Source organism: Hibiscus syriacus, unplaced genomic scaffold, assembly GCF_006381635.1.
Source record: "Hibiscus syriacus cultivar Baekdansim isolate YM2019G1 unplaced genomic scaffold, ASM638163v2 tig00111942_pilon, whole genome shotgun sequence".
In the NCBI taxonomy this organism is placed as follows: Eukaryota; Viridiplantae; Streptophyta; class Magnoliopsida; order Malvales; family Malvaceae; genus Hibiscus; species Hibiscus syriacus.
The window spans coordinates 660,978-733,066 of record NW_024063218.1 but is presented as its reverse complement, the minus strand read 5'-3'; the positions used below and the strand labels follow the sequence as shown (position 1 = coordinate 733,066).

The window sequence follows — 72,089 nt, the reverse complement described above, 5'->3', positions numbered from 1 at the left end:
TGATACAACTTCTTATACTATGAAGATGTCATTATTATGATCGAGTCAAACAACCTAGAAGTTCTGATACCAATTTATTATAAGGTAACGACATACATAATAATCCCCCAATAAAATAAGCACCAATAGCGACATGCATAATGATCACCCAATAAAATAAACACCAAGATTTTACATGAAAAATCCTTTCGGGAAAAACCACAGGCATAAGAGAAGAAAATTCACCAATGTCAAGAGAAGAAGAATACAATAGGAATCCTCATGAACAGTCTAATCACTGACCCTAACTCTTAGTATCTATTCATAAAGATAAATACTTGACTACAAAAGAAAATAAATAAAGTAAAATATTACTTCATAAAAAGACACTCTACTTTAATAAAGTACTTCACTTTAATAAAATTCTCTACTTTATTACTTTCTCAATTAATTTGTGTCATTGTGAATTCGAGTCAACCTTTAATAAATTAATTCAAATAGTAAAATATTTATCATTTATAATTATTGTTGTCATAACCATTTTTTTAAACAATTAAACATTATTTTTAAAAACACAATTATGACTTTAATTTAAAAAATTTGGTGATTTTGAACGGATTTGAATAAAATTGAAAAGAGTCGCCATCGACCTTTGGGTTAGGTAGGTCGAATACCTAAAAACGTCTTTTAAAAACAATTTTAAGAAAAATAATTTTATAAGACAAAAATTTGGTCTACGTTACCAAAGATTCATTTAAAACAGGTTCGGGAGTCGGTTACGTGTGGGGAAGGGTAAACACCCCACAACGCCCAAAATTGGTACTGTGTAGCTTACACATCGTCGTAAATGGTGGAAATTACAATTTGAATATGAAGTAAAAAAAATATGATCTATTTATTGAATATTTGTTAAAATTAAAATAATAGAAATACTTCACTTGGTAAGAAATCTCAAGATTTGCAATCCTCCAACGGGAAAGCTATCTCATCTATTTCTTATCTATAAAGTATATCCTATCTTTGAATTACCACTAAATAATATCGTCATGAGTAGAAAATACAATATGCTTAATTTATGTATCGTTAATATTAACATAACAACCATTAATACAATAAAAATTATGAAAATAGAATAATAATAAATTATGATTTATTTATTGAATATTAGTTAAAATAAAAAATCCTTTTCTCGATAAGAAATCTCGAGATTTGCAATCCTCCGCCGGGAAAGCTACCTCGTCTATTTCTTACTTGTAAAGAATATTTTCTCTTTAAATTAAAAGATAATGACGAAAATTGACATAAAATACATCATATTATACTTTTCCAAAACATACATCACTCATATTAAGATTCAATGAAGAAATAATAATAAAGATTAAAATTTAAATATTAAACAATATGACCATCAAATAAATTAATCAAAAAATAAAAACAATAAAAATAATTTCTATAAGCTTGTAAAAGGAAGAATTTGCATTTTTATTTATTCAGTTTGAACGTCGTATCGGATTGTACCACTTCGATCCAGTGATACTTTCCACGCCCGTTCTATAAATATGTGTTCTTGAAATTATTCGAATAATATACAATAGAGAAATACAATGGAAATAAATATAAATAAAATATGCGAAGTAGAATCTTTACATTAAATGAAACAAACAACATTATTTACATAATACAAATAACCAAATAATAAATTCATATATAAATGACTACAATGAAAATAAGTAAATATTATAAACCAAGATAAAATGATCAAAAAGCAAGTAAAAAGGACTAGAATAACAAACACATAAACTCAAAGAGCAAAAATGGTAAAATCAGAAACTTAAAGGACTACAATGAAAGAAACAGAAAATAAAAACTAAAATAGCAATTTCAGATAAATCAGAGTTCATACTAAAAAAACTAAATAGCATATGTACTAAGCTAAAAATAGCCCATAAATCATGTATAGGACTAAAATGAAATGAAAAAAACATAAAGAACTAAACCACAATTAAGTCAAATATTAAACAAGGACTAAAACGAAACATGCATAAAATAATATGGCCAAATTCGAACTTTAATAAAAATGTAATAATAAACAGATAAGGACTAAAATATAATGAAAGTAAAATAAACAGACATTAATCGAAATTTAACCCAAAATATGATAGTAGTGATCAAAATAAAAGTTTCATAAATAAAGGGTATAATGTCTAAACTTTCAGAAGTATTAACAATAACCAGTCCAGTGACCAAAATGAAGAAAAACATAAATTACATGTCCAAATTCGAAGATCATAAAACCTACATAATATATAAACTAGTGATGTAAACAAAACAAAATAAAACTATAGGCTCGAAATAAGATTGCATGGATTTCCTTTAGTGACCAGATTACACCCTTACAGAAGCTTGGGGGACCTAAACTGTTGTTTACCCATAAATGCTAAGGACACGCGTGCAAGATTACAGAGGTAAGAGGACCAAATAGGCTATTAGCCCTTAATCCCATCACTCGGCCTCACTCATGCTTCAAAACGACGCCGTTCGACGTCTGAAATATAACCCTTTTAAGGGTTATTCTGAAACCCTAAAATCATATACTCTCCCCCTCATTTCCTCAGCCGTTTGGCTATTCCTCTCCCTTCTCACATCTCCTTCTTCCCTCGCCTAAACAGAGGCCTTAACTCCCCGGCCACCGTAGAACGGTGGCCACGGGGAGTATCCCAAACCCAGAGAAGGTTCTCTACGACCTTAGATCCACTCACTACACTGACCTAATACCCAAATAAATCCTTTGATTTCGAACCTAACCCCCAAAAAAAGACAAGTTTCTTTACCTTCGGCGAGGGACGCTTGGCTCCGATGAAGCAACGGTGGTGGCCAAAAACCAGGGTAAGATTCTTACTCTATCTCTCTCTTTTTTTTATTTTTTTCGAATGGATGTTTTTCCTTTTTTTTCGTCCTCCTTGCTTTTCTTTTTTTCTGTTCTTTTATCTTTGCTTGCCCCGGATTTCTGGTGAGATGATGATGATATCTAGGTAGAGCCTGGCTTTTTCTGATTTGGTAGGATAGAAATCCCGAATATTTAGGGATTTATTGGTATTTTAATTTAGAGTTTAGATTTTGTGAGATTTGAACTGTATGTGATATATTTTCTTGACTGGTTTTGCTGTAGATGACAATAGTGCAACAGTTGGGGTCAGATCGGAACAGTGATGGTGGCGGCGCTGAGGCAGAGAAGGGTCATACGGCGGCTGGAAGGGGATTAGGGTTTGAAACCCTAATATGTTTTAGGGTTTAAAACCCTAATCTGAATTGGGCTTCGGGTCTCTGGGCCAATTGGGCTTCGGGTTATTGGGCCTCTGTAATCTGAATTGGGCTTCTAAGCCTGCAAAAAATTGTAATAAATAATAATAAAATAATAAGATAACGATAATAATAATAATAATAATAAAATAACGGGAAAAAAAAACCGGACAAAAACGGGTGTCTACAGCTGCCCCTCTTTGCATATTCTTGTGTTAACAAGAATAGGGCAAAGACGACAAGAAAACACGTTTTTGTCTGGTCCTCCTCCTTTTGGTTTGAAAAAAATGGATAATTTTGTTGGTGGGGACGACACTGCTCGTACGCAATGAAGAGGTCTGGTCGTCTAAGGGTGACACGGCTCCTACGTGATGAGGAAATCTGGTCATCTTTAGGGATGATAACTCGGTTCATACGTAATGAGGACGACTGGTTATCAGGTTGACACGGCTCTTACGTGATGAAGAGATCTGGCCATCTAAAGGTGATAACACGGTTCCTACGTGATGAGGACGGCTGGTTATCTATGGTTGACACGGCTCATACGTGATGAAGAGGTCTGGTCTGGGGATGACACGGTTCATACATGATGAAAAACTCTGGCCACCTTTAGGAAGGGTGATAACTCGGTTCCTACGTGATGAGGACGGCTGGTTATCCTAATGTTGACACGGCTCCTACGTGATGAGGAAGTCTGGTCAGTTGATGTTGACTGATTCATTGCTTCAATAAGTCTTGATGATCCTGTAAAAATGGTCATATGCTATGATTTCATGTTATCAATATGCTCTAAGAATGATCTAAATGCATGTTTAAAGGGTTATGCTCAGTTCGTTCCTGGCATTGAGACTCCCTCATACTCTTTGATCGAAACATGCGATATTTATGCGTTTATCCATGCCTGGTTACTTTCTTGACCTCTCATTAAATATTCTTTGACTTTGTCCCTCTGATCTACCCCGAGAGAGTTTATCTTGTCTCTTTGATTCTTTGGTCATTGATTGATTTTTCAGAGAAAATTCATTCAGAATGGCCTCTCCTTGTTGCATGCCTTTAAATTGGGACTTCTTTGCTTGGGGAAAGTATGATTATGTTGAAACTGATTTCTTTGATTTAAACCCTTCTTTTTCAATGATTTGTTTAACGATTGATGGGAGCGTGCCTTTGTATGTGTTCTCTGGTGATCACCTGTTTCAAAATCCCCATACTCTGACACTTTTCCGAGTAAGGCATAATAACCAATGTTATTGATTAGTAATTTGGTGAATATATACGAGGATATTGAATCAAATTCAAAAATTTCACTGAAGATAGGTAATGAGAAAGTACAATCTTTTGGGACAAGAAAACAAGTATATACAAAGGAAAAACAATGGACAAATATAGTGAATATCAAATGATGAGTCCTTCTATTTCTTCCCCAAATCTTTCTCGAAAGTTGACATGTGTTTCGAAGATTCAGATCGTACAAAAGATGTATGAGTATGAGAGTCTTTCCCTAAACTGTTAGGCTTCCGGGGGGAATCCACCATTTCAATTTCTGATTATTCGAGACGTCCATTACGGATTTTCAACTCGAATCCTCCTTTGGTTTCAAGATGCCCATTTTGGGTTTTCATCTTGAACCCTCCTTTATTTATTTTTTTTCTTTTTTTTTCATTTTTTTTCATTTACTTTTTTTTTTTTTTTTAAGTATAATATCGCTTGACCGAATCTGAATTCACGGGATTAGGCAAATCTTCTCCATCCATTTCTGTTAACACCAAAGCTCCTCCTGAGAATGCCTTTTTTACAACATAGGGACCTTCCCAGTTCGGCATCCACTTCCCTCGAAAGTCTTTTTGCATAGGTAGGATCTTTTTTAGTACCAAATCGCCTTCACGAAATTCTCGAGGTCTGACTTTCTTGTCATATGCTCGTATCATCCTTTTCTGGTACATTTGGCCATGGCAGATAGCTTTCAGCCTTTTCTCCTCAATCAAATTTAATTGATCAAACCTACTTTGTACCCAATCAGCCTCGTCCAGTTTCAACTCCATCAATACTCTCAAAGAAGGTATTTCCACCTCAACAGGTAGAACTGCTTCCATCCCATATACCAAAGAGAATGGTGTTGCCCCAGTAGATGTACGAACGGACGTGCGATAAGCAAGCAACGCAAAAGGTAATTTCTCATGCCAGTCCCTATATGTTTCAGTTGCTTTTGTGATGATCTTCTTGATGTTTTTATTCGCTGCCTCTACTGCCCCATTCATTTTTGGGCGATAAGGAGCCGAATTGTGATGTTTGATCTTTAACTTTGTGCAAACTTCCTTCATTAAATCGTTGTTCAAATTCAATGCATTATCTGTGATGATCCTTTCAGGTGTTCCATATCTACAAATGATTTCTCTTTTTAGAAATCTGCACACTGCTCCTTTTGTGACATTAGCATAAGAGGCAGCTTCAACCCATTTGGTGAAGTAATCTATAGCCACTAAGATAAAACGATGTCCATTTGAGGCCTTCGGTGAAATTGCCCCAATGACATCGATGCCCCACATTGAAAATGGCCAAGGTGCATTCATTACATGGAGTGGTGAAGGAGGAACATGTATTTGGTTATCATGAATCTGGCATTTATGACATCTTCGAGCAAATCTGATACAATCTCCTTCCATAGTGGACCAATAGTACCCAAACCTCATGATTTTTCTAACCATTGTGAATCCATTAGCATGTGTTCCACAAACTCCTTCATGGACTTCCTCAAGTATTTTCTTGGCCTCGATTCTATCCACACATCTCAAAAGCACCTGATCCTTGCCCTTTTTATACAATATATCTCCATCAAGGACATACCCCATTGCTAATCTTCTTAAGGTCCGTTTATCATTCTCCGCTGCCTCCGCCGGGTAAGCCCGATACTTCACGTACTGGAGAATATCATAATACCATGGGAGATTATCATCCTCTTCTTCCTCTATGTTGCAACAATGAGCTGGCATTTCTCTTATACTCATCCGAATAGGCATCATTCGAGATTGATCATCGGCCTTAAACATAGCTGCCAACGTAGCCAAGGCATCTGCCATTTGATTTTCTTCACGAGGAAGATAAGCAAAAGAAATTTCTTCAAACTCTTTGATCAACTCCATTACTAAGTTCTTGTATTCTATCAACTTGGAGTCCCGAGTCATCCATTCCCCGCGAAGCTGATAAATAACCAAAGCAGAATCGCCGAATACTTCCAGGCTTTTAACTTTGCGCTCAATTGCAGCTTGAATACCTAAGATACATGCTTCATATTCCGCCATATTGTTAGTGCATTCAAAGGCGAGCCTACTAGTACAAGGATAATGATCTCCCTCAGGTGAAACTAGTATTGCCCCAATTCCATGTCCCACAGCATTAGAAGCGCCATCGAAGTTCATTTTCCACGCTTCATTTTTCGGAGTATCTTCTTCAGTAACGAATATACTCATCAAGTCCTCGTTCGGAAAATCAAATTTTACTGGTTCATAATCTTCTAATGCTCTGCTTGCCAAGAAATCTGCAATAGCACTCCCTTTAACTGATTTCTGGTTCATATAGACTATATCAAATTCGGACAACAACATTTGCCATCTCGCCATCCTTCCCGTTAGAGCCGTTGATTCCATCAGGTACTTTAACGGATCCAGTCTTGATATCAACCAGGTAGTATGATACAACAAATACTGTCTCAGCCTCTTAGTAGTCCATACTAAAGCACAACACAGCTTTTCGATGGAGGAATATCGAGTCTCACAGTCAGTGAATTTCTTACTGAGATAGTAAATAGCTCGTTCTCTTCTTCCAGTTTCGTCATGTTGGGCCAACACGCATCCCATTGACTTCTCAAAGACAGTCAAATATAAAATCAATGGTTTGTTTGGGATTGGTGGCATCAAGACAGGAGCAGTAATTAAGTAACTCTTAATTCTATCGAAGCATTCTTGGCAACTATCATCCCATTCTCCTGGGTTTTGCTTTCTCAGTAATCGGAATATTGGATCACATTTCTCGGTCAACTGAGAGATGAATCTGGCAATATAATTTAACCTTCCCAGAAAACCTCGTACTTCCTTTTGCGTTCTAGGGGGAGGTAATTCCAAAATTGCTTTGACTTTATCAGGATCTATTTCTATCCCATTCTCACTGACTACAAATCCCAATAACTTCCCTGAAGTAGCTCCAAATGTGCACTTGGCCGGGTTAAGCTTGAGCTGGTATTTCTTTAATCTTAGAAATAGTTTCCTTAAGACTTTTACATGTTCTTCTCCAGTTTGTGATTTGGCAATCATATCATCCACGTACACTTCTATATCCCTGTGCATCATATCGTGGAACAACGTAACCATGGCTCTTTGATATGTTGCCCCGGCGTTCTTAAGTCCAAAGGGCATCACCTTGTAGCAAAACGTACCCCATATTGTCACAAAAGTTGTCTTTTCCCTGTCTTCTGGGTCCATCTTAATTTGATTGTAACCTGAGAAACCATCCATGAAAGAGAAAAGAGCATGACCAGCCGTATTGTCAACCAAAGTATCGATATGTGGGAGTGGAAAATTATCTTTGGGGCTCGCTCGATTGAGATCCCGGTAGTCAACACACATCCGAACTTTGCCATCTTTCTTTGGAACTGGCACTATGTTTGCTACCCATTCAGGGTACTTGGCCACTTGTAAAAATCCAGCATCGAATTGTTTCTTCACTTCTTCCTTGATTTTTAATAGCATATCTGGTCTCATTCTTCGAAGTTTTTGTTGAACAGGCTTGCATTCTGGCTTTATTGGTAGCTTGTGCATCACGATGTCAGTCTCCAACCCCGGCATATCTTGATAAGACCAAGCGAACACATCCCTATATTCCCGAAGAAGGCTTATAAGACCATCTCTTATTTTTGGTGAGAGTGAAGTACCAATTTTAACTTCCTTTATATCCTCTTCTGTTCCCAAGTTTATTGTTTCAGTTGTCTCTTTGTGGGGTAATATTTGTCTATCTTTTTGCTCCATCATTCTAACAAGCTCAGAGTTTAACTCACATTCCTCTTCATCTTTATAACCCTCAGATTCTTCGAGACACATGTCATTTTCAAAATCAATTTGTGGTTCAAACGTATCATTACTCGAACAGTTGATATCTGAAGACCTGCGAATCAAAAGGAGTATATTTGGCTGTGGACAAAAATTTTATCTAATATTTATCAAGAGAATAATTATCAATAAAGAATAAAGAATACTCAAGAGATGAATAAAATACTTGCTAAGATTAGAATGAAAAAAGAACATTGTTTCATTAAAGCAATGACAAATAACAATTTGTCCTTTTACAAAAGCCCTATTATATTTGGGTCAAAAGGAGACAGATTTGTTATTATGCATTACTTTGAAAAGTGCTTATAGAACACAGGGAGTTCTTCAACAGTGTAATTGTTCAAAACATAGCCAGGAGGACACGGACGGACTGATGCCAATGAACACTCTCCAGTAGGCTCCTCTGTGATAACGTTGATGCTCAGGCTTCCCAATAAATCTTCAACAAATTCTGTATCTTCGATATCCCTTGACTGTTCCAGCATGTCAATCACAAATCCTCTAGACACAAAAGATTTGGAGAGTGGTGGAATGACCATGGGTCCCCAAACAAGGTCTTCTCCCTTTACTCTTGCCTTCCTCCTTTCCTTAAGCTTTTGTGCATCCTTGACTTTATCATGGTACGTTGGTTTGTATCCGAGACCAAAATAATTTCTTTTAGGAACTGGAGCCGACCCTTCAGTGATTCCTTGCAGTTTCTTTCCCAAGCCTTTCCCTACCTTTGCTCCTCTAGCTAAGGTCTCCTTTAATTGCATCTTTGTATTTTTTGAAAGATGAGGAATGGGAATTCTTTTGCCTTCAGAAATAAAAGTAGCATTAACAAATTCCAAGGACTGGAAGGAGGACTCTAGTGCATTTTCATCTACCCCTACATATGGTGCATCTGTAGTGATAGAGGCAATGATGTCTTCTTCCGCTTTGATGGTCACCATAGTCCCATCAACAATGAATCGGAGCTTTTGGTGAAGGGATGAAGGGACTGCCCCAGCCATGTGAATCCAGGGTCTCCCTAGCAAGCAACTATAACTCGGATGAATATCCATGACAACAAAATCTACTTCAAATGTCGTAGGGCCAATTCTGAGAGGGATAATCATCTTCCCCATTATCTTGCGTTCTGTCCCATCAAGTGCCCTTACAGCATTGCCACAAACCCTCATTTGTGATACATCCACAGGAAGTCTATTTAGAGTGGCGAATGGCATAACATTCAAGGCCGATCCGTTATCAATTAACACACCTGAGACGATAACTCCTTTGCAATGAGCCGTAATGTGTAAAGCCTTGCCCCTGCCTTTTCCTTCCTCAGGTATTTCGTCATCATAAAAATAAATAAAATTATCTGCATTAATATGATTTACCATCCTGTCCACTCGTTCCACTGGTATATCCTTCCCTACAAAAGTTTCATTCAGCACTTTGATCAGAGTATTTCGATGTACTTCCGAATGCAACAGTAGAGATAACATTGAAATCCGCGCTGGGGTCTTATGAAGCTGTTCCACAATGTTATACTCACTGTGTTTCAGAAACTTTAAAAATTCCTGAGCCTCCTCAATCTTAACAGGCTCATTCAATTTATCATCAGGATCTTTAATAACCACATCTCTTGCTTTATCAGCCTTTCCAGGAGCATAACATCTTCCACTCCTGGTGAAAAATCCAACTTCAGCAACCTCTTCCTTCTTACTCTCAGGAGTATTAATTTGGCATGTATAGTCCCAGGGAACACTCTTGTTACTCTTGTAGGCAAAAGGCGCAGGGGTTTTGATCACCACCCTAGATGTTATACTTCCACTGCTGGCCTCGTAATTTGGTTTCGATATGATCAGGACAGGCTTTTTTAAATTCTTTTCAGCTTCCCTTGAATTTTCTTCAGAAGCGCAAATATATCTTTCATTCTCACTCATTATTTCTTCATAGAACTGCAACTCCTGCTTGTTCATTAATTCTTGGACTATTTGCCTGAATTCTTGACAGTCCTGAATTTGATGACCATTTTCACCATGGTATTCACAAAAGTTCTCTGTCTTTTCCGTTGAGCATTCATTTCTAGGGCTCAACAACCCTCTCTCCTTTATTTGAGCATATACCCATTTCAGTGGTGTTCTTATTTCTTCAATTCTCCTTTTAATTTGCTGATTTTTCTCAATAGCGTTCACTCCCTGATTCTGATGATTTGGAAGCGGGTTTGCTGCAACACAGGGTGCTTCAGAATCATTAAAGGACACCACCTTCCTCTTGATCAGATCTTCAACCACTCTTTTAAAAGCGAGACACTTTTCAATGTTATGTCCTCTGAGATTTGCATGATATTCGCATGTCTCATTTTCGTTGAACCACTTTGGATAAGGTGGTTTAATTGGATCAATGAATTTTGGTGACACTACGTGAGCTTGGACTAATCCATGGAAGAGCTCACTGTAAGTCATTGGTATGGGAGTGAACGTCATCCTTTCATTGTTATGCTCGCGCTTAGTCTCTCCTTGGGATGAAGAAGATTTCCCATCTTCGGCTTACTCACAGAGAAATTTACATTATTCACCTCTCCTTCTTTCCTTTTCACATAGGGTTTCTTTGCAGGAGTTTGGCTACCGACAATCTGCCCCTTCTTTAATGCTCTCTCGATCATCTCTCCGCACATCACGATATCAGAGAAGCTCTTAGTTGCCACTCCTAACATATGATCAATATAAGGAGATTTTAACGTATCTATAAACATGGTTATAAACTCCCTCTCAATAAGTGGTGGGTGTACTTGAGCAGCAATATCCCTCCAGTGCTGAGCGTACTGTCGGAAGGTCTCATTATGCTTCATCTCCATATTTTGGAGAGTAACACGATCCGGCATCATATCGGTAACGTGTTGGTATTGTTCTTTAAACGCATTGGCCAAATCCTTCCAAGACCCTATTTTAGCTCGGGTTAATTGGTTATACCATCTGACAGCTGACCCCGTCAAGCTGGCCTGGAAACAGTGAATTAATAGCCCATCATCCTTCACAAATCCTGTCATTCTTCGACAAAACATGGTCAAGTGAGCAACAGGACAAGTTTTCCCATCATACTTTTCAAATTCCGGCATTTTGAACTTTGGTGGTAATACTAGGTCTGGCACAAGACTCAATTCCTCTGCATTCATTCCGTCTTGAGAACCCTGCTTTCCCATTTCTTTAAAAACCCTTTGCACCAGTCCTTTAAATGCTCCGGTACTTCCGTTTTAGGTTTCTCCATTTCTCAGGATCTACATCAATATACTCATAAGGACTGTTTTGAGGGTTAGTCGTGGCCATTTGAACCTTTACAGCTGAAGACCCTGCAGGATGTTCCCCTAGCTTTTCAGGTGAGATAACTAGTCTCGGGGTAGACTCCTGCCTAGAAACTTCAACAGGGGCAGCGCTTGGTTCTTTAACTGTTTCAGTACGTAACCCAGACATCTTGGTCATCATCTCATTCATCATATTAGCCTGGCTTTGCAGTATTTGATCTATAATTGACTTTTGTGACTGATCCATCTTTGCCTGCCATTCTTGTTGTATTCTTAGTAAATCTTCTTGCATTTCTTTCTTTAATTGATCAAGCTTGGCCTCCATGGCTCTACTTCGCGTGTGATAAGGATTGGAGTTCTTACTTGCCAGAATCGTCTGTCACATAACCCTTCGGAAATTAATTTTATTGTTCTTTTAAATTCGAATGCATATTATTGGTAATGTGCTATAAATGATACATTTTATTGGTGATGCATGATGAATATTCTTATGCATAATGAATGATGCAAGTATGAAATGCAAATAAAAGGCGTTGACCCAAGCAGTAACCATTCGGAAATACTTTCATTGGATAAAAAGTTTCACTCATTACAAAGGAGTTCTATTACATATAAGGCCTAGCCCTCAGACTCAGCTCTACAATTTCATTCATAATGGCGATGATCTCCCTTGTATATTCAGAAACCGGATTTGTACGCAGTTGGATGATCTCCGCTCTATTGGCTAATTCGTTCATGTACCGAGCCACTTCACCCATTTGAGCAATAGCTTCCCCCATCATGCGCTCGCGTTCTTCTACCAAGGATCGATAGTGCTCATATGTACTTTCCCATCCCTTATTGATGCGTTTGATTCTTTTTCTAGACTGGTAATATGAATTCGGCATTTCTGGAGTTCCCCTTTCAATTCTCTGATTTCCTTCTGGAAGGATTTGTTTTCTTCGAGAGCAACTCTTAGGTCCACTGAAGCGGGAGGAACTTGCACTTGCAGAAGGGATTGCTCAAGGTTCGATACATGACTTTTGAGCTCATCATTCATAGTTCGAGATTGGTTCATCTCATGTTCGAATCTCATCTGTAATTCTCCCATTTCTCCCGTGAGCTCATCTACTTGCTGACTTTTTGTCGAGAATCTCTGCATCCACGATCCAATCTCTGCCTGCTTTCTATCGAGGAATCGATTCCATCCCTGTCTCTCAGACCACATCTCTTCTTTCTTTTGCTTTCTTTCTTCTTCGAGCTCTAAATTCTTCGATCTTTGTCCTCAAAGTCCTCAATTATACTGTTCATCTCAGTTTTTAACCCCTGGACTTGATTCTTTTCTCTTCTAATTCTTTCAGGCTGACTTCTTTTTCTTCATGAGTTTTTGAGCTCTACGAGCCTCAGCTTTATACTGCTTGATCAATTCCTTTTTATCGGCCTCTAGCTCGCATACTTTTGCTTTTCCAGCTTCTATTTTCTTGATCTGACACTTGTTCTCAATTTCCAGACTTTTGATTCGCCGTCTTGCAGCCGCTAATTCTCTGGATCCAAGTCTCTTTCTCACTTGCTGCACCATTTGATAATCCTTTTTTAAATCTTCTAAATCGGCTTCCACCTCCTCTTTCCGTTCTCTCATCATTATAAACTGTCTGGCATGAAATTCAGCCTCGATAGTCAACATGAAGTTTTCTCTCTCCATCTCTTCTATTTTCTTGGAATCTTTAGCCTTTTCCATTTCAAACTCGATTCTTTGGATTTCCAAATTCGAAGGGATATTTCTGATTTGTTCTTCCATCGACCTGATCCCTCTCCCGATGTTAAAGGTATCTTATCATTTATCCTCTGATTCTCCAGGCTTCATAATCAGGCGTCAAGATAACATCCGCTCCAATTACTTTAGTCCTAAAAGTCATCCTCCAGGAATCAGCCGCATCTTTGATTTTCTTTCTATAATTGCCTTCTTTATAATCAAATTCAGCACCAGTCAACCCATGAGTCACGGGAACAAACTGTCGGGCACCGTACTGCCTCAATATCAACAAAGGAGCGTATCCCACTCCTCCCCACAGTCCCAATAATATGATCCAGTCCAAATCTCCGCACTTGAACAAGATTTGTGTATGCATCAGCCACGGTGTTCGCCATGCTATGTTTTGACTTTGTAGATTCCGGAAGAAATCAATCCATTGATCTTTCTGAGATACTTCAGGCCACTCCTTCGTAAGGTACTCAGCAATAGGAGAATAATCTTTCAAAAACGGTTATAGTTGACTTTTTCTTCCTTCCAGAAATGGCTTTGATCCACACAGTAAGCAATTGAGCACAGCCCATAAAACGACCTCCCCCCAACCTTCTACATATATTCAAAGATCGGAAAGTTTCAGCAAGAATTGCATGGACTGGATTCATCTCTCTTCCTAACTTCTCAACCAAATCGACTACTGCTAGCTCGATCAATCCCAAACATTTTGGAAAGATTACCAAACCATATATACCCAAAGCAAATACATCTCTACGCACGTTTTCATCTACATGTGCTTCAGCTATCTTTTGTAAGTGAGACCACGGCACTCCCTCACTTTCTCCCTTGCGTTGCAAGCGATCATTCACCCATTTGTCGCTTGTGCCCGAGATCTTTGGCAAGCTTTGACTTAAAGGAAGGCCCTTTTATCGACCGGGAGTAAACTTTGTCCACTTTAACGCTTGTCAAATTCAACAGAAATTGGTATTCCTCGAGGGTTGGAGTCATGTCCTCTCGGTTGAATGTGAAACAACTATAGGCCGGATTCCAAAACTGTATTATGCTTCGTATGAGAACCGGGTCTACCTTCACGTATATCAGATGAAATATATCCCCATAAGTCTGCTGAAAAGCTTGCCTCTCAATAAGATTCCAACTTTCCCAAATGGTTTTCAATCCCTGAAGCTCATTCTGTTTTAAAGAAGCTGGTGTATAATCAGACAGATCTGACACGTAGTCCCCTGATAGACTATCTCCCTGCTCTTTCTGCTTGGCTTCGGACCAGTTCCTTACATCTGCTGGACTCACTTCTTTGTTTAGAAAACTCCTTTCCATCGTGAAAGTCTTTCCACTTTATCGATACTCACAGATCAATCGCCTTTTCTAATGATATGTCTATGCAGTATGAAACAAATAAACAAAACAAACAAAACAGTTAGTCAAAACAATTGTATAAATTTAACATAAAAAGATAAGTAAAACGAGAAATAAATCTATTCTATTTATGTATTATCTACCCGAATAATATTCCTCACAAAAAGGGTCCTACCCAAACATGCTCTCTACCCTCCTAAATTAATTAAATTCTAACTGCACCTAAATTCTATTTCACATGCTTTAACAGAATAAATCTATTCTACATACTCAAAAATAAATAAATAAAATAAAAAGGTTAGAGGGTTTCTCCATTGTGTACGCCTATTTTGGGTACCTATTGACGGACAGAGGTTCAGTATGACTCTACCTAGTGTGACCGTTCTATGGTTCACTATATGCATGGTTTCAGCTCTAACAGGAAAAAAAGGAACTCGAATTGTCCTTGATGTCAGTGCCCCCTTGGGCTACCAAACCCTCAATCCTCACCCATTACAGGTTTCAAACGGACCGAGTTCAATTCGAGGGGATTCACTGCCTTATACCCATACGAGGAATAAATTCCTACGAAGGTATAAGGTATGTATCCCATGGGTTATTTGCTAAAACTCATACGAAGAATAAATTCTTACGAGAGTAAAGCAATCACCCTAGCTAATTTGGATCGAAACTCATGTCCAGAGCTCATGTTATGCTAATGAGAGTGATGTGTGTGAGGAGAAACAAACAAACCTTTGACTCAAAAACAGAAAAAAAACACTCAACGAGAACTAAAAAATCTGAAAAAATGAAAACAATTAAAATGTTAGTATATAAAAATCAATAAAAATTCAATACGTAGATCATAGTTTTACTAAAGATTCGAACTTATAATTTCCACCATAACGACCATATATAAGCGACCGACAGCCTGACTCTCTAATCCCCAGCAGAGTCGCCAAGCTGTCATAACCATTTTTTATAAAACAATTAAATATTATTTTAAAAACGATTACGACTTTATTTTGGAAAAATTGATGATTTTGAACGGATTTGAATAAAATTTAAAGAGTCGCCATCGACCTTTGGGTTAGGTAGGCCGAATACCTAAAAACGTCTTTTAAAACAATTTTAAGAAAGATCATTTTTAAGACAAAAATAGTCTGCGTTTACCAAAGATTCAATTAAAATGGATTCGGGAGTCGGTTACGTGTGGGGAAGGATAAACACCCCCACAACGCCCAAAATTGGTACTGTGTCGCTTACACATCGTCGTAAATGGTGGAAATTACAATTTGAATATGAAGTAAAAAATATGATCTATTTATTGAATATTTGTTAAAATAAAATAATAGAAATACTTCACTTGGTAAGAAATCTCAAGATTTGCAATCCTCCAACGGGAAAGCTATCTCATCTATTTCTTATCTATAAAGTATATCCTATCTTTTAATTACCACTAAATAATATCGTCATGAGTAGAAAATACAATATGCTTAATTTATGTATCGTTAATATTAACATAACAACCATTAATACAATAAAAATTATAAAAATAGAATAATAAATAAATTATGATTTATTCATTGAAAATAAAAAATCCTTTTCTCGATAAGAAATCTCGAGATTTGCAATCCTCCGCCGGGAAAGCTACCTCGTCTATTTCTTACTTGTAAAGAATATTTTCTCTTTAAATTAAAAGACAATGACGAAAATTGACATAAAATATATCATATTATACTTTTCCAAAACATACATCACTCATATTAAGATTTGATGAAGAAACAATAATAAAGATTAAAATTTAAATATTAAACAATATGACCATCAAATAAATTAATCAAAAAAATAAAAACAATGAAAATAATTTCTATAAGCTTGTAAAAGGAAGAATTTGCATTTTTATTATTCTGTTTGAACGTCGTATCGGATTGTACCACTTCGATCAAGTGATACTTTCCACGCCCGTTCTATAAATATGTTTTCTTGAAAATAAAATCAAATATAATGAAATAAAATGCAATTGGAAATATAACATTTACATTAAATTGAATTAAATGCATTACTTACATAATACAAATAACCATAGAATATGTAAAAATACATTCATACATAAATAACTAAAATAAAACTAAGTTAACATTACAAACCAAAATACAAACCAAATAAGCACATATGATAATTTCAGGGACCAAAATACAAATACAGAAATTTAAAGGGCTACAATCGAAGAAACATAAGTTAAATAACTAAACTGAAAATACACAAAAACATGAAGGATAAAAGAAATATTTAAACCAAATGCCAAAACAGTGACTAAAACAGAAGATGCATGAATCTGAGGGCCAAATTCGAACTTTAACAAAATGTAATAATAAACAGATAAGGACTAAAATATAATGAACGTAAAATAAATAGACATTAATCGAAATTTAACCCAAAATATGATAATAGTGATCAAAATAAAAGTTTCATAATAAAGGGTATAATGTCTAAACTTTCTGAAATATTAACAATAACCAGTCCAGTGACCAAAATGAAGAAAAACATAAATTACATGTCCAAATTCGAAGATCATAAAACCTACATAATATATAGACTAGTGATGTAAACAAAACAAAATAAAACTATAGGCTCAAAATAAGATTGCATGGACTTCCTTTAGTGACCAGATTACACCCTTACAGAAGCTTGGGGGGACCTAAACTGTTGTTTAGCCATGAATGCTAAGGACACGCGTGCAAGAACACAGAGATAAGAGGACCAAATGGGCTATTAGCCCTTAATCCCATCACTCAGCCTCACTCATGCTTCAAATCGACGCCGTTCGGCGTCTGAAATATAACCCTTTTAAGGGTTATTATGAAACCCTAAAATCAAATACTCTCCCCCTCATTTCCTCAGCCGATCTCCCTCTCTCCTTCTCATAACAGAGAGCCGAAAAGGCTCTCAACACTTCTTCTTCTCAACCTCGCCTAAACAGAGGCCTCAACTCCCCGGCCACCGTAGAACGGTGGCCACGAGGAGTAACCCAAACCCAGAGAAAGTTCTCTACGGCCTTAGATCTAACCCCTACACTGACCTAATACCCAGATAAACCCTCTGATTTCGAACCCAACAAGCCCAAAGGAAAAAAATTTTCTTTTACCTTCGGTGAGGGACGCTTGGCTCCGATGAAGCAACGATGGTGGTCAAAAACCAGGGTAATATTCTTACTCTATCTCTCTTTTTTTTTTTCGAATGGGTCTCCTTTTTTCTGTCCTCCCCTTTTTCTTCCGTTTCTGTTCTTTTTATCTTTGCTTTTCTTCGGATTTCTGGTGAGATGATGATGAGATCTAGGTAGAGCCTGGCTTTTTTCTGATTTGGTAGGATAGAAATCCCGAATATTTAGGGATTTATTGATATTTAAATTTGGAATTTAGATTTTGTGAGATTTGAACTGTGTATGATGTATTTTCTTGATTGGTTTTGCTGTAGATGACAATAGTGCCACAGTTGGGGTCAGACCGGAACAGTGATGGTGGCAGCGCTGAGGCAGAGAAGGGTCACACGGCGGCTGGAAGGGGATTAGGGTTTGAAACCCTAATATGTTTTAGGGTTTCAAACCCTAATCTACTAGGTTGGGTCCGGGTTAATTTGGGCTTCTGGTCTCTGGGCCAATTGTAATCAGGCCTTAATTTGGCCTGCAAAAATACATGTAATTAATTAATAAAAAAATAACGATAATAATAATAATAAAATAACGGAAAAGAAAAACGGAAAAACGGGTGTCTACAGTTGGAATGCAAAAGAGAAGACATTCATTTCTTCTTCTTCTGTCTCCTCTTTAAGTTCAAATGGACTTGCCAAAGTATATATTTTTCTTCTCATAGTTGTAGAGAATGCAAAAAACGGCATAATCACATGTTAAAGAGGAATATATATATAATAAGTCCCTAGTTGATGCCATCAAGGAAAGTTTAATATGATATAAATTATAAGTAATTAATGTTTGGATAAGTGATCGTTTTCATCACTGATGTTTGAAAAGTCACAAATCGTTCACTAACGTTATTGTTTGTTGTAAAATGATCATTCGACATTAACAACCGTTACTATATGTGACGAAAAACTGATGTGAGACGTTAATATAATTTTTTGACACTGTTTGACCATTATTTTGACCTACCCTTCTCTTTCATCTCCACTCTCTCGTCTACATACTACTTTTTGTAACTCAAAATCCACTATTTTTTGGATGAATGGGGTGCTTTCTTGCACAAACATTGAGTGGATCTAAACAAAGCCAAAGGGTTCCTGGAGCTAAACAATGAAGAAGCAGAGAGCGAGAAATGGAGGATTATTTGAGATTCATTTCCATGCATAAATTAGATGCCAATAATTTAAAAAAAATGGAGAGTAGGGGGACAACATAGATGCAAATTAATACAAATCATTATTTTCTCAATATTTTTCCATCTAATTGTGTTTCCATGGTGTGGTAGCTGAATTCGTTTCGACATTTGGTGGAGGTTTATGTCGATTTAATGTTTCGGTAATATCTCTATAGATCAACGACGACTAGGGATGACAACGGGGCAGTTTTAGGCCGGAGATTGGTCTCCCTGTCTCCGTTTAAAAAAACTCGTACCCATCCCCGCTTAAAAAATCACGAGGATTTAAATGGGGATCCCAATCGGGTAATCGGGAAAAATTGCGGGGAAACGGGTATCTCCGTTTAGCATAAACAATTATTTAAACGGGTAATTTTCACCGCGGGGATAACCGCGGTGAAAATTAACCGTTTACCTTAGATGATTATTTTTCACCGCGGGGATCTCTGTTACCGTTTAAATTTCACACGATGACACGAGTTATTTAAAAAATAATGTCATTATCGGATCTAAACTTACTTGAAACGTCAAACACTACCAAATGCATCCAAAATATAAAAAAAAAATAATTCAAATAGACAAATATAATGACAATGACTAATAATATAATGTTTCAACTTTCATAAATGAAATCGTTCTTCCAAAGTTCCAACTTTCAAGTCACGTCAACGACACCACCACTGTCATCAAATAGTTGTGACCTCCGATTGCTACAATTACACACAAAAAATTATAAGCCACCAGCAGCGGAGCTGGGAAGGTGAAGATCAGCGAAGCAAAACTTAAGAGCAGTCACAGGGAACGTGACGAGTAGGTCTAGATGTGTTCTCCTAAATCCTAATCTCCTTTGTATATATATTTTTTAATTTAATTTAAATTTATTAATATTATATATATATATATATATATAATAATTATTTTTAATATTTATCGGGGCGGGGATTACCAAACCCTTCCCCGTCTCCGTTTAAAAAATTTAATTTTTTTCGTCTCCGTTTATTATCCCCGAACTCAATCTATTCAATTCGATTTTTAATTTTTCTCGACGAGATCAATTTTTTTTTTGCCATCCGTAACGACGACGAGAACTTGACCCTTGAGGGAGTAAGGTGCTCCTTAATTCGACAAGAGGACAGCATAATATTTAGCCTTCTAGAGGGAGCTCAATATTGTCATAATGAGAATACATATGACCCTGATGTCTTTTCAATGGAGGGGTTCCATGGCTCTTTGGTCGAGTACATGCTTCGAGAAGACCTTGGTGCAAGAAACGAAGCTAGGCTCCACTATATCTACACGGATGCCACGTACGGCGAAATCTTCGTAGAAGCCGACTCTGTGAGGGTGAATAGTGAGCCGTGAAACGCTCTCTGCTTCTTCTTTGTTTAGCTCCAGGAACCCCTTGGCTTTTATTAGTTCCATTCCTTGTTGTGCAAGAAAGCCCCCTGTTCATCAAAAAATGGTGGATTTTGAGTTACAAAAAAAGTATAAAGATGAGAGAGCGGAGATGGAAGAAAATGGTAGGTCAAAATAATGGTAAAATAATGTCCAAAAATCATATTAATGTGCCACATCAGGTTTCGTTACCTAGGTTACTATTAACGTCGAGTGACCATTTTGTAACAAATGATAACGTTAGTAATTGATTTGTGAAAATAAACACTTATTCAAACATTAATAACCATTGACGTAGTTTACCCAATTTTAGATTATCATATTGTAGATTTTTTGTTAATAACATATTTTTACCTCTTAACATTTTATAATTTTTCTTCCGCAAATTATTTTAAAAGTTCACCATCTTAAAATAAAATTTTGCATCCGTCCGTATTTATGCACACCCACATTAACCACCATAATTCCTTGTTCCTTTGATTCCATGATCCTGCAACAATTTTTCCTACAATATTGTATATCGAGATAAGCTTATAGATTAAAAATTTTAAAATTTAAAAAAAATGGATCTAATTTTAATATTAATGTACAACGTGTATCCAATTTTTCTCTTGATCCAATAAGATATTTATTTAATTATTTGGTGTAATTGGGTAATTATTATTTTTAATTATTCATGTTCAATTTTAATTGGCTAATACCTAATAAAATTTAATATTATTTAATAAAATAGATAATAGGTGTTACAAAATTAAAATTTAATGATTAAAATTATAAGTATGAATATAATTTTAGATATATTATATACTTAATTATAATATAAATAAAACTAAATAATTAATTAAAAGAAATGTTAGATACTTAAAATGCACAGAATCGGATACCACGTTACACATAAATACAAAATTTTGGACCAAAAGTTACATTTACCCAAGCAGAAAACATAGTTTTTGTTAGCTTCTCATAAAACCCCGAAACCTTACGTAAGGAGAGCGACGAAAGTCCACCACTCCACCATTGATATACCCCATTATGCATGAAGAAGCTAACGGTGACTCTCACCCGCCAAGGACCCTCCGTCAAAGCCCTCATATCACAAAACCTCTATCCCCGAGCTCTCAAAGCTTCTATCTCTCCACGCTATCCGTTCCTTACGGTCCAAATCTACTCTCATTTCATCAAATCAGGCCATTCTCTACAACCCTTTCTCTCCACCACTCTCATCTCCCACTTCGCCAAACATGCTGACTTCTTACGCGCCTTTTCCTTCTTTCTCGACGCCCCTAAACCCGATATAACCTCTTTCAACTCCCTCATCTCTGGTTTCGCTCGGCCTCGGTTTGGCCTAGCCAGGCCGGTTCTCGAGCTGTTTAATGAGTTGAGGCATCTGGGTTTGATGCCTGACGTGTTATCATTGAGTGGCTTAGTTAAAGGGTGTGATAGTTTAGAACAAAATGAGATTGTTCATGGGGTTTGTTTGAGATTGGGATTTGGAAATGGAGCTTTTTTGGTTAGTGGACTCATTGAGAATTATGGTAAAAGTGGGAACTTGGTTTCGGCTGAGAAGTGTTTTAGGGTGTGTCTGGGTGTTGATAATGTTGTTCTTACGGCTATGCTTTGTGGTTATTTTTGGAATGGGGAATTTGAGGTGAACATGTTTTTTTTGGAACTGAGGTATTTGGGTTGTGAATTGAATGAAATTTGCCTGACAGTTGTGATCAGTGCTTTGTTTGATGTAAAAGAGGTTCAACAGATCCACGGGTTTGGCTTAAAGATGGGTTTTTATGTGGCGGTTCCATTCATTTAAACAATGCTGTTATGTGCATGTATTCTTTGTGTGGAAGTAAGTTGGACGCCGTTAAGATATTTGATGAAATTACCGATCCAGATATTGTCTCGTGGACTGAAAGAATAGGGGCAACTTTTGATGGTTTTGAGGCTTTTGGAATTTTTAAGCGCTTACATTGTAAAGGTTTGGGTGTTAATGAATATACAATGATCAATGTCTTATCTGCTGTTTCAGCTGAGGGTTTGGTATGTTTAGGGAGGCAAATCCAAGCAGTTTGTCAGAAAGAAGGGTATTTCAAAGTGGTTTTTGTTGGCAATGCATTGATTTCTATGTATAATAGGTGTGGGAAATTGGATGATGCGAGATGCATTTTTGATGATATGGTCTTGGAATTCACTGATTGCTGGATATTCACTGATGATATGGTCTTGGAATTCACTAATTGCTGGATATTCACCGATGAATATGCATGGTCTTAATGTAGAAGTGAATATTGCTAGTATCCTTGAAGTGGCATCTGACTCAAATTCTTTGCACCTTGCTGTGCAGATACATTCCCGTATGATTTAATGTGGATTCATGTTGGACGATTACGTGGTGTCTAGCTTGATAACAACATACGGGAAGTGCGGTTGCTTTGATGAGTCGAGAAGAGTTTTTGCCGATATCGATGAGACGACTGTGATTCATCTTAATGCGACGTTGAGTACTTTGGTTAATGCTGATTGTCATGCTGATAGTGTAGATCTCTTCCAAAACATGGTGGGTTTGAAACTTGAAGTAGACTGCAATACTTTCAGCATCGTTCCTAAAGCTTGCAGTGCTATGACGGATCTGGAACACGGAAGAAACATTCACTCCCTGGCTCTTAAATCTGGATTCCATCAAGATTGCTATGTAGAGACTGCTGTTATTGACCTTTATTGCCAGTGTGGAAATATTGTTAATGCAGAGATGACTTTTAGTTATTTATCGAACTTGGCTGCATGGAATGCAATGATAACGGGATATGCTCAACATGGTTGTTATAATGAGGCTTTCGAGCTTTATGATAGAATGATCGTATGTAGAATTGAACCAGATGAGATAACTTATCTTGGACTTCTTACTTCATGCTCCTATGCAGGGCTACTGCAAGAAGCACAGAGCTATATGAACTCTATGGTCGAGTATCATAGTCTAACCCCACATTTAGAACACTGTGCTTGCATGGTCGATCTGCTTGGCCGGGTAGGTCTCCTGGAAGATGCAAAGAGTACGATAGATGAAATGCCTATCGAACCAGATGCTCTTATATGGCAGATTCTGCTATCTGCATGCTGCCTCCATGGAAACTTTGATACTGGAAGAGTTGCAGCGGGCAAACTTCTTGAGCTGCAGCCTGGTAACAAATCTGCCTAATTCTTCTTTCAAATCTCTGTGCTTCGGCTGGTATGTGGACTGCTGTCAGAAAATTGAGAAGAGAAATGAAGGAAAAACTACTTTGCAAGGAACCTGGTCCTAGTTGGATTCAAGTAAGAGGATTCACGCATTACTTTTTCGCTGATGACATGTTGCACCCTAAACGTAAAGAAATATTTTTGGAGCTGTTTACACAAACATATGCAAACTTCAAAGACAATTGAACACGATTCACTTTTTCATTGGATTTATGATTATTGAAAGGGAATCGTTATCATTGCTTTTGGAACTGAGAATATAGGTGCTTTGATGTTCTAAGTTATAGTCCGTCTTCCTTATCTGTCAGGGAATTTGATGTGATGAACTTTGGATTTTGGCAAGTTGAATCAAAACTGGCAATTTAACTAAAATTCTAAGAACTTAATACACAGAAGAAAAGACGGTGGAGAAGAAGGATTGTTTCAATGCATTGATAAGGTAATTGGGTCCAGGGACACTGGCAACCCTTCCTTCTTTAACACCTCTTTCCAGCTTCCCAATGGAGATTCCTTGATTCAATTCGAAGGTAATGAAAGAGAGCCTTTTCTTGGTGTCAAAGGTAAACTTTTTACTTTATTCCTTGCTCTACCATGTCATAAGCCATGAATCCTATTTTAATTACATGCTTTCAATACCTGAAAATCACTTTCCAAAACTTATTTTGTTAGGCCATGGCTATTGCTGTCAATTTCTCTTCCCAAGCCCTGAGGCAGAATACATTTCCCGGGGCAATGGCAGACCTTGGCCTTTATCTTGCCTTTTAAAGCTTCACGCCAACTTGAGCAAAAGAGGATGAAGCAGAAGCTGCATGGGTGGCCATTAAAAGGCGGGAAAAAAATAAATTTACCGACAACCGCAGAGTCTCTTCGATCATGTCATCGGCAAACATTGATAGTGACTCAATTTCGGGTCAACCTTTTGCAGCTGATACCATCAAGCTTTTCTACGAGTGCATCAATGAGAAAAATCCTAAAAAACTTGGGGGTTTCCTATCAGAAGACTGCTACATCGAGGACTGTTCTTTCTTCAACCCGTTTAATGGGAAAAAGGTTACATCCCTTTGCTTTATAAGTTTTTTCACGTATCACAATTCCACTGCTCGATTTAGAAATGTATTCGCAGGAAGTTATGCATTTCTTCTATCTTCTCGTGAGAAGCATGGGTCAAAATGTGAAATTCAACGTCGAACATGCTTGTAAAGGGGATGGCTTAACAGTAGGAGTAAACTGGCATTTAGGTAAAACATTATACATGATATATCAGCCACTTTTTCCGAGCTTTAATTTAACTCCCACGGCAACTTGAGGGATTATTTTCTGATATTGCATAATGGAAACAGAAGCCGGTTCCATTCGCAGCCGCTTAGATCTCATTTATACTTGCTTGTTTTGTTTCATTGATTGAATCTCAGTAAGGTTTATTCCTTCTATGATTTTTTTTAATATTTATGATCTTCAACTGAAATTTTGTTCTCGTTTTCTTATAGATATCTAATTTATAGGTTTTGTTTGTTTTTGTGGTAGTTTTAATGGGTTCAATTTCTGTTTCTTGTGCTTTACTACAATAATGTTAATCTTTTCGTTTCCTTTGGAACCAAAGGTTCGTTCTTCATCGTGATTGGTGTGTCTCATTTCGTCATATTTCGAGAGAGTGTAATAGAGTTGCTGATATTCTCGCTCATTTGGCGTGGTCGTTTCCTCCTGGTGTGGTGATTTTCCAAGCTCCTCCTATTGAGTGTACCACTGCTTTGCATGCAGATGATATTTTACAGCAGCAATATATGGTTACTGTGTTAAACAACCGGTGTTGTTTTGTTTCCATCCTCTGTATTAAAAAAAGTTTCATTCTTGATCTTCTAATTTGGTACAGAAGATTTGGATTTGAGTTGAGTTTTTAATGCAGATATGTTCATTTATTTGATCTTTTCGTTTCCTTTGACATCAACGTTTCTCATCGTTCTTCTGGCTGTAGACCGTTCGACGCTGGTACCGTCGCTTGCAATGGAGGCCACCAAGATGGGACATTTTAAATATTTTAGGAAATATTTAAAATATTTTAATATTTATTTTTTAATAAATACCACATCATTATGGAACCATATCAGTAATTTGGTTGATGTGGAAACAGATGGCGTCCACGTAAATAAACTAACGGTTTCGTTAGTCAAAACGGTTAAAAGGTACAAATTGATGCAATTAAACAACTTCAATGGTAAAATTAATACGAAATGGGTGAAATTGATAAATTTTGTCTATTACAAGAGCAACAATGACGCTTAAAATTAAAAATTATTCGTTTATACAAAAAGACGAGAGACAGACTCATTCGTCTCACAAACAAGTTATGTTTCATCTCGTCTTAGATTATATATTTTTTTTCACTTCAGGTGAAAATGAAGCAAAATTAAACGATATTAACCTAATTCATATAAACTCCGTTGAATGGTGAACAACATCATATATATAGGGAATTCCAGGGAACGAAGTCGATTCCCGCTACAATTTACATAAACATCCCATAGGAGAATCTCTTAATGAGCTGGATCTGGATTGAATTCCACAGACTCCCTCCAAATAAGCTCTTTGATGTGATCTTCGGTGCACGATGGTTGCTCGAAATCGAAACTGAACGGTCGAGGACAGACCGGCTCGTCGTTGGTATCGTGAAGAGATGCCAAGTATGGGTGACAAAGGGCCTCCTCAACTGCACAGATGCAAGAAAATAGTTAATCTCAGTTATGGGGGGACCGAACAGATTCTAGTTTCTTGGCTTGTACCTGTAATTCGTTTGTTGGGGTCAAAGACGAGCATTCTTTCTAGCAGATCAACAGCTGCAGCAGACATGTTTGGGAACCTAACTGAAAACTGTTGCTTCCTGCACTGTGGGAGCTGTCTGAAGTACCTTCGGGCGTTGTTGCTTCGGAGAAATCCGAGACTGGTTTCGTCCGGTGAACCGATCAACTTTTGTACACATTAAAAGAATGTTCAACGTTAAGAAATGAAGAAACTGATTTATGTCTAGAATGGCAGACCGTAGGTAGAATAATTGAGTACCTCAGTGATGAGTCTCAGCTGATGAACATAATCTTTGCCAGGAAACAGGGGCTCTCTGGTCATAATTTCTCCAAATATGCAACCAACAGACCACATATCAATTGCAGCAGTGTATTCCGAGCAATTAAGGAGCAACTCCGGCGCCCGGTACAATCTAGTGACGACGTACTCGGTCATGAAATCTGTTTCAGACGTGGTCCTCGCCAATCCGAAGTCCGCGATCTTAAGGTCGCAATTCGCATTCAAAAGAAGACTGCTTGGCTTAAGGTCACGGTGCAAAACGTTGGCAGAATGTACATACTTCAGCCCTCGTAACAGCTGATATAAAATGTACTACAGAAGGTTTCATTATCAGATTCATGTCATATGCAATATTTGGTGAAAAGTAAGTTAAGTCAGTAACATAAATGTCCAGTCCCCATAGCATCTTTTCTCCAAACCTGACAATGATCATCTCTCAATGGTTGATCGGATCGGATTGTGTGATGAAGATCGGTGTCCATCAATTCGTAAACGATGTAAACATCGTTGAAGGTCTCCTTCTTCGGTGGTCGGATGACATCCTTGATGGTAATGACCTGCAAAAAGAGAAGTGGAAGCACAAGATCAGATACTCATTAATATAGGAAATGGTACAGAAAGGGCGTTGGAACATTGAACACTGTATGGCAAATGCCTGGTTAAACCTGATAACTAAATCCTACGGTTGCATGTAGGATCAAGGGTGTAAATGAACAAGAGTTCAATGAACTGTTCATACAACTTTCATTTATGTTCGTTTATTAAGTTAAATAAATGTGTATGAATTTTTTTATGTTCATTTAATAACCAAACAAGAACATAGACGTGTTCGATTCGTTTATGTTCACAAACAATCTCGTTTATAAGCTCATTTATCAACTTGTTCATAATCTCGTTTATCCGGTTCTTTTTTTTACATTTTAAATATTATGAACTTTGGGATTAAATTGAATACAAGGTGCATTGGCGTTCAAACTGTGAAGCCCAAGAAACTTAAGGATTAATGATGTAATTTCATTATTTTTTCACTTATAAACAAAAGGATAATAAGAGGATGTGCAACAAACATGTTCGCATACGATTAAATGAACATGTGATGAACCTTAAGCGAATATGTTTGTAAATATTAAACAAATCGAACACGAAAACCTCTAAAGATAAATAAACAAACATGAACCTAATATTAAAATTTTAAACAAATATTAATTGAGTATTAACCTGTTAAAAAATAAACAAATGAACATGATCTTATTCATTTAAGATTAGTTAATTTACAGCCGTAGTTGCATATTTTGTAAATAATTATAAAGAGGCGTGGCTTACATTTTCGTGGTTCATGTGACGAAGAAGCTTGATCTCCCTCAAAGTCCTTTTGGAATCCACAATGTTATCAAATGCATTACCAATCTTCTTGATAGCAACCTCTTGACGCGTCTCTGAATTAACAGCAGCACTGGAGAAAACAACAGAAACATACCCAGAAAACAAAAGAATCAACCAGGAAAGATAAACAACAATTCGAAACAACACCAGATAGAAGAAAGAACCCATCAAATATTTCAACAACAGCATTAGAATAGACTTACCAAACAATACCATTAGCACCTCGACCGATAGGACGAATAGGAGGCACGTACTTACTGGACACCTCAAACAGGTTACCGTACACATTGTAGTGTACATATTTTCCTCCATGAGTCAGTACTCCCTTCACACTGCTTCCCTCGGAGCTTGACTGCTTTGTACTCCCAATCTCCTTCATTTTTATGTTTGTTCTTTATCTTCTTTCTCTTCTTCACCTGCTAACCTTGAAACCAAGTTATTAACGTAAAAAAAAAAGAAACTCAGACTAGGTTTGTTTATATCTGGAGAATCATTGTTGGCAATTTTGGGTTTTTTTTAGTAGTTGTAATGTTTCTCTGCACAGCAAAAAAATGTTTTTTTTTTTGGTGAAACTCAGGGAAGGAGAGGTTTGGTTTGTTTGATATGACCCAAGTTTGGTGGGTCGAAATCCGTGAAATGAAAGGAGATTTTTGAAAAGTGGAAACTGAAGTGATCCATCCGGCCTTAACATGTGGTATCTTTTAACATCAGCCATGCGAGATGGTGCCAAGTATTCCCTGTGCCAACTGCTTTTCATATACGGTGGTTGTGCTGATCACGGGACGCTTGCTGGGCAGGTAGCATGGGGGCAACTCAGCTGCACATTTGGCCATGGTTTCCTACACTCGACGCTTCATGTGGAAGACGGGATTTTGATATACTTTTTTTATAAAAAAAAAATTCTCTTCGGACCATAAGCCCAAGAGATCATGGAGAGAGAACTCAGCCTGTTGCGCCGTGACTTCATAGGACTCTCATGGCCTCCCATTTGCAGCTTGAATGCTGGATTTAGGCCCATGTTGAATTACATTATGATTGGGCATTAATTCATGTTGGACTATTACTATTTCTTGCCCTGATGAATGCATTTAATGATGGACATTTATTTGAATTCGATAATTTTTTATTGAAATAATCTTATAAAGTTAGTTTTTCTTAAAAAAAGAAATTAGGTTTAGTTAGGTTCAAGTCGATTTTTTTAATTAAGAGGTCAGATTCAAGTTTAGAGTAAAAATATTCAACCCGGCTCGAGATGATAATATGATTATCCTTTATTTATTTACGAATAATTGTAATAATATCTTTCTCTATATTTTTTAGGACTCTGCTTTACCTAATAAAATTGAATTATATATCCGTGTGATGTAAGATACAAGCTTTTTCCTCCAAAAAATTAGGTCAAAATTCATGTCGAAAAAACATCTTTAAATCCGAATTGGATGACAAGTTTTATTTAAAAAATCGAGTCAAAATTTAAGTCGATAAAGCCTCATTAAACCCGATTCAAGTAAAGAGTGAAAGAATATAATACTTGAGATGTCTTTAAGTAAACCAAAAGTGACCCAATTTATGTCCATCCCTTAATATATCATGTTAAAAATACAAAAATGTAAAATAGGATTTAGTAATTTAAGCTTTATTCATTGCCATTCAAGTTCAATAACTTTTGAATTCATTATTCATAAGTTTGAGATTCAAGCAATTATGTCTATAGGTATGTGTGTGTTATTAATAACTAAAAAAATTCTAATCAGATATTATCGTGTAACTATATTACACTATTAAAAAATTTAATAATCTTTAGAGAACATTGCTATAACTATTATTTTATTTAAGATTAATTATTATTCAAATATTTTCAACTTGAAAATATTTTAGATTTTTTTATTAATCTATAATAAGTACAAAGTAATATTTTTTTAAAGATAATTTTCTAACAATTCGATATTAAATACTTACACCAATGATATTTTTAATATTTGAACTCGATATCTTTGGTGCCCAAAAATCATTTTAGATAAACAATAATTAAGGGGGCCTAAGATTCCATGATAAATCACGTTTCTAAACCGACCTTGGTGCGTGTTGGTCAAGGTAATGGTCCTCATTGGAGTAGTGATTTCACTAACTTCTAAAAAGCCGACAACACTACATAATTCAAGCCGTTAAAGGCTCTATCCTTGAACATTAAAATATTATTGGAGTGAGTGAATAACTGATACAGTTGACAGGTATCCTCCTTTTCTAACGGCAACCCATAACTAACATAACTTTCTCCTGCACATGTAAGATGTGACTTATTTTTAATAATATTATAAGTCATCTCATTATGATCTTAAAAACTATATTCTTAAAAATAATTTAATAGTAGTAATTTAGGGTAAATTCTGTAATTTTTTGGAAGAAAATTTTATAATTTAAATTTACTTTATGATGATTTTCAAATAAGGAATAGTAAAAAGTGGTTTAAGTAATCATAATAATGCATTGAAGTTTTAAAATTCAAACTAGCAATGGACTTAGTGGGACTAGAGGCGGATGCACGAAGCTTTTAGGGGTCATTTACATCATCGCTTGATTATATTTCATCATTTTAGTAAAATTTCCGGCTTCTAAAAGAAAATATATATTTGTAAAATTTCAATTGAATTATTTTATGATATATATTTATAATAATTTTAAAATATAGGATTATTCTAAATGGGGGAAAACAAAAATAAAGAAAACCCTGAGGGTGCGTTTGGTTCACAGAATGTAAGATTATCAGTGAGAATAAAAGATTACCAGGGAATATGATTACTGAGAATGTTGTATTTTGTATTTGGTTGGTTTAGCAGGAATTTAAGATTATCGTGGTTAAAGGAATTAAAGATTATTGGAATGTATATTTGACTAAATTGTCCTTATTATATATTTATTTTTTAACAAGTTGAAAAATATTTATATATTTTCTTTAAAAAATTTAAATTCATAAAATTTATATATATTTTTTTTACAAAATTGAAAATATAAAAAAGTTTAATGAAAGGGTAAAATTTTATTTTAACTCATAAATTTCATATAAAATTTTAATTATAGATTTTTTTTATAAATCTAAAATAGTTTAAAGATAAATTTGTAATTTAACCTTCGTAGAATTTTTATTAGTCAATGACATGATAAGAATATTTTTGAAATAAAATTTTTTAAAGGCATTTTAGTTCAAAACGCCGGTAATCTAACAATACCTAAAGAAATGGAAGTAATGACATTCTCGATAATATACCTCTAAAAATCTACTATTAATAATGTAAGATTATCGTAAACCAAACGGGAGAATGTAAAATTCCCATGGAATCTCACATCACCAAACCAAACACAGCCTGAGGAGTGCCAAGTTAGCTTACCAAAGAAGGAAGGAAAGAACGGGTCGTCGTCCCCGACAATCCCACTCCCATAAATTTCGCTCCCGTTATTTAACTCTCTAACCCTCCTCCTTCTTCTTTCCCTAACACGCCCCTCTTTCAATTTCCCAAAAATCTTCCATCACAAATGACGGGAACCGATACCCAAAGCTCCTTCTTGGGACGAATCAACATCAGGCGGAACCAGGTCAACGCCATGGATGGTTCTCACGAGCAAGAGATTGAGGACCTTGACCTCTTCCAGAAGCAAGTATCCGATCGCTTCGCCGAGATCTTATCCGCCCCCGATGACTCCCCCTTTGATGCCTTTCTCTCTATTTCCTGGATACGCAAGCTCCTCGATGTCTTCCTCGGCTGCGAAGCCGAATGCAAGGCTATTCTCTTGACGGGTCGTGATGCGGCTCAGATCTCGAAACCCCCTCTCGACCGCTTGATCCCTGAACTCCTCGACCGTGTCATTAAGGCTTTAGACATTTGTAATGCGATCGCCAATGGTTTGGAGTTGGTCAGGCATTGCCAAAAACTGGCTGAGATTGCTGTTTTGGCTTTGGAACAAAAACCCTTTGGTGAAGGACAATCGAGGAGAGCAAAGAAGGCGTTGGTTTCGTTGATTTCAGCAATGCACCTCGACGATAAAGAAGGCAGCGCTCATAAAACGACGGAGAGGAATTGGTCGTTTGGTCGCCGATGTGCTAATAAAGATCAAGCGCCCTTTGGGCATTACAAGTCACTTTCTTGGCAGGTGGCTAAGAATTGGTCTGCTGCCAAACAGATTCATGCCATGACTATGAACGTCGTTCCTCCACGTGGACCGGAGGCTTCCGGTTTGCCCTCCTTGTTTTTATAATGAACTTGATTATGGTTTTTGTCATGTGGGTATTGATTGCTGCGATTCCTTGTCAAGAGAGGAATGGTTTGACAACTCATCTTCCCATTCCTAAAACGTGAATTGGACCCATACTCTGACCGGTTTACTTGAAAAAATTGGTGATGAGTGGAAGAAGAAAGAGAAGAAAGGGATGGCTGGTTTGTTATTCGAGATACAGAAAATGGAGAAGCTTGGGCTTAGTTTGATAGAGTTTACCGATTCGTTTCAGTACCCTGGAGAGAAAGATAAAGTGGAGGAAGTGTCTAAACAAGTAGCCGAACTCGCCGAGGTTTGTCGGCGAATGGAAGAAGGATTGGTGCCTTTGCAGATGCTGATCAGGGAAGTGTTCCATAGGCTGGTAAGAAGCAGAACTGAGATTCTTGATGTGTTGGACCAAGGCGCCAAATCATCTGCACCGGTCGTGTAACTATGTCAATTGTAAGCCATTTTTGTGAGTTGATCTTTTGCTCCGAGCAGGGCCTAAAAGGGTTCTTTTAATTTAACACAGACTTCAGGCACTATGGTTGTGGTGAAGCAAGCATTCCCTTTGTGTAGAGTTTGTTTTATTTTTTAGTTTTGGCCCTTGTTTATATGTCAACTGTTGTTTGATTTGAGTACAGAAGCTTTGAGGCAAATGTAAATACTCATACTCTATATAACATTTTGTATTCAACTGAAAGTTTCTCACTTCCTGAGCTTTGTTTTAGCTTTGAAGCATATTTTCTTGAAGGTTTGGATTCCTTCTTCGAATTCTCCTTTAAATAGACAAGTTATAAGGGGGATTTGGATTGGGAACTGAAAAAAATTGTGCCTTCAAATCACTTAAAGAATGCCTCCAAAGGAGAATTGTCTAAGGCAATCTGTTTTTTTGTGCTCTGAGTTCCAGTTACCCTGTCTCACAGTGGGAACCATATGAACATAGAAAACAAACCTGAGACAGTTTGCCCGATGGAGGATGTTAGATATAGTTTGAACATACAGTGGAATGTATTGAATCTGGGTTTCCTTTTAACTTTAGTATTCACTTGTTTCAACCCTTTAATTTTCTAAAAGAACCAGAAAGATTTGTTCTTTAACGACTGCTAAAAGCTTTGCTAAATACAAACAAGTATGATAAGTCATATTGCACTTTTCACTACGAAAACACCTTCAAATAACATGTCCCCAGGTCCACTCTTCACTTAAACCCGCTGCTATTACTGCAATTGCTGATCCTTTATATCAAATTTCAGTTTTTCTAAGTAGTTCTCCCTTTCATTCTTTTTCACAGCTCGAAAAGCAATGGCAAGTTTTATCGAGCTCGCTCTCTGGTGCCCTCACTCTTATTCTCTGACTCGTCCTCCCCCTTCGTCTGTCCGATTCAGAAGCTTCACCAGAAACTTTGTCGTTTCCTCTTCTTTTTCTAATGGCAACCGAAAGTTAGTTTCTCCGAATCAAAGTTTTCTTCTTTTCCGCTTTCCAGTCTGGTTAACAATTTCATGTTTGTATAACTTGATGGAATCTGGGTTATTCGTTTTTTTCTTGCATCTGATAGACTCGTGATCGTTTGTCGAACATGGTATTTATCTTTCGTGACCTTCAACTTCATGAGCTGAGAAGCAGATACTAGCTTGTTCTAACCTTCTAGCCTGCTTCTCTTGTCTGATTAGATGATTTATGACTTACGAGGATCCAGTTAGGAGTATCGATACAGAAAAGCAAACCTTAACTACAAATTCAGGCAAATTGATCAAGTATGGATATCTTATAATTGCTACAGGATGTACAGGCTACAGCGTCAAGATATCCTCATCAGTTTGCGTCGGCCTCCGATTTAATTGTCCTAGATTCCACACAAGAACTGGTGAAATAATAAAGACGAAAAAGCAGTCACTGATTTCTTGATAAATTTATCAGATTCCCAGATGCAATAGGTGGTAACCTTCCTGGTGTGCACTATATTCCGGATGCATGACCATTAGTAATTTTTCCTTTCAAGCTCTATAAGTACACATTTTACCATGACAGATGTATGACCGCACGGCACGAGTTGAGCATGTTGATCGATCAGCACAGCATTGTATCAAGGCATTACTCCGTGCACAAACTCACGCTTGTGTGACAATTTATCCCTTTTTCCCTCAAGCCGAATATCTATGATGTTAAATGCATTCAGTGCTGCTCTTTCATCCTGAAAAGTTGATGACTTGCATCATTACCTTTTTATATTTTCCAGATATGATTATCAGCCTACTTTTACTCGAGAGTTTTCGAGTATGAAGGGAGCCCCAGGGAAGTTTGCAGGCAGTTCTTTGGGGACAATGGTGAGAATATATTGTACGTTGCATTTGAAACAGTACATGTAAACATGTTATCTCACTTTTCAAGCATAATCCTTTTCAAGTATAATCCTTTATTGAATCGGTCACCCTTACAAATTTACAATTCTGCATTTATCTTTTTCTTAGTATTTCATATAAACAAAAGAAAAGCAAGAATAGTATATATGTGCATGAGCAGTGCCCACCAGTGTTGAGCTTCCCCCCCACACAATATTGCATTTTTTGCATGCGGGGAAAGACCCTAAAAATATACAATTATTGAAGGGTTTCATTTAGATACTGTATAATATGGTGAAAAGTCTGAGTTGATGCAGCTTAAGTCCTGGCTCGGACGAGTGGCGATTGAGGTAAGGGAGAATGAGGTGACATGATGCTCGGTGACATGAAATCGTCCCTTCTTCGAGAGAAGCTGAGTTTAAGGCTGCTTTGTGTGCATAGTTTACGAGGAACCATGGCCTCATTCTGCCTAAACATGAAGGTTCTGATTCTCAACAAAGCAACTTCCATGGTGTGATCATCCATGTTAGCAAAGCATACCCTGAACCAACCTGGCTCATTGCAATGGAAAGAAGAACCGGGGGAAACGTTGAGCTTTACTTTGTTGATTATCACCCGCCACAGATCCATTTCGGCTTCGAACGTCTTCTCTTTCAAGAGTTTACGCATATCCATCCATATGAACAGCCCTGCATTGCTCTTCAAAGAACCAATACCAACTTGAGAAAGACTCCAAGTGAAATACTTGTGCCTTTTGAATAACTGCTCTTTGCTTTCCACAATAAAACTATCTACAAAATCGTCGTCGAACAGCATCGATGCAATTAAATGCTGCGTTTGTGAGGAAACCAGACCGAAGCTGGACATTTTCCGGGCACAGCTCACCACTGCATCGTTGTACGAGTACACAATTCCGACTCTGAAACCAGGGAACCCCATGTCTTTGGAAAGACTATAGACAATGTGGATGAGATCACAATTACACTCTACTTCCTCGATGATCTCGGAAATACTAACGAATTCGGGTTCCATGAAAACTGTGGCAGCATATATCTCATCACCGATCAAGTGTATGTTCTTTTCATTTATGAACTTCACAATACTCTTCAGCGTCTCTCGATCCAAGATGGTGCCCAGGGGATTCGATGGATTGGTTATGAGTAAACCCTTGACTCTCAGGTTAGCTTCTTTTGCCTTTTCATATGCAGTTTCCAAGGCATTCCTGGTGATCTTGAAATTTTTCGAACTCTCACAAACGATCGGAACAAGCTCAACACCTGTTCTCCACCTTAATTCGCCGTCGTCGCCTTTTTTGGCCAAGACCACCGCCGTCGACATAGTCCCTACCTTCCTCCTACTCATACGTCATCGTAGTTTCTGTTGATTGGTCATCGGAATCGCATGGGATCACAATTTTCATCCTAGGGTTCGTGGGGTATAAAACGTTGATTCGTCGTCGATCGATCACAATTTCATGGGGTTTTGGTCATCGGGGGGAGGGGGGTTGGGTGGAGCTTCGTCGACTGTAAAAGACGGTGGTTGGCGTGGGTTTAGGGGTTGAAATGAAGGTTTTCAAAGTTTTGGGTTTATTTCAAAATTTGTGTTTCCTTTTTAATATATATATATAATTTAATTTTTAATTTTAAATAAAAAATTTTAAAATTATCAGGTTGTGACACGTGTCACTTAATGGATGAATTAATGTCGTTGACGGCTCGAACATCTAAATAGATAACATTTGTAACATTAGGCACCTGGATGAGTCAAAAATTTGTTTAGGCACCTATTTGAGAAAAGAGGTATAGTTTGGGCACTTATTGGTATTAAGCCAAAATTAAATAAAAAATCAGGTCAATTACAAATAGCTTATGGACAAACAAAAAATTGAACTTACGTATGATTTCTATTTTACTCACCATACTTTCAAAATTTTCAATTTTTTCACTCAACTTTATGGACTGAACTTTTTTGGTCGCTCCACCGTTTTATCACTAACAGATCGTTGACGTAGAATATTTTAATATTAAACATGCCACATCGGATTTCCACATAATAATAATAAGGGTAAATTACAAATTTGATAACTAAACTTTCATATAATTCCTATTTTACCGTACTTTCAAAATTTTCAATTTTGCTCATTTTTTCGTTAAACTTCTAATCGTCAACGATCGTCCACCGTTGCCTTCACCGTCGAACCCATCTCCAGTCAGTAGTGGCTTGCATCACCACCGCCAACAGCACTGGCGATGCCTCCCGATCAAACCCCTGCCCTTCACTGTTGATGAAAGCTCATTGTTCATTGTAAAATCATAGGAAATCGTTAGATGACTCACCGTTGATCTCATTCGTCGTTGAATGGTGACCGTCACCGCCAATACCGGTGTATGTGTCAGGCCACCGAGATCAAAACCCTGGTGGTCGATCGTCAAGGCTCCCCGTCGTTTGTCGTAGAGAAATAGTCGAATGTTCGTCGGGAAACCAAAGCTTCCCATCGGTTTTCATTGATTTACGAACACCCCGACCGCCTGCTCGTCTCATCGCCGCCACTGTTGATTTCCTCTCCTTTTTCCGACCAAAAATCCAGTCGATTTTCCCTTTCACTGTCGCTGCCTCTGCTGGTCTGTCGTTCGTCTAACCCCGCATAGTGACAAAAAAACTCAATATATAGTTGAGTGAGCAAATTGAAAATTTTGAAAGTACAATGAGTAAAATAAGAATTATATGAAAGTTCAGTTATCAAATTTGTAATTTGCCCTTATTTTTTGTAGGATATAAAACGACGTCGTTTTTGTAGAGATTGCCATGTCATAACACCGTTAGCTATTTAACGGTTGAGTGACCAAAACAAGAGCAATTTAAAAGTTGAGTGAACAAATTGAAAATTTTAAAAGTATGGTGAGCAAAATAGGAATCGTATGAAAGTTCAGTTATCAAATTTGTAATTTACCCTAAAAAATCGTTTATAGAATTCAAAACATTTTCCATCACAAATATTCCTGTTCGGTAACAATAATGGAATCAGTACTTCTAAGTAAGGAATGTCACACACACGCTATCATTACCGAGTGTTACCACATGTGTGTCCTAAAATGAACAAAGCCAAAGCCATCCCATGTGATGATCCCACACCACATTCAATGCTAACTTTTTCCAATGCCTACCGACGTACATACGGGAGTAGGGATGAATAGAAGGAAGGATACTCATCGTCTTGAAAATTTTAAATTCTCATAAAATTTAAATATTTTTTTTTTACGTGAGTTGGGCGAGTGGCTAAATCCAGTAAGTGGTCTCAATCAACTTTATCTGGTATGGCCCTTTGTGGAATGTAGTTTAGGGAAATTAGAGAGGCCGGCGTACACTTTGACAGGTTCAGGAGTCTAAGCAGTTTGTATTCCTCGAGTAACCAACGAAATATTTTATTTAATTGTTTATTTTTTAAGATATTTGTATTCATTTCATTTAGCGTTTATAAACATGCTCGTTAAATATTCATTAACATTTTCTAACGTTCCTTTATCAAACTGGTGAAATTACACCACTAGTCCTTGAACTTCATAGTTTGAACTTTAAAGTTTATTATGTGTTCAATTTAATCCTTATCTTCACCAATATTTAAAATATAAAAGAAAAAGAAAAAAGAGAACCTCATATAGAAGGTCATAAATGACTCGATAAACGAATTTTCAAAGGAACTTATTCATGAATATAAATGAACCAAACACACCCCGATTCATATTCGTTTGTTTATTAAATGAACATAAATTTTGTTCATACTTAATAAACTAATGTTATACTAGCAATTCATCAAACGCGCTCTATTCATTTGCACCCATATTCCACTAAAGCAGTGTCATTTGTACTTCACCACTCCTCAACACGGCATATTAGAGCTATTAATTTGCTTTGTTAATGCATGCAAGACAGTCTTATAAATGCTTCCAATTAGTAGATTTGGCCTTTGTTTCACAAAAAATGCATATGACTTCAGTAAAAAATGCAGCTCCAGGAGCTCCAAGTTTGATTTCATCCATGTGACATGGAATGAATACAAATAAAAGGATGTATAGAGCTATACATGATACGCTGGTAAACCAACAAGAAGTTTGATTTGTACACACAAAACGTACAAGTACGACATCCTAGTTTACAACAATGAATAAGCCGCTCTACAGTTTCTATAACAGACATTCAGTAAGAGAAGGTACATTACATGGGCGCCAAAGAAACTAACGAAAATCTCATTAGGAATAGGAGGTCGAAGCCTTAACTTGCTTGCATCCATGTTCTGGTATTAGCTGTTCAGTGGCAGCCCTCTTCGGTCTCAACTGCAATGGAAAGCAGTAAGACACTGCATGAAATACTCACACCTACTCTAAAATTATATGCACATGTACACAAATATGGGACTAAGAAATTATTTTGATGCAGTCTTATAACATGAAAAATCATAAAAATGAGCTACAAACCTTCTCTTCAGCGTGCTGATAGAAATTTCTAATAAGGATATTTTTGGCCTCGGTGGTTATAACTGTTAGAATGGAAGAAAAAAAAAGGGAATTATAACTGTTAGAAGTGTTTGAGAGGTCTATCACAAATAAAGAAGATGTTCACACGAGGATTTAAAAACTATTCATGATAAAATTTCAAGAGTTTAAGTGGATGACCTATGGCACTCTGCACTAGGATGCAATTTGAAGCTACAACAGTTCAGAACAGACAGAAATAAGATCCTCGACATTTTCATTCCAATTGATAAACTTCATACAACAATTTAAATGATTTAAGCGATACATTCGTTATAAAGTCTGTAACAAGTAGTTACAAGCATAAAAATAAATTTCTCAATCATAACCATTTATTAAAAAGCCTAGTTGTCAAGACAATACCATTATAAAGCTAAATCATATGGTATAAAGTCCCAAGTCAGACATCTCAATATTCACATTCTAGAAGGTAACGCTACCAAGTAATTACAACAGTATATGACATCCATTATAAAGATATATTGTCATTGTGTGGATAAATCTGTAAAAAAGAACACTAACCATACCAGATGGTTTAAAATGCCAAGAATATCTCACTCCCACTTAAAGAAATATTGTTTCACAAGTAAACACAAGGAGAAATAGATAAATGTTCAATACCTTGATCAGGTGGCGGAAGAGTCCGGTTATGAGTAGGGCGGTAGGTGACAGGCGTTGGTTTCTAGCCAAAAAGAGATTGTTAGAATATAAAAAGCGCAATCAATTCTTAACATGACTGAATAATAAGGAGAAACATTTTATGCTCCTAAAGCATTCAAGTCTAAACATACAAGAGAATTCAATGTAATTTTTGTTAAAAGCCAACCTGTGGAAGCAAAAAGTCTATTTCATTATATTCAAAACATAGAAGAGATCGATATGAACTCCATTCAACAGCAGAGCATCTCACCTGTTGAAATAGGTCAAAAGGATAGAATGGCAGGTGAGAATTGCTCTTATATCATTTGGACCTTTCAACTACATTGAGCTTAAACGGGTGTCACAACAATTAACCAAGGAACCACTGTAAACAATTGGAAACAAATACATATATGTATACAAGTCTACACTCAGGTATACCCACATAGAATTAAACTCTCAGCGTCTGTCTTAGCTAAAGCATAGAATTCTGTAACCACTAACAAGAACCGGTATTAAGAGCTAAAACTACTGAGTACAAAAGCAGATCCGGAAAACTTCTTAAGAACAAAGTTGAAGTCATGGTAGCTGGTAGCTTTTGATTGTTATATTTACACGCACTGGACAAAATCTCAAGCTGAGGAAGAACAGTTGCCAACCATTTTAAGGGAACTACGCATAAGAAAACATTTCAAGGCTAATGCTTGTGCTGTATAAAGCTATTTCTCATTTCATCAAACAGATAATAGCAAGTATTAGCATTAATTAGATGCTTCGAGTTATCATCATTCATCATATTACATTCCATTGAATTGACTTTGATCAATCTCCTAAAAACAAGCGTATTTTACAATGCAAAACATCAAATCAGCTACATTGACAGTACCAGAGTTGGAATTCCATGAACAATTTAAACCCTTCAAATCAGTAAGCATATATATATATTCATTTGTAATCACAAACAACTTCATCCAAAAAAGCTTCTGACAACTAAACGATTAAATGGACAACGGCATTAAGGTCCAAATTAAAAAAAAAAACTGAATTTGATTATCAGACTACTAAAATCATATCTGTGTAAACCCAGAAACCTACACATAAGAATGTAACAATATTTCGCTACTCATCTAAATTGCGTAAGTGGGTTTATTGGAGCAAAATCAGTGCTGAAACGAGAAACTGATTCAACTCGAACACAGAAATGGGGATACTTACAGAAGGATCAGAATGACCGCAGGGACGAAGTTGGCTGAAATTGTGGGGGTCAAACGACGGCAAGTCTCCGAGCAAAGATCCCATTGGCAAAGAGAAAGTAAAAAAAAAAACTGGTGGTTTACGGCCTACAATCAGAGAATCTAATGAAACTAGAGAGATTGGAACAGGAGAGAAAATGATATCCAGATCACGAGAATGGATGACCGGTTTCTAGAATCAGCCTTGTGTCTGTGTGCCGGTGCTGAATGACTAATCGCTAAATTGATTATATATAGGCTTAATATAAAAATAAGTCCTAAATTGTACCTCAATTAATTTTTTGGTATTTAAAAAAAGAGAAAATAACTTCAGTGATTGAAAATATCTTATAATATACGATTTTAATAAAAAAAAATTTGATTTGTCAAAATGACCAACAAATTCGTAACGCGAACTCCAATTTCGCAACGTGAATTTAACTATCGCATTGCGATTTTCCAAATTCGCATTGCGATAGTCAAATTCGCAACGTGATAGTCAAATTCGCAACACAAAAATCAAATTCGCAACGCGAATTTGTAAATCACGACACAAAAGTCAAATTCGCAACGCGATAGTCAAATTCGTAACGCGAAAGTCAAATGTTTTTACGCGAAACACAATATTAATTTCGCAACACAAATGTAAACAGTATTATCGCAAATCATCTCTAACCTAAAACCCTAAATCACAACTCAGTCCCATCTCCATCTCTCACTCTCTACGGCGACATCCGTCCCCATCTCCGACGAAATTCGTCCCTATCTCCGACGAAATCCGTCTATCTCCATCTCTCAGAGCAACCCTCACAACCATTCACGGTCAGAAATGAAAAATCAACCACTGATGGTTAGTTTTTAATCTCTTATTTTTATTTTGAATTTTTTGTATTATTATTAGATTTTTCTTATATTGATGATAAATTTACTGGTAAACTGTTTAGTCTTTAACCCTGTGAAGTTAGTATTTGTCTTTGTTTTGTCTTTTTTGTTGAAGAAACCCTAAATCGCAACACAAAAATGAAAATCGCAACGCGATTTTAGTTTCGCGTTGCGATTTTCATTTTCGCATTGCGAATTTAAGTTTCAGAAACTTCTTTTATTCTACAAATTGAAACTTGAATGAATTGCATTACTTCAACCAAAAAACAAAGACAAATACTAACTTCACAGTGTTGCTAATTTAAGTTTTAAGAATAAACTACTACTCTTTATGTTGTCTTTGAACCTGCACTAAACCTATATATTGTCCTTTTAAATGTTTATATAAGTGCTTACTTCTGGAATGTTATCAGATGCATTTTGTGAACTATGATGGAATAATGACTTGGGTGAATACCGTGCTAGTTTGAAACATATTTGGCTTTGTTTTCACTGTTTAATATCAAGTCTATTTATAGTGTATAATTTGTAGTTTTTGGTATATCTAACTTGGTATGTTTATTGTTTTTGTAGAATTTTTTTTCGGCTGCATTGACATTAAGGAATAAATTAAGCCTAGCCACTAAAATTACGTCGATGCTTACACCTCTACAAAGAAAATTGTTTGAGGATACTTGCTTCGGGCCATGGCTGAAAGTGCAACATACGGGTGGAGATGTTATGTTGACACATTTGTTTCTTCAGACCATGACTAACGATCTACCCCGAGGGGATACAACGTGGTGATGAGGAGATATGGTTTCATTTTCCTCCGTCACATACTTATTTTGGGCGGGAGGAGTTTTGCTTAATCACTGGTCTATGCTTCGGACATGATGATGTAGGTCGGTACACTAGTCATATCGCCCGCCCATCATGGTTATCTCGGGTTTTTCCTGAGCTGGCAAAGTCGAAGCCAAGTTTACACTTCTACGACTTGAAGATATTATTTGATAAAGATGGTTTTACTCGGATGGATGATCTTGATGTTGTCCGAGTATGCCATTTATTACTTTTGCATGCCGGCTTTTTAGGCAAAGAGGGAAGACAACCTATCTCCGAGGACCTAATATTATTGGTAAAGGACCTAAATGCATGGAACCTATTTCCGTGGGGTTCATATCTATGGAAAGCTACCTGGAAGAAGTTGTCGTCTGCCTTTGAGGACCGAAAAAGTTTGCGGGGTGATGGTTCTAAATACACTTTGACAGGCTTTACTTGGGCCTTTAAGGTAATAATTTCTATATAATGTTTCCAAAATTATAATTAATTATTTAACAATTACTAATGTTTGTGTATTATATTGTTTGTAGATTTGGATATTTGAGGTTTTCCCCAGCATGCGGACATATGCGATAAAAAGATCAAATGATATTTCTAGGGCTATTACCTGGAAGAGGATCCACATGTTGGATTGGGAAGAGTTACTCCCATATACGACGATGAATGATGTAAATTAACACACAAATAATACCATATATAAACAAGTTATTACTAGTACAAGTTTAACTTTGTTTGAGCTTTTATATTGTTAAGAGGCCAACTATCCATTACAGAGGCTGACACCCACAGAGGCTGAGCTTGCCACTGATTGGTGGCAAGCTAGTAAGCGGTTTTTTGATGGGACAGATGATGAGAATCCCCCACCTCAAAAGCCATCACCTGATCGGGCCGATTCTACAGCTCGACACCTGGAGCCATCCACCTGATCGAGCCTCTTCTCCACCTCCACCATCACCTATTCCATCACATCATCGAGCCTCTTCTCCACCATCACCTCATGATAAGCGACCGGCTAAGAGGCCACAATATTTATCTCCCTGTTCTCCACCTTCACGGGATGAGTTAGGGGAATTACGTGATGAGGTCGGTGCTTTGCGTCATGAGGTCGGTACTTTACGTGAATATAATGGTGTATGGCGTGATGAGGTACGATCTTTACGTGGTGAAGTGGATTTTTTACGCGATGACAATGGTGCGCTACGTGGTGAGGTATCTACTTTACGTGATGAGGTTGTCGCTCTACGCGAGATTGTTTCATTATTGCAGAATGAGATTCATACTCAACGCAATGAGGTAAGTTTGTTTAATACTATACTAAAAATGAAAATAACCTTTTTTCAGCATTATTTATTTATTTATTTACTAATTTATGTATTAATTTATTTTCAGCGGCCCGATAAGGTAGATGCTTTACGTCGGGTTTTTCTTGCACGACGGGGTTCACGCATCAGACGTCGTGCACATGCCATTACGTCTCCATTCACCCCACTAGTGCCAAGACTCCGTAAGAATAAGCCCGATGCACCTATCATCATTCAAGAGACACCTCCTATTGTTCAAGAGGCCCCTCTCATCATTGAAGAAGTCCCTTCCACCGTTCAAGAGGCCCCTGTCATCGTTCAAGAGGTCCCGCCCGCCGTTCAAGAGCCCGATTCACATGGCGTCATATGTCGACATATTGATAAAACCCTCCCGTGCTCGGTATGATGGATGCGAGTTGGCTTTCGTATGTGTTACCGGCCAGTACCATTCCTCAGTAGGAGAGGGAAATACTACCGGACACAATTACGGATAATACCCTTTGGGCTAAGACCGCAGTTGATTTTTATCTACATGAGCGGAGCAAGGGGTGTTATTCTGACCTATGCCAAATCGACGATGCTATTCATTTATTTCTTGATCGGTCTTGGTGGGGTATTTTATTAGGGGTTGAAGATAATGGCTATCTCGAAGGGGTGGTAAGTCTTATATTCTTCTTATATTGCATTTTGATTTTTTTTAAATTATTAATAAATTCACTAATATATTTATTTTTTTATAAAACAACATATTGATGCATGAGTGTCACGTCTTCTAATAATAAGGAAATTGAGGAAAAGAGGTACTCGATGGACTATTATGCCGACGTCTTTTCACGCAGCTCACTTGAAGGATCAGAGAGATGCTTCATATACGTTGGGTAATGGAAAAGCTAAACTTTATCCTGCATGGTGGGAGGTCGATAAGGTTAGTATTTATTTTTTGAATATTTTAAAGGTTTTCATAAATTTTATTTGATGTGCGCAATTATTTATGATTGCATGTGTTTATCCCTATTTTAGAACGTCGTCATTAGCTTTTCGTCGAGCTTCAGCTCCCATCCCTGAAGACAATGGTATATGACAACATGTTGAATTACATACCATTGTTTGATTTGAGAGATATTATTACAAAGGGATGGAGCGATCATTTGGCTAAATACTTGGATGCGATTGATTATTGGACAAATTATGGAAACAAGAAGCCAAAGAAGTTCAAAATTACAATGATCAGAGACGAGATTGCGCCACAACAAACGCAGGGAGCCAGAGGGGATTTTGGTCCTCTCGTATGCTTGTGCTTGGAACGTTTGACGACAGGAAGTAAACAGTATATACCTCCCACAGATAGAGATAGAGGTGCAGTATGCTTGTGGTTTCGGCATTATATGGTCAGATCGATATATGCGAGACGCTGCCTACCTGCATCCGCATGCTGAAAGTGTGCATAAACAATTGGTAAGTTTGAGCAAGTGTTGTTAACATATATACTCTTTAATTGGTTTGAAAATATTTGGTTAAGTACCTAGAATTCAATAATTTGTTGTTTGTTGGTTTTAGATGTGTAGAAAGTATTGTTTAAGCAAATGTTTGGTTTCTGTAGGTTAATCCTGAAGTGAGCTGCGTGAAATTGATGTATTTGTGCATAAACAACAGTCTGGGGTACATTTTTTTTGTTTTGTTTAATTGAATTTTACATTGAAAGTTGATTTGTTTAATTGATGAGGAAATAAGATTTATTTTTTGATTAATTGATTTGTAAAAGTTGATTTGTTTAATTTGATGTGTAAATAAGAATTATTTTTTTGCTTGTTTAATTGATTTGTAAAAGTTGATTTGTTGTTTCTAAAAAATTCAATCTGCATTATGTTTGAAGGAAAAAAAGACCTATTGAAGGTACAAATTCGTAACGCGAAAGTCAAATTCGTAACTCGAAAGTTAAATTCGCAACGCGAATTTGGCTATCGCAACACGAAATAAGCGTTGAGAATTTGACTTTCGCGTTGATCGCAACATACAACATCAAGGTATATACAACATCAAACACATTCCAAGCTATAAATACAAGCTAATGACACTTGAATAAGCAAGAGAACAACTATCCAAGCAATCAAACACAAGAGAAAATCCCAACATGATAACAACTGAACAAATCATAGTAATGTTCAAACTCAAGTTGTAGATTTTGATTTCCTTTTGCTTGGCACCATATGAGATTTGGATTTTGATTTCCTTTTGTTTGGCACCATATGAGCTTTGGATTTTGATGAGCATCAGAAGCATTTCGGACTTATGATTTGGGTGGTACTCAGAAGCATTTCAGACTTATTATTTTGGTTATTATTACAAGTTGTAGCCCTCAATTATCGGGATTTTTAGTTGTCATTTGTTGCATTTCTCGTATACCACCCAGATCATAAGCCCGAAATATTTCTGACGCTTTAAAGTTGACCAAAAATTACGATGGTCGGGATTTCCCTCGCGTTTAAAGTTGAAAAAAACAATGGAAATTAGGAATAATCAATGATAACATGCATATTGGCTTGGGCTAATATTTATAGTGGAGCCGAAATTTATATTGAAATTCAAACTCAAATTGAAATTTAAATTCAAACTCCAATTACATATGAAATGAATTTGAAATGCAGTGTTAAATTGAACCTGGAAATTGCATAATTGATTCATACTGTTCAAGTAACATGCTTTATGAACCATCAAGCTAAAAGACAATATTGATTGAGTTCAAAGCTGAGTTGTGAGTTGATGGGGTTGTCACACTTGTCACATGGTTTGACTATCGCGTTACGAATTTGACTATCACGTTACGAAATTGGAAACTGGGTTGCGAAATTGGAGTTCGCGTTGCGAATTTGTTGGTCATTTTGGCAAATCCAAAAAAAGTTGGTTAAAATCGTATATTATAAGGCATTTTCGGTCACTTAGGTTATTTTCTCTTTAAAAAAATAGATGTTTAGATTTTTTTTCTCTATTATTTTTTAGGGTCTACTATTATTTTTTAATTTTTTAATAATAAAAATATTATTTAAAATAAAAAAATAAGAAAAATCAAACCATCACAGTACCCCACTCTCACTCATCCCCACCTTAGACTACGATAAAGGATTACCATCGACTAGATATGTTTAGGGTAGAACAAGAAATTTAATGGTGGTGATGCTTTTAACGATGATCTGTGTAGTTTACGGTCGGCGAGAGACTGAGTTTTGATCATGATGATGAGATGGTTCTAATAGGGTCAATAGTGACGACTACGGATCGACGGTGGGCGATCGATAGTGGAATATTGGAAATTTTTTTAATTATAAGATTAAATATTTTTAAATATTTTTAAAAAAATTATAAGCAAGACACGTGTTAGGTAACCACCAAATTAACGGTCGTTACGATCCAGACACCTAAAAAAGTGTAACGTTGAAATCGTTAGACATATATTTTTAACGAAAATTTTTTAAACACCAAAACTCAGTTTGTTATATAATTTTGACACTTAAAATTTAAAAATATTCAATATAATTCTTTGACTCATAATGTACATAGTTAATCGTTATAATATTGATGTAGTAGTATATAATAATAACGTGATGATTTACGATAACTGATGATATGACATATGAATTAATTTAATTTTTTATTGAATTTGAACGATGAATTTAATTATTTAAAAATAGTTGTAAGCCGCTTATGTAATGAGAAAAATGAGTTAGGCCTCACAAATGGGCAAAATTGGCCGAATATAGTAGGCGTGCTAATTATTTAGTTAGATACAACCCAAAGTAAATTATTTAGGGACCTATAGTATTTATTATAGTGATTTAGAACTCGTCACGTTGAAGTGATCATTTCCAAAAAAACATATTTTTATTTAATTTTTTTACTCGATGTGATAAAATCTAATAAAAAGTATTATTTGGACAAACTTATCACCTCTGCACCGTAGCATTTGTCATAAATTGCAAAATAATTTTCAAACTGACCTATTGGGGCTTTTAATTTTTTCTCCTGGTCTAATGGGGCAAAAAAAACCTCACAAATGTGCCCTCAAGCTTAGGTTCTATTTGGACGTTTTTAATTTTTGGGTCGTCGACTCATTTATTCTCAATTTTTAATCTAGATCTAAAGTATGTGTAATGCACTAAAATTCGGGTTAGTGGTTCGGGTCAACCGAACCAAAGAACCTTATAAAATATTTAGACTTAGCTAATTTGGGAGTGGGCTCGAGTTAGGCCCAAGGGTTAAGGGTGACTTTGTTTGCTTTTAGAGTCAAAGAGGCTAAAAGTGCAATTTACCCATTTTTATTTGAAAGTTGAAACCCCTGTTATTTTATGTTGTTTACGTGAACCACTCCCTAAATATCCCACCAAACATCATTCTTCTTCCTTTCATCATTTTCTCTTACTTTTTCCTTCCAAAAGCAAGATTTCCAAGCAATTCATATATAGTTTTTAATCCAAGATAAGATTATTAATCCCCATTCTTCAAGCTTCATTTTAAGCTCCACATTGTAGGATTTTAACCATAGTTGCCAAAATGGGGTTTTGAGGGTTATGAGAATCTTTAGATTCTAACCCTTTTTTAGTAAGATTCAAGTTATAGAAGTGTTTTAAACCTCAACTCAAGAATCTAGCTAAGTTAGTAACCTCTTTTCTTAATTTTATATAATGAAAGAAGTGGGTGAAGGTTCAAAATGTAAGGGAAATGAGATAGCACCTTGAGTGAGTTGGGAGCTTTGTCATTAGCTAAGAAACTCAAGGTAACCATACTTACAACTCTTCTATACTTCTTAGAGGGTCATTGAAGTGTATGATAGCATAAATGATTATATTAAAGCTTGGTGAGAATGTTAATGGTAAATTTTATGTTTCATGTTAAAAGCATGTTTAAAGCCTTATTTATGACCTTACTTGATCACATAAAACACTAAGAACATTTGGGAATCTCTATGTAGCAATGTGAGTGAATTTAAGTGCCTAAATAAAACAATTTCGAGGGAAGGCATTGGTATTAGAGGGATCAGTACCGATAATGTTCTTGTTCAGGCCTAAATTTGTGAAGTTCATGAGTTCAACATCGATACCCTTTGAAAAAGTATCGATACTGAGGGTTCAGTTTCGAGACCAGGGTGTTTGGTATCAAAACCCATATTCTAGTATGCCATGGTATCGATACTCTAGGAAGTATCGATGCCCATTGTCAAAGTATCGATACTCTCATATGAGTATCCATACTTCCCCTTTTAAAACAAGAGAGTTTTGTTCTAAGGTATCGATACCTCGGGTAGGATATCGATACCCAATAGGCAGAATAGGCAGTATCAATACTGTATGGCTTGTATCGATACCAAAGAGTTGGTTGGGCTATAAAATTTGAGGAATTGTAAAGGCTAGTAAGGTTCCCAATAAGCTCTAATTATTCTTAATTAAGATTACAAGTGAGAACAATAATTAAGCAAAATCAAACATGGAAACTAAAATAATTAAGGCGACATAAGACTAGCCTTGTTTGATGTTCGGGAAATGATTTGGTCACCTGAGTTCCTTTAGTTTAGGGTGTCGAACTATATAATTAGTCTGAATATCTTTAGGGAGTGCGCAAGGCACTTTAAACTGATTAGCTAGAGCGCAAGGTACGACACTCGTAAGGGGTAGGCTAGTCGAGGGTGTGGTGTCTGATGTAGAGGTGTTGAATACATTTTGATATTTCGATATAACAAATTAAGATAAATGAATTTTAAGATTTTTCAAATGATTTTCTAAGTATATTCGATATAATTATTCGAATATCAAAATATTACTCTAAATCTTTCAAAAGTCATTTTTAATCTTTACTCAAGTGTAAAATTAAGTTTTAATCTTAAAACAATTTCAAAATAATTTTACAAAGTATTTCGAACCGTTTCAAAGCCAAAAATTTCAGTTTGCTCAGGGGGAACCGATTCCCCCCCTTTGTAATGGTCGAAATATTTGAATTTTACACTTAGGGAATCGATTCCCTAAGAGGGGTACCGATTCCCCCCACGCTCCAAGCTGTTTTATTAATTGTTTTTACATTAAAACGGCTATATTATCTTCACTAATCATCCCCAACGTTGAGAAGTGATTCAAGGTGTATTTAAGCAAGCTTAGGAGCCATTAATCAATAACAAGAAACATCAAGCAACTAGAATCAAGAGAGAATCAAAGAGAAAGTATCAAACCTAAAGTTTGAGCATTTCAAGCCTATTTTTCATTCAATATTCATTTTGCTTTCAATAACACTAATTGTGCTCAATTGTATTCATTTTTGAGTGTTCTTTTCTTTGTTCTAGAATTGTGCAAACAATCTACCTTGTGAGGATTTCCTTGTAAGTTTGCAAATTTGTATTGTTCTCTTTGGGAGAGAGTGTTCTCAAGAATTTGGGGTATAATTCTTGAGGGTTTGTAAGGTTACTCTTTGTCCTCAAAAGAAAGACAAATTAGTGAATTTGTGGAAAATCCTTAGTGTGGATAGCTAAGGTAGTGGACGTAGACTTTGGTTGATAAAGTCAAACCACTCTAAATCGCTGTGCAATTACTTTCAATTTTCTACAAAAGCTTCAACCAAAATTTTAATTGCCAATTCACCCCCTCTTGGCCGATTCCGTCGATCGATTAACTCAACAAGAGGTTTTCGGGGGCTACATCATCGGTAGACTAGAGGGGTGCGTGAACTTCGAGATGCATAAATCCCTCAACCGTACCATGATGTATGCCATAGAGTAGAGAGTAAATATACGAGTCACTATATTATTTATCAGTTGTTGAGCTTATAATGAACTCATTTTTAATATGTTTTAGTTGTTAGTGGGGTACTAGGCTAGTTAGCTCAACATTTGAAATTTGTTTCCTTACGCAGATTCATAGGTGAAGCAGTTGAAGAGTTTTTGTGTAGAGTAGATCCAGACCAGCATTTAGAGTAGAGTATGTCTCAATTTCTTCTTAGATGACATGTATATTTGTAACCCTATTTTATAAAAATAGAGTCGTAACTTGTTTTAAATGAATGGTTTATATATTTTGGAAGTATTTATTTTGGGGAGCTCCCGATTGTAAACTTATTTATATAAAGGTTAACATTTATTTTATTATGAGCATGTTTGATGTATGTTTTTCCAATGAGTATGTTAAAGAAAATTTTGGTTAACCACTCATGTGGTTCTGTGGGGGTACTCTCATCGGTCGACTGTGTGTCGTACTGGTGTAGGATGTTACAATATGAATCTATTATAAAACTTTTGGGTATTTACACTAAATATTTTGGGCACTCTTTGCTAGGCCCATTTGTGAGACCACACATAAGCGAGTGCTAAAACGACATAGTTCCCTAGAATCCTATGCAGGGGTAGAGGTATGTAGGGGTGTTCAAATCCGAATACATGTATTTTTGGGTATTCAAAATATTGGGTATCAGGGATATTCAAATACTAAAATGTCAACTCGTGCCCTGGCCCATTAAGTCTTAGTACCCGTAAATCGAGTACCTATAAAACTCGTATATACGGTTTATACTTTAATTTTATTTTTCCTTTAAATTATGTTGTTTTTAATATATATATATATATATAGAAAAAATAAAAATAAAAATTTATAATACATAATTCACTCATAAATTTTAAAAATTCTAATTACATAATTAAAAAATAAAACTTATTAAACATAAAGTTAAATAAATATAATTATATTTGAAAAAAATTTGAAGTTAAAAGAAATAATTTTAGAATATTATGGTGAAATAATTTTAGAATTAGAAATATAAAATATAAAATAAAAATAAATATATAAGAAATCAGATACTGAATCGATAGATACATTGGTTAAGCATTATTTTATGATCTGGCCTGACCCAAAAACTTGCTAAAAATAGACGGTGTTGAACTGCTGGACGCCAAAGTGGAAATATAATAAGCGGCTTACAACTATTTTTTAAGTTACTATCATGAAACCACCACGCGTCAAACACATGATCAGAAGGGACCTACACTCCAAACCCCTACACCTCATTTTTTCTCTACCGTCAGACACTCGCGTCTCCACCGAACTCCACAAAGCCTACCTGCACCGCATATCACCTCACTACCGCCTAGGTTTTCTCTCTTCGAGCTCCCTCTCAAGCTTTCTTCCTCGATTCTGGACCTGCCAAAGCGCATCGTCGGCGGCGTAGCAGAGAGGAAGAAAAAAAAGAAGCCATCATGATTGCACCCGAAGCTCCTCTTCGCTACTCCGGAATTGCTCGCCAATCTGCTGCTTTTGGCCTCATGAAACAAATGGTACGTATCCTTTTGAGCTATTACACTTTTTTTCTTTCTAAATTGTAAATTGTATTTATTCGTTGTTTTGGATTTCCCGTTTAGGGATGGGAAGAAGGAGAAGGTCTTGGGAAAGATAAACAAGGGATCAAAAGTTACGTTAGAGTTAAGAACAAACAGAACACTGATGGTTCGTTTCTCTTTGCCTTTTTGTTAGAAAACTGTTTGCGTATCTGTTTTTATTTCAGGTTAGTTAACTTTCTTTACGTAGAATTGAGATATTCAATGACTTGTTGGAGAACTAGAATAGGAGGATGAAAATCATATAACAAATAGAATTTACTTGCCGAAATATATGGATCAGGAGTTGGATTGGAAAATCGAATCCGTGGGCTTTCAGAACAGCTCAGTTTGATAGTATTCTCAAAAGATTGAAAGTGGTGAGTATTTTGTACTTAATTTGTCCATCTTTGATTTGGCTAGTACGGTGTTCAACTTGATGCGAAGCTCATTTATTTATTCTGTTCTTTGGTTTTTATGCAGCAAGCAGCACAAAACAATGATGAAGGTATGATTGATGCCCAAAAAAACTATATTTCACTTTGAACCTAGTAGAAGATTATTAATTCTAAAGTAATTTAATTTAACTGATCAACTGAAAAGAACGAAAATCAAGTAGATTCCAAGACCAATATGTCCAAGGACACTGAAGAGAAAGTTGTCAAAGTGATCCGACCACAGGGAAGGTTGGTGCACTATTTTTGTGTGTTGGTTTGATAGTTGTTACTGTATTTTTAGTGGTAGGAGTTATTTCCAGTTATTTACTTGATGCTTGAATTTTCTTCTTGTTTTTACTTGTTATGTTCTTAGATTAGATAAGAAAGAAAAAGAGGGGGAAACTTGTGCAGGCATGTTCTTCAAAGGATCTTGAAGGAATTCTTGTAAGTCCTAAACTTTCATCATGTCTTATCGCCTTTTCGTTCTTGTAATTTATCTAGACTGTTGAAAATTCTTGTTTGAGGCGTTGGTAATTTGCATGTTTCAGCATGTGATATTTTGTTGCCCTCTTCCTTGTGTTCTTTTCAATACATAGAATAATTCTATTGCATCAGAACAAACTGTAAGATTTCCTGTGTTTGTTTTGAACTGTTACCCTTGGCACAGAGTATTCAGAACTTATGTGTTAGTAATGTGCTTCTTACTTTCAACATTTTTTTCCTGGTGTAGAAATACATGAGAGCTGAAGGAAAAAAGTAAATATCAGATTCACGTTTTCTTGATTGAAGTTGCAAGTGGAATTTCCAGCATAACTGTTTATACTCGATTGATTTGTTCAGTGTTTCATATTAGCTTGATAGACACAAGCCTTGTTTCCTTCCTGCATTATTGAGTCACTCAATTTTTTGAACAGATTCTCAATGTCTGTACTTGAGTTAGAGGCAGAACCATAAGCACTTACAATACTTTGTGACTCATTAATAAATAGTTCTTCTCTGCTTGGTTAAATGCTAAACGATCATACAACTTTGTATGCAAATTGAAGTAGGCATTATGAAGTAGTTTTTATGTTTTTATGTATATTTATTTATAGAATTCTCAATTTTTTTCCGACTGATCTTTCACCCCTGTATTTAGTAAAACATTTATTATTATTTTGGTTTAAAAAGAGCCACTGTGTATTTACTCGTGCCTATTTTGCAATAGGTCAAAAAGGGTAAGCAGTCATCACCGTCAAATCCGGATGTGGGCTTTGAAATGGAGTTGATAGAGAAAACTGAAAGTCAGGATTTTCCTACTGGAGGTAATTACTAGTAGCTTGATGAAACACTGGTAGTAATTTTGATTCAAAACGAATGCTTGGGGTGTATTCCTGTAGTAAGGTGTATTACCCATTCCATTATTTGTTAAAAAAGGATTGTTTAGTCTTTCTGGCCTGTGGAGTAATGTTGAAGATGGAAAGGCAGACTGGACTTTTTATTTTCCCTCAATAGTGTACTATCATGCACCTGAAGACTTGTTATAGTCTTATGCTGGCAAAGGATATTCTTGTCCCCTTTCTGTTATGTGCTTTTTGCTGTCTGCATCTTTATGTTATTGGTCGTTTCTGAGATAATTTGACTCCTTTTGACAGGAGAAGTAGCTGAAAGCGTTCCTCCGGAATGGCGGGGCCATAAATATGGGTTTGTTTCCGGAGGTTCACTTGGAGAATCAACTATAAAGAAATCAATCAAAACCGGAAAGTCTAAAAATTTAACTGAGAGAACTGTTTTTTCGAAGATGACCAAGAGAATCTCTACAAACTTGTACAAGTATGTCTCTTTACCATTAATTTTTTTACATGAGAACTATGCTAAAGTTATTTGTTTAATGAAGACAACATATTATTTTCTTTTTATTTTAACCTATTTTTTATTGATGGTTCTGCATGCTTTTGATGTATATGTAAAGCATGTTTGGGACGGGGAGATTAAAAGAGCTTTAACAGCATTTTAGGCAAGCAATATATGCCTTCTGTTTTCAGGATAAAGCGACATCTGGAAAGCAAGGTCTGGGCATTAAGGATCAACCAAAGAAAATAGCTGGAGTTCACTTTCAGGGGAAAAAGACGTCATTTAGTGATAGTGATGATGAGAATTCTGATGATTTTGATCCCCCAGCACAACGGATGCGGGACGATGATAAAGTTGATGAACCAAAATTGAAGTTGAAAAAGTTATGTAAACAGCTTCTTCGTCAGGCACTTGATCTAAATACAGAAACTGTTTGAAGTCGCAATGCAATCTCTAATTTTTAGTTATCTGCCTACTCAGGAACCTGGGGAGACATTAAAACTAAAGAAGCTAAAAGTCCTTATAGATGAACACTCATCCTCTGTTTTGTGCAACTTTTCTTCAAAAGATGCTCTTGCCTACTTGAAACGAAAGGTCTGTTTGCTTCTCTTGTTAGTTGGTACCTTTGGCTTTATATTAATACATTTTGAAGCTACTTATTTTGCTATAAGAGTATGTTTCCTTTTCGTTGTCGTTTTCTGGTTCTGAATTTAAGATTTTTCTTTGCTTTGGAACACAGCTTGAAAGCAGTAGCACATTTTCTGTAGAGGGAAAGCGAGTGAGTCTTGCATCGAGAAGCAGCTAAGAAAATTTTGGTACGATTCTGATATTCTTTTTGCGACCTGTATATATACCTAGACCGAGTTAGTACATTTTATACGCGATTTCCATTCATTTTTTAGGTACTTCCATTCATATTACTGTTATAGTAATTTTTGTATACTTTTGATATTTATCCTTCATTTGTATTCAGCTTAAAATTGGTTAGCATTTAGAGATACATATGAGAGTTGTCCGATTGAACACAAGCATAGAATAATTAAATAATGGAGATATTCTGATAATCTTAATCACTTCTTTTATTTATTGAGAAATATTCCTGTTGTTTTATTAGTCACCTATGTATACGACCTCGTTAGAAAACAAATAGATAGTACGATAGAAAGGTTTTAAAAAAAATTATTTACCTCCTTAAAAGTTGCCACCATTAGCAAGGTATATATTAGAGATGTTGACGGAACAGGTCAGATTTTTTATCTTTCCCATCTTCAGTTGAAACATCACTTATTGTTTTAGGGTAAACTATGTATATAGTACCTAAATTAATATCTAAATTATTAATTATAATCTGTTTTAATATTTAAACTTTTAATTTTTTTCCTCCAAAATCATGCCTAAACATTTAATTTTTGGTTTATTTCATGTGGTTAAAAACTTAACGAACTGTTTGATACTGTACAGCTTTGGTGGATGAACTATGAATTCGAACGGTAGATTACGAGAGAATGATGAGTTAGTCAACATACTCCAGTTTCAGGTTCATCGGATAATTGACAACGGAGATCGGAAGATGAAGAAATCGAAGAGTCTATAGCAGATTTAGGAAAATTGAGGCATTTTTCGATACGGAGGTCGGAATCACTATAGGGGTTCGAAAAAATGCGGGCTGAAATTTTTTTATTTCATTGAGTGAATGTAGATGCGGCGATCAGCGAGCTTATTCGTTATGTTTTTAACGGTGAAATATTAAAATAAAACAAAAAATAAACATTTAAACAAAACGGTGAAATATTAAAATAAAACAAAAATTAAATATTAGGTATGATTTTAAAAAAAATAAAAGTTTAAGTATTAAAATAAATTAAAATTGATAGTTTAGGTATTAAACGATTTACTCTTTTTATTAATGAAACATTGCATATTTTATTTGATTTTAATTTATTTTTAAAAAAAATATAATTTTACTATATTGGTTTTGAATCCATCTCAGAATCTGGGATGCAAACTTGTCTTGATATAATCTGATCCGACACTAGGAGAGGAAACGTATAATCAACATCAAGGTCCATGTCATCGATTTTATAATATCTATATGATATTGTTGAATTAATATTTTGATATAATATTAAATTACAAAATTGATTTTGGATTTAATTGAATTTGTCAAAAATAATTCGAAGTCCAAATTAACTTGAAAAATAAGTTTTTGTACAAAAAGTCGAACTATTATAAATCGTTGTGTAAAAAATTTTATTTTTCGATTGCTTGCACCAAACTTTTTAAAAGGCCAATTCACCCCTCTTGACATCTTTGGTTGTTTGAACAAGCTCAACAATTGGTATCAGAGTGGATCTCTATTGACGGTTTAATAACCTTGAGAAGGTCTTTGGAGAGCTCTATCAACTTTTTCAATCAACTGACAAAGACTCCTACTACATTGAAGATTCTCAACCGATCAACAAGTCACCTTATTTCAATGGAACAAATTATGCCTATTGAAAGAATATGATGATGCTCTTCATTCATGCAAATGATCTAGATGCTTGAGACTTTATAATGACGGGTCACTCTACTCCAACCAATAGGATGGAAAATTAGAGTGAAGAAGAGAAGAAGAATTTCCAACAAAATGTCAAAGTCATGCACATTCTATTTTGTGCATTAGGGCCTGATGAATATGGAAGAGTATCCTCTTGTTCAAATGCCAAGGAGATATGAGACAAGCTCAAAGTCACTCATGAAGGAACCGATGAAGTGAAAAAATAATAATCAATCTTCTAAATTATAGCTATGAAAATTTCAAGATGGAACAGGATGAAGACATCAAAGCTATGATTGATAGATTTTCGTGATTGTCAATGGCCTCAAGGAGTATGGAGAGATAATCCCAAATGAAAAACTTGTGAGGAAGATGATTTACTCTCTTCCAAAGTCTTGGCAATCAAAGAAGACGACAATAATCAAAGCAAAGGACTTAAAGTCTCTTAATCTTGATGAACTTATTGGTTCCTTGCTCACTCATAAGTTGATGGTAAAACAAGAGGAGCAAGAAGAAGAAAAGAAATATAAGAAGACAAAGGATGTTGGTATCGCTTTCAAGTCCACCAATAAAGAAAAAGTGTATTAAAGTGAAGAGGTGGATGAAGAAGATGAAAAGATGGTCAAATTCTTCAAAAGATTCAAACGATTCATGGAATCCAAAGAAAAAAAGAAAAAGATGAATCGAAGAAGGAAAAGGATCCCATCATATGCTATCATTGTCAAAAATCGGGACACATCAAGTATGATTGTCCTCACTTAAAGAAGAAATGATCTAGCAAGCCAAAGAAGAAGGCTTTTGTTGCTACTTGGAGTGATGAGGATATCTCCAATGATGAAGAAAATGAAGTAGCCAACCTTTGCCTAATGACCATCCAAGAAGAATCAAAGGTATCTCCTAACTCAAATGAATTAAATTCATATATTCTTTTGATGAGTTACAAGATGTTTATGATGAATTGATCTTGGAATTTGAAACCATGAATTCCAAATACAAGAAAGTAATTCTCTTTTGAAGATTAAATTAGATTTTGAAAACAAAAATGAAATTTTGGAAAATGATTTAGAGCTTTCAGAATTGAAACTTGATAGCTTAATAAAAGAGAACAAAATATTTCTCACAATTCATCAAAGTCAATAATGACAAAATGTTCACATTGTCATTTTCATGGTCATAATTCTAATACTTATCCTATAAAGAAAAGAAAATAATATAAAATAAGGCAAGTATTGGTTCCTAAGGGAACTAGTGGCTTGAAACTAACAATTAATGACCCAAAGCAATTTGGGTACCAAAAATCAAGTAAATGTCTTTTGTAGGTGTGTTGGAGCATTGATGAGCAATGTCAAGCTATTTGGAGGCTCTAAAACACAATAAGGAATGACACTTGAAGAAAGGGAGACGACCTTAATTCAAGTAATAACAAGTTTTTATTTCATGGAATTTTGTGCTTTATATGATTTTATATGTTTGCATGCATGATTGTGTGTCCCCACATAGTGCTTAATTGCAATTAGTTAGGGGAGTTAGTTTTTGCATGAGTTGCAATTTTATGGCCTTATATGCTTATGATGATGCTTTTGGCCTTAAATTTGCAATGTTTGATTGTTGTAGTGAAATCATATTCTCCATGCTTTGTATTGATTACGTATGTTGATTATGAGAATATGAAGTTTAAATGTAGCAAAAATTGAAAATATGCATGTTTAGGATCTTTAGAGCCATTATATGTTTGTGTGACTTGATTTGAATTTTATTTATGCAAATTATGGACTATATTGATTAATAATAAAATTTGCATAATTTGATGTATCAAGTTGACATAATGCGACTTAGGTTGCATCCATTTAGTGTCTCTGTCATCAATTTGGTCTTTGAAATAAAAGATGCAATTTTAAAGGAAAAGGATTGATCCCTTTGATAAAATGATCTATCCCTTTTTGAGAAGGATCGATCCCTTCAGGACATTTTTGCGGAGAAAATTTAACCTATTTAGGTGCATTTCAACCTCCATTCCCTATATTTCGAAACAAATACTCCCAAAACCTCCCAAACTCTGATTTTTACTAAAAGTCTTCAATCCGAATCAATTGCAATTGGGTAGAGAGTGTTTTCAAGGTTTTGAGGTATAAACCTTGAAGTGTTTGTAAGGTTCCTTCAAGGTAAGCAAATCTAGTGGATTTGAGAAATTCTTAGTGTGGATGCTAAGGTAGTGGGTGTAGACTTGGTTTAAAAGTCGAATTACTTTAAATTGATGTGCAAAAAGTTCTATTTTTCGATTGCTTCCATCAAACATTTTAAAAGGCCAATTCACCCCCTCTTGACATCTTCGGTTGTTCGTACGAGCTCAACAAATATAGATTCTCACATAAACTTAAACCATTATTAATCCATTTTTTCATTTGCATTCTTAATTTTAAATAAAATTTAGGTAAACAGAGTCCATGGTGGTGAAAATTAAGTTGTTGGTTTTCAAATGAACCTTTTTTAGATGAAGGAAATCTATTAGAGAAGGCATTATAAATGTTTCAGGTTAAGTTGGTGTGGGTTTTTTTTTAAAGTCGATATGGATTCAAGAATTTGTATATTTAATCTGCCTCTTTTCGTTTTAAATCCAGTTATTATTGTCCTCTTTACATATGAGAGAGGCGACAACTAGGGATGATAACTTAATCCGAAATTGATTGGTTTTGACCAAATCTGATAGGGTCGGATCTTTTAAAAAAAAGATTGGGTTCTGGGCCAGGTTGAATTTTTAGGGTGTGAGGTCGGGTTGAGTTCAAGTGGAAGGTGAAAAAATTTCATCCTGATTTAACCCCGGGATAATAATGTAATTTTTTATATATAAAAAATTAATTAAATTCTTATTTTATACTGGGTCGGGTCAGATCGGGTTGAATTTATACTTTAAAATTCGGATCGAGTTAAAGTCGATGAAGGATGTATATTTTCAAATCGGATCGGATTATATAGAATATATATAATCTTCATATCGAGTCAGATTCAAGTGGAAGATATATATTTTTTAATCAAATCGGGATGACTAAAAACTCCATCTAGCCCCATCCGTTGCCATCCCTAGCGGCAGCAAATGTTGAACGAAATTGGAGAATCATAAAGATTTCGGTTTTGCGAGAATCTTCCTTCCCCTTTCCGCGTGGTACGTAACAGTCCCCATAGACCACAACAACACCAACCTTAAGAAGTTATTGACAAAATTACCAAAAGGATGTTTTCATTAGTTGATTACCGCCCCCTTTTGTGGCCAAAACTCTTTCATGAACTAAAATAATAATTAAATTCTAAAAATCAAAGAGAATAATTTTAAGGGTAAACAACACATTTAGTACCTAAACTATCAGTTTTGATCCATTAATACCTAATTTTTTTTATTTTTCAAAATCACATCTAATGTTTAATTTTCATTTAATTTTAGTATCATGTTGTTAAAAATTTAACGTGTTTAGTACCTAAACTATCATTTTGGTCCATTTTAGTATCTAAACTTTCAATTTTTTTCAAAACCCAATGTTAAATTTTAAACGAGGTACCGAAATGAAATAAAAACTAAAGTTTTTACCGACGGAAACTAAATTAAAATAAAAACTAAAATTTAAGTATGATTTTGAAAAAAAATAAAAAAATTAAGTATTAAAACAGACTAAAATTGATAGTTTAGATGATAAATGCGTAATTTACCTAATTTTAAACTTCAGAGGTATTTTGAAAAAAAACAACTAAACAAAAATTTTGGGGGCATGGCATATAGACTATATATGTGCATAATTTTTTGGCAGGCTGCAATTGGCGTATTGAGATTAAACAGATATTTTTCACTTGGCAAGTTGCACAACGTAGACAGCTAGTGATCATATTTTCAGCCAAAATTGAAGAAGATGGTGATCATATAATAATCCATAGTTTCATTTCTAGTCTTCGCCAACGTCAGCACTAGTTTCAGATCCCATCAACCCTACAAAGAGATCCCTCCGTAATAAAAGGGTTCTTTGGCTTAAATTACAAGGAAGATCCTACCGTTTCATTGGCACATGAGACCAGGGGGATCAATCCTAAGTCCCCTAACTAGGACGATAATCGCAAATTATTTGGGTCTAATTCAGTTAAAATTCGATTAACATTCAAACTGAAAGGATTCAACTTGAATTTTATAAACTAATTGTTAATAATATTATTATTTATATGTTTACTTAATACAATATAATAATTTCATGTACTTAAGGTTCATGTTTAAACTCGGTTTTTAGCTTGAACAGAGCTAAAATTTGAGCTTCAACTGAGTTAAGTTTGAGAATACTTTAAGTCTAAGTTTTTTCAAGCTTGAGTCAAGCTTGAAAATTTTAGCTCATGAGCTTTCGAGTCTACTCAAACTCAGCTTTAAACTTTTCTAGTCGAATCATGCTTAACAATACTCGAACTCGACTTGTTTAAGGTCCAACCCCTAACCATGCCCTATGTACAAATTGGCCATTCGGGGAATGTGATTTTCCCCTCTTCGCTTTCTGGAAAAGTTTGCTGGAAAAAAAATATCCCTAAAATTATCTTATTGATAAGTCTTCAAGATCAAGTTGGTCCCGAAGAAAGTGACTGCTTTGTACCAAATCATGCAAAATTATAACATGCATGCACAATCCCCATATGATTATTTATCCCACTTGAATTCTTAGAAAACTGCTTTGGGTGTTAGCAATCAAATAAATTTTAGGCTTAATGCACTTTTAGGTGCTTAAACTATACTCAAATTTATTTTTGGTGCCTAAAAAATTCTTCACTAAAAATAGGAGCCTAACGATTTTAATGTTACACATTTGGTGCCAGGACCGTAACGGCCGTTTAATTTAGCCGTTATCTAACATGTGTCATGTATATAATTTTTTTTAAAATATTTTTTAAAAATTCAGTACTATAATTAAAAAAATCCTAAAATCCCACTGTCGAGCCGCCACCGTCGGTTCGTGGTTGCCATCATTGATACCATTAGAACCATCTCATTGATACGACCAAAATCCAGTCTCTCACCAATCGTGAAACAGGGTTTTAAATAGCGATCTGCGACCGTGATAGCGTCCGCGAAATAGTGGTAGCACTGTCTTTCGATATACTTGTTATACCCGCAATAGCGCCTGCTATGGCCGCAATCGTTGTAAATGTGACCGCGACCGCAATCTGAATCCCAGTCGTGAAACTGCGTCAATCGTCGTAAAAAACGTCGCGAAGGGTCGTCGATTTTTTAAGTTTTCCTTCATTGTTTTCCGATGATTCTGATGACTACAGTTGGTCGTACATTACACGGCCGTAACCATTGAGTTCCTCACCGTGCACTGAACAAAACCCATCCGGTAGTGACCATTCGTCGTCGGTGGTGGAGGATGGGAGGGAGAGGGACGACGCGAGTTTAGATTTTTTTTTAATTTTTTTTTACAATAATATTTTTATTATTAAAAAAGTGTAAGGTATTCGCCTCAAAGTGTAATGTGAAAAATATTAAACAATTATTTTTATCGAAAAATTCTTTATACACTAAAAGCAAAATTGAAGTATGGTTTAAACACCTAAAGTGTATTAAACCTAAATTTTATGTAATATTTTATTTAAATTAATCCATTAATAAAATCACTAAATGCCACAAGTGAAAGCAGTTTAAAATGCAGGATATATGAGCAGCTCTATACTTTTGACTTTTCAAAATGTCAACTTGCCGGAGGTAGAAACCGACTTACAGAATTATGGCTTAATTTCCAGTTGGGGAAAAAGAATCATCTTTTCTCTTTCTTTCAATATATAAACCAAGGCCTTCGATCTAGATTTTCACTCATATATCTCTCTCTTCAACTTCATCACAATTCTCTGACAGATCACAATTATCGATGACTAACTTGTACATGGAGAACTGGGATTTGCAAGAAGTAGTTGGAGAAATCAGCATGGAAAACCCAGCATTCAGCTTTGATTCTTGGAGTTTTCAAGAGGAAGAAAATCTCACGAGTTTCCCAGAAAATTTCAATTTAGATGAGCTGGAGGAGCTTTACAATCCCTTTCGTCCCGAGCTGAATCCATATTCCATACCAGTTCTTGAAGATCATGCGGAGGGAAAACAACAACCTCTTGCAAATAAGGATTCAGCAAAATCTAAAAGAGTCAGGTTTGTAAAAATTAATCATGCTTGTGAAAGCAAGGAATTTGGTTAGTTTTTTGAGTAATTAATTGGTGTTGATCACATGTTTCAGCCGGAAGAATCAGAAGAATAGAGTGGTGCATCACGTAACAGCTGATGGCCTTCAATCGGATGCATGGGCATGGCGAAAATATGGGCAGAAACCGATCAAGGGCTCACCATATCCAAGGTAATTTAACGTCTTTCCTCTCTCTTCAATCTTCGTCGTCATCTTTGTTTTGGTATATAAAGCTTATTTTTTTAATGGAAAAAAAAACACAGAAGCTATTACAGGTGCAGTAGCTCAAAAGGCTGTTTAGCAAGAAAGCAAGTAGAGCGTAGCTCCATCGAGCCCGGAGTCTTTATCATAACATACACCGCCGAGCACAGCCATGGCCACCCGACTCGGCGGAAGTCGACGGCAGGAAGAACTCGCAACAAGTCGTCTACGGTGACTAAAAGTCTTGCAGATAAAAATGAACTCCACGATGAGAAAGAAGAAACAGTGCTTGTTTCTTCGACTAGAATTAGAAACGAGTCTGGGAAACAAAAGATAAGCGTGAAAATGGAGGAGCTGCAGCAAATGGTTGAAGAGGATGATGAGAGGGACAAAAGTCTCAGGCGGAACATAATGTTGAATGAGGGTTTAGTAGAAGGCTTTGAGTTTGAGGGGTTGTTCCTCGACCAGTTTCCAGATTTGTCTCATGAAGTATGGTGCATGAATGAATCTACAACCTCAACTGGCGGTTGCTGAGTTAGTCTTTAATTAATTTGATAGAATTTTTGCTAATATGTAAAAAAAAAGTTGCAATGTTGTAATTTTCGTGGTATATTTCTTTCATTTCCTAGCCCTTTGCACCACTTCTTTTATTAATAAATATCAACTTCAGCATGATCTAAAAGCTGGAAGAATCTAAACTTAAAATAGCAAATGATTTAAATTCAGATTAATAAGTGATAAGGTTTGGATCTTGTTATTAAATTCAGAAAACATGTTTCCCATACACTTATTTCTTTGATATTTTACATCCATGTGGATGGATACAACAGATATATACTCTGGTAAGTTGCATTACACATTGTCGATAATATTTATGATTCAATTACTCGGCAGCTGTAGCAGAGGCTCCTCTGGTTTCATCAAGCAAACCAGCCACTGCACCCACAAAAGCTGCATTCATATAAGTTGTGGGCTCGGACTGCGAGTGCTCCGATCTCAGATCGTTGAAATGGTCATTCGAATCGGGGCCTCCGACGATTGCTCCGACATGAAGATTTTGATTCGGGCTGTTAGAATTGAAATACATCGACATGCCATCGTTACACCCCACCTTGCTGGGGTGACAGTGGATAGAAGGAATGGATGAGCCTCTATGGTGAAGCTGCGTGGGATGTTTACTTCCATGCCCCACCATGTACGACATCTTCATGGGGTTGTTCCCCAATATGTAATCCACCTGTGATTTCACGAAAGATTTGATTTGAGAAGCTGAGAAATGGGTCGGGCCGCATTGAATGCCATCGATGTTAGATGCCATCAACGTTTTCGAGTAAACAGACAGCACCATGCACGAACTTGTAACATACTGCAAATTAGAGCTACTTCTTACATACAACAGACCACCTGGAAACAAGCCAGAAAAATCTATTAGCTTATTGAAAAGATCATTAGAAATCTTAAGTTATTCACTAATGAATTTAGATGTGTATGTGTACCAGCAGTCGTATTGTACTGCAAAGTGTTACTCCCAGGCATCAGTTTACATATAAATGATTCGACATCGGTCTTATATTTAGACAAATCCTTCTTCCCACCATAGAATTCCTGAATAAAAAACTGTTAATATCTTTCTTTTTTTACTTTTACAGCGAATTAACATCGCCATACCTGAGCTAGTAATGCCTGAGCTCCAGGAAATTTACCGTCCCAGCTAAACTCTAATGCTGATTCACTCCAGCCTTGGTTTCTCACAACATAGTTCAAGTACTTTTCATCTCTACTTGCCTTGTACAGCCAAGCTGCCGACCATATCAACTCATCCTGTCAAAAAAAAATCCGAAATAATGAAGCTCAAATCAAAGAGAATATAGGAAATTTCTACATGTTTTACCTTATATCCAGTGTAAGAGATGTAGAAAGGGAAAGATTCATTGTATTTTCCCCTGTACTTGTCTGCAAATTTGAATAACTGGGAAGCCGAGCGATTGAGGTTAAACATGTTTATAAGTTAATAATAGTTTGTTAGGCATAAAGGACTAATTTAAACCGAGCCTCTTACTGATTTGGATTTGCTTAATAGCTTCTTAGAGTAACTGGAATTAACCCCTTGGAAGACTAATGAAGCAGCGGAAAGGGCGGCGGCTGCATCGGCTGCCACTTCCGAGCCTGGTGAATCGGCTGTTATTTTATAGAGTGTTCGAGGGGTGTCCATGTCTTCGGGACGCTCCCAACAATCGTGATCAGCTTGTCCATCCCCCACCTGTATAATACAATACCATCGATGTTCATGTTGAACATATGTTGAATAGATGGTTCGAATCGAGACGGAAACCTGAGTATAAAGTGTGGTGGATGAAGTATGTGCTTTCAATATAAAATCCGTGCCCCAACGGATTGCGGTGCAGAGGTTGTTAAGCTCATCGGCCGATGAGATTTCGTTCCGGTACTCGACAGCTGCCCAACTTAAGAGAGTCACGGAAAACGCCATAGGCCATAGGAACTTCACATTATCACCAGCATCATAATAACCTCCCACCAATTTAACCTGCAAGTGCTGCAAAACCAAATCTTCAAAATCAATACCAAACTCAATTCTAACATCATCAGTGTGCAAAGTATTTTGGTAGTCATACGTTATCGGGTTTGCCGTCGTCGAGTGCGGAGTCTCCCCTCCACTTGACTCTCTGGCTCGCCGGCAACTTCCCCGAACGTTGTCCTTCGAAGAACAAGATTGCTTTGCCGAGCGCATCCTTATAGTCATAAGACAGACCCAGATCCTCCAAGGCGAGCTCATATTGACTACTACTACCGGCCAATGCCATGGTTAACGTGCAGCACAAGGCCAGAACCCACACTTTTTCACTGGAACCCATTTCTGGCTTGGAATTGCCTTAATTTGCGTTGTCTTTGATAGTTGGTTATGCTGGTTATTTATAGACGAAAACAATCTGCGTTTCGTAAAAGAAATTACGAACAGTATTTTATTATTGAGTTATGTTATATATTTTTATCTCAGTCCACAACGAGGAATAGTGAAGAAGATATTTTCATTAGCTAGTCAATTAATATCAATATTTTCAGTTGAATTAAATGCCAACTCTAACTCTACCAAACTTTTACAGTAACAAAATCATATTCATATTAAATTCATTTTTCATGTGATTATGATGCATTAATAATTTATATATTATATAGTTTTTTTATATAACCGTGTCATTTGTACATCATATTATGTTTTGACTATATTTATTTCACCTGTTCTTTGAGAACAATATCACGTGGTCTTTAATGTTCCTGTTATTTCTCTGTTCATAAAGTTATTTTTTATTCATTTTTTTTATATTCAAACAGATCTTTATATAAATATGTACTATGTGAATTTATAATTTTTTTTTTACGATTTATATTAGAATTTTATATATTTCGTTTCTTCTTTCGAATCCTAACAAATTCTTAAATATTTCCTGGAATTAAGTTTCAATTAATAAAATTCCATGAATATAAGAAATTCATGGGGCTCAAGTGTGGTAAAATGCATTTCACATGGTCAATAACATTTATGATTATAGACCAATAGTTCTGGGCTTAGATACACTGAATGTTTGTGGTTGGGTCTCTTGATCCACCGTGTTTATATTTTGAGTAATTTGATCTAATGTGTACTATATATTTGAAAATTATCTAACGGGTAAAGTATATAAATATTCCCCAAATATTTAGGGTGTTTACATTTTGGTCACATAATTTTTAAAGCTTATAATACAATTATTAAACTTTTAATTCATTTTAATAGATGTTTTTACTATTAGTTTTTGTTGATGTGGCACTTAATTAATCTACCCTTCTTCTTTGACCCTCCCTTCTTCTTCTTCTTCTTCTTACACACTCTTTCAATGAAATCTCATATCCAATGTCCTGCCATTTCTTGGATTCTTTTTCTCTCTCTATTTTCCCCAAAAATTCAGCTTCTCTCTCTACTTTCTCGAGAAAAAAATGATTAACTCGGCAAGAAAATCTATCCTTCCTTCCCAGGGTTTCCTTCCAGGCAATAAATCAATCATTAATTAAAGAGTGTTCTTGCTCTTGGAGGCGGAAAAGCACCAATGGAGGTTAGTTTATACAAATTGTATAGAGATTCTGTTTCTTTCCCTTTCTCAGCAACAATGAGAAAACCTTCAGTTTCTTTTTCTGTAGTTCTTCCATTTGAATCTTCTTAACATGAGATGATGTTACTTATCCAGGTCTTTGTAGAGTTCCATGGACGCCAACCTTCACCCGAGGCATTGCTCAGGCACAATGGGTTATTACCAGCCACAGCCTGAACATAAGCTGGTTTGTCTTTAATTTGGCATTCAGGGTTTACCAAAGGGACATGTAAAACAAGTTTTACAGTCATTTAAGTTCCGGTTATACACCAGCTTCATGTTCAATTCCGCCCTTCAAATTTGGTTTAAATTCATGTGTAGTAAAGCTTTGATGGGATTATTATTAAGATGTTTATTATATCAAACATATCATTGTTATGAGCTTGTTTTCCCGGAGATTGTTGTCTGTTGTTGACATGTTTAATAAATAATATTTTCTGTTCGTTTGTCTGCTTCAAACTTGTTTGTTTCTAGGACATTGTTGTGTTCTGTTAGATGCATAGTCTGAAATTTTCTTAAGCATGGTAAAGTCAGCATTCTGGTGTTGCATATTTGGTGTACATTCTGCAAACTTCGAAAATAAAATGAAAGAGACAAAAGTGCTTGGTCTTTCATTTAAAAAACAAGGGACATGTAAGCAAACAATGATTTGTTTATTGCCCCGAAGGAAACACTGGAAATGAAGGATGGATTTTCTTGCAAAGTTAATCAATTTTTTCCCGAGAAAGTAGAGAGAAAGTTGAATTTTCTTGGGAAAATAGATTGAGAAAAAGAATCTAAGGGCTTTGGATATGAGATATCATTGAGAGTGTGTGTGAGAAGAATAAGAAGGGAGGATTGGCTTCCGTTAAATGCCATGTCAGTAAAAATTAACGGGAGGGTAACGACAAAGACCTTATTAAAAATCAACTAAAAGTTTGATGACGGTATTACAAGTTTCAAAAGTTTGGTGATCAAAATGTAAGTACTGTAAAAATTCAGGGACTATTTATATACTTTACCCTTATCTAATATATAAATTGTACAAATTTATAAAAATTTGTCTATTTTAATATTATATGTTTTATTTGGAGTTTATGGAGTAGAATTTATAATTTAAGGTTTAAGAATTAAAGGAGACGAAAATATTGAGGATCTAAAATAATTTTTTTAAATAGTTTAAGTCAACAATAATCATTAAACCTATTATTCCAACAAATGTAATTCAACTTTGCCAAAAGTCTAAAAAAACAACCTCATTAATATTTTTTAATTTTTTTAGAGATCAAACAAAATTCGATTAAACTTGGAAATTATTTTAATAAAGTTTAAATTTAAAAATTAAATTTAAAAAACTCAAAATTTTTAGTAATTATTATATTAATTTTCACGTTTGAATCATATATGCGTAATATATGTATATCACATATAAAATTATATAAAGAAATATATTTGTATAGCGCATACGGATATAGAAAGCTATTTAAATTGAAATCAATTAGTATCATAATATCATAACTACTTGTAACTAAATTTAAACAGAAACTCAAATTACTCGACTCGATTAGAACAATTCAAACAAATTTTGAATTATAAAATAGGATTTCATCTAGACTAGTTTAAAAAGAATTTGTCCGACTCGTCTCGATCAAACATTCGAACTTAATTTTTTTATTCTTTGGCACAATTAACGTAGCTTTCAATGAACCCCATCAAGGAATTAGTGAGTTTTGTCTTCTCCGATTTGATTACCCCCGTGTTGAATTATGATCACCCCTATCACACAAGAAGAACTGGTTAACCAGAAAACCACCACCACTTGAACATTTTTAAAAAGTACTATGAGTTATCTTTAAGGTTTACTGTATTTTTAAAAAGTAAGTTTAATCAGGGATGGATTTAGGGTGATATCAACCTTAGAATTTTCAAATTCATTTATATTTTCTATTGATTATCTAATTTCGCATATCCTAAAATTTTATAGCTCCGCACCCCTCAATTTTTTTAAACATATTTTCTTAAATCCGCATCCCTGACATAGTTTTCTGCTTCCGTACCTAGATTTAAATGTGCTAAGTTAATAATTTTTCATCAGCAAAAGATGACCCAATTGCTACACATGATTAATTTTTCGAATTTGAGATGGGAGATTATTGGTTTCAAAATGGGTAGGGGGAGTCAACTCTGCTATATGAACTAAAATACATCTTGGGCGGTGAATTTATCAAATGAGAAAACCCTAGAAAAAAAAAATTAGAATCCTTTTGAATAGAATTTCAACGTGCAATGATCAATATACAACTATCATTTTAAACTTATTTGTTTTTTCACGTTTTAATCATTATGTAGAAAAAGTATGATTTATTGATGTGTAAGAATATTAATTCATCACTTTTAATGTAGATGGAGAATCCTTAGGAGAGATTTGAAAATGATGATTAATGGTGATTTATTTCTTTTGATGTGAATAGAGAATTGTTAAAAATATCAATAATCAGATACGAGACTCGAATTAATTTTTTATCATTAAAAAAAAGTGAAAACGCTAAATACGAGAGAAAAATCTTAGGTGGCGTTTGGTTCGCTGGAATCCCTTGAAATTAGGGGGAATTGAAATCAAATTCCACCACTTTCCCATGTTTGGTTCAAGTTTTCAAATGGGGAATTGGAATTCAATTCCATCAAGGGAGGGAAAGTAAATTTCATCAATAACATGATGAAATTGAAATAATTTGGAGGAGGGAATGTGAAATTTGATCATACTACTCTCATCAATCTTTGAGTAACTTATTAATATATTTTGATTGGAATTAGGGATGGCCACTTAACCTGGACCCGACGGGTTTCGACCCGACTCGATCGGATCGGATTTTTTTTTAAAAATCATGTTCGGGTCGTGTTTTTTTAAGTTTGATATTCGGGTCAGATTTTTTAAGTGTGATATTCGGGTCGAGTTCAGGTTTACGGTGAAAAATACCCGACCCGACCCGAAAAATATATATAATTTTATCTTATATATTTAGGAATAATTATAATAATACCCCTCTATATATAATTTTTTTCAAACACTATTTTTATTGAATAAAAATATTTTTTTATTATTTCGGGTCTGGTTTCTAATTTATATATTCGGGTAGGGTCGAGTGAAATTTTATTTTGGTCGGGTCGAGTCGGGTGTACCAAAAATCCGACCCATGACCATCCCTAATTAGAATGATTTTAACTTATGATGTTTATTAGTATGATTTTTATAATTTATTAAAATGAATAATCAATCAATAAAATGAAAAAAATAATATTTTTTAAATTTTTAAAAATGAATAATCCCTAAATGTTTTAAAATTAATATAAAACAAACTAAAATTAAGCTAAAAAACAAGAAGGGTAATTCTGTCATTTTATATTACTGAAATCAAATTCATCTAACATGTCTGCGAACAAAACAAAATATAGAATTGGATTCAAATTCAATTTCCTGCCAACCAAACAGGTTTCAGATTCAGATTCAAATTCCTACAGATTTCAATTCCTTCATAGATTCTAATTCCGTCAGAAATATTCCAGCAAACCAAACGCCACCTTAGGGATCTTGATATATTCACTTTTAAGAGAAAAATATATACTCTTATGAGTTTCTTATTGTTGTTGTTCACCCATACCATATACCAATCATCGATAAGTTGATTGGTGATGATGACTATTTATAGGTGATCTTGATTTTTTTTAGGATATAACTTGCTTGATATGATAAAAGGATTGATTCAATGAAATTTGGCACATATTTTATTATCTATCAAATTTAACGATAAAAATCAAGGATGGATCGAGGGGTCAGACAGGGGTAGTCACCGCCTGAAATTTTAAAATTGGTATATATTTTGGATTTTTTCAATGTATTTTTTATTGAAAAATTATTTTCGTCTTCTAGGAATTTTAGTTTTCTCCTTTAAGTTTAAGTTTATCCCCTCTAACATAAAATTATACGTTTGTTTCTGGTCGAAATGGAAAGATACTAAAAAAATGGACTATAATTTTGAGATCGCATGGTGCAAAACAATATACTCGACAGTATTATTCATGAACGTACAACAAGGTTAATATAGACAACGTTCACGTTATTATCAAGAAACAAATCCTCTTTTGTAATTTCACTAACCTTTGTTATATTTTTTTATTTCAGTCCATAACGACGAATAGTGAATAAGAGAAATGAATGGCATAAGTCATTAGGTAAGCTGTTCCAAGTGGCATTGAAACA

At 35.6% G+C, this 72,089-nt stretch overlaps 5 protein-coding genes and 3 pseudogenes across 5 annotated transcripts; 4 read left to right on the top strand and 4 right to left on the bottom strand.

Annotated features, from left to right (window-relative positions):
- The first annotated feature begins 21,500 nt into the window (after nt 1-21,500).
- LOC120173239 lies at nt 21,501-23,938 on the top strand (annotated as a pseudogene).
- Nucleotides 23,939-26,158: 2,220 nt separating this feature from the next.
- On the bottom strand, nt 26,159-28,723 carry LOC120173216 (mitogen-activated protein kinase 2-like). The gene is made up of 6 exons (XM_039180450.1): nt 28,377-28,723; nt 28,114-28,243; nt 27,210-27,347; nt 26,770-27,102; nt 26,493-26,676; nt 26,159-26,419 (listed from the first exon to the last, which is right to left on the bottom strand). The coding sequence occupies exons 1-6, from the start codon at nt 28,550-28,552 to the stop codon at nt 26,247-26,249; spliced, it is 1,134 nt and encodes a 377-aa protein (XP_039036381.1). The 5' UTR covers nt 28,553-28,723; the 3' UTR covers nt 26,159-26,246.
- A 2,829-nt stretch (nt 28,724-31,552) lies between these two features.
- On the top strand, nt 31,553-32,979 carry LOC120173244 (annotated as a pseudogene).
- A 2,026-nt stretch (nt 32,980-35,005) lies between these two features.
- Nucleotides 35,006-36,101, bottom strand: LOC120173238 (1-aminocyclopropane-1-carboxylate synthase-like). The gene has a single exon (XM_039180461.1). It carries the CDS (start codon nt 36,099-36,101, stop codon nt 35,082-35,084), a length of 1,020 nt encoding a protein of 339 aa, XP_039036392.1. The 3' UTR covers nt 35,006-35,081.
- A 2,677-nt stretch (nt 36,102-38,778) lies between these two features.
- LOC120173300 (DET1- and DDB1-associated protein 1-like) lies at nt 38,779-41,375 on the bottom strand. Its single transcript, XM_039180503.1, has 5 exons — nt 41,147-41,375; nt 40,119-40,202; nt 39,914-39,974; nt 39,236-39,297; nt 38,779-39,094 (listed from the first exon to the last, which is right to left on the bottom strand). The coding sequence occupies exons 1-5, from the start codon at nt 41,228-41,230 to the stop codon at nt 39,011-39,013; spliced, it is 375 nt and encodes a 124-aa protein (XP_039036434.1). The 5' UTR covers nt 41,231-41,375; the 3' UTR covers nt 38,779-39,010.
- Nucleotides 40,509-66,592, bottom strand: LOC120173298 (endoglucanase-like). Its single transcript, XM_039180501.1, has 9 exons — nt 66,341-66,592; nt 66,040-66,252; nt 65,767-65,967; nt 65,599-65,676; nt 65,376-65,528; nt 65,204-65,312; nt 64,533-65,111; nt 42,792-42,796; nt 40,509-40,519 (listed from the first exon to the last, which is right to left on the bottom strand). The coding sequence occupies exons 1-7, from the start codon at nt 66,578-66,580 to the stop codon at nt 64,591-64,593; spliced, it is 1,515 nt and encodes a 504-aa protein (XP_039036432.1). The 5' UTR covers nt 66,581-66,592; the 3' UTR covers nt 40,509-40,519; nt 42,792-42,796; nt 64,533-64,590.
- LOC120173237 lies at nt 52,390-55,840 on the top strand (annotated as a pseudogene).
- On the top strand, nt 63,043-64,362 carry LOC120173299 (probable WRKY transcription factor 27). Its single transcript, XM_039180502.1, has 3 exons — nt 63,043-63,475; nt 63,561-63,677; nt 63,770-64,362. Exons 1-3 carry the CDS (start codon nt 63,201-63,203, stop codon nt 64,239-64,241), a joined length of 864 nt encoding a protein of 287 aa, XP_039036433.1. The 5' UTR covers nt 63,043-63,200; the 3' UTR covers nt 64,242-64,362.
- Nucleotides 66,593-72,089: the final 5,497 nt, after the last annotated feature.

What these genes read in the sequence shown, in the direction of transcription:
- LOC120173216 (XM_039180450.1), bottom strand. Translation starts at nt 28,552, where the DNA reads ATGAAGGAGATTGGGAGTACAAAGCAGTCAAGCTCCGAGGGAAGCAGT. An exon ending in GTCACATGAACCACGAAAAT is followed by an intron (nt 27,348 to 28,113) that starts GTAAGCCACGCC and finishes CTCTTTTTGCAG; the next exon opens with GTCATTACCATCAAGGATGT. An exon ending in CCCCAACAAACGAATTACAG is followed by an intron (nt 26,420 to 26,492) that starts GTACAAGCCAAG and finishes GCATCTGTGCAG; the next exon opens with TTGAGGAGGCCCTTTGTCAC.
- LOC120173238 (XM_039180461.1), bottom strand. Translation starts at nt 36,101, where the DNA reads ATGTCGACGGCGGTGGTCTTGGCCAAAAAAGGCGACGACGGCGAATTA.
- LOC120173300 (XM_039180503.1), bottom strand. Translation starts at nt 41,230, where the DNA reads ATGGGATCTTTGCTCGGAGACTTGCCGTCGTTTGACCCCCACAATTTC. An exon ending in GCGGTCATTCTGATCCTTCT is followed by an intron (nt 40,203 to 41,146) that starts GTAAGTATCCCC and finishes CTATTTCAACAG; the next exon opens with GTGAGATGCTCTGCTGTTGA. An exon ending in ATCAGCACGCTGAAGAGAAG is followed by an intron (nt 39,095 to 39,235) that starts GTTTGTAGCTCA and finishes TTTCCATTGCAG; the next exon opens with TTGAGACCGAAGAGGGCTGC.
- LOC120173299 (XM_039180502.1), top strand. Translation starts at nt 63,201, where the DNA reads ATGACTAACTTGTACATGGAGAACTGGGATTTGCAAGAAGTAGTTGGA. An exon ending in GCAAAATCTAAAAGAGTCAG is followed by an intron (nt 63,476 to 63,560) that starts GTTTGTAAAAAT and finishes CACATGTTTCAG; the next exon opens with CCGGAAGAATCAGAAGAATA. An exon ending in AAGGGCTCACCATATCCAAG is followed by an intron (nt 63,678 to 63,769) that starts GTAATTTAACGT and finishes AAAAAAACACAG; the next exon opens with AAGCTATTACAGGTGCAGTA.
- LOC120173298 (XM_039180501.1), bottom strand. Translation starts at nt 66,580, where the DNA reads ATGGGTTCCAGTGAAAAAGTGTGGGTTCTGGCCTTGTGCTGCACGTTA. An exon ending in CCACCACACTTTATACTCAG is followed by an intron (nt 65,968 to 66,039) that starts GTTTCCGTCTCG and finishes TGTATTATACAG; the next exon opens with GTGGGGGATGGACAAGCTGA. An exon ending in TCTCTTACACTGGATATAAG is followed by an intron (nt 65,529 to 65,598) that starts GTAAAACATGTA and finishes TTTTTTTGACAG; the next exon opens with GATGAGTTGATATGGTCGGC.